Here is a 60,948-nt window from a genome sequence, read left to right on the forward strand (position 1 = left end):
TCCCATTCCTCCTTGCAAAACAGCTCGAGCTCAGTGAGGTTGGATGGAGAGCATTTGTGAACAGCAGTTTTCAGTTCTTTCCACAGATTCTCGATTGGATTCAGGTCTGGACTTTGACTTGGCCATTCTAACACCTGGATATGTTTATTTTTGAACCATTCCATTGTAGATTTTGCTTTATGTTTTGGATCATTGTCTTGTTGGAAGACAAATCTCCGTCCCAGTCTCAGGTCTTTTGCAGACTCCATCAGGTTTTCTTCCAGAATGGTCCTGTATTTGGCTCCATCCATCTTCCCATCAATTTTAACCATCTTCCCTGTCCCTGCTGAAGAAAAGCAGGCCCAAACCATGATGCTGCCACCACCATGTTTGACAGTGGGGATGGTGTGTTCAGGGTGATGAGCTGTGTTGCTTTTACGCCAAACATAACATTTTATGGATATCTTTAAGAAATGGCTTTCTTCTTGCCACTCTTCCATAAAGGCCAGATTTGTGCAATATACGACTGATTGTTGTCCTATGGACAGAGTCTCCCACCTCAGCTGTAGATCTCTGCAGTTCATCCAGAGTGATCATGGGCCTCTTGGCTGCATCTCTGATCAGTCTTCTCCTTGTATGAGCTGAAAGTTTAGAGGGACGGCCAGGTCTTGGTAGATTTGCAGTGGTCTGATACTCCTTCCATTTCAATTGTATCGCTTGCACAGTGCTCCTTGGGATGTTTAAAGCTTGGGAAATCTTTTTGTATCCAAATCCGGCTTTAAACTTCTTCACAACAGTATCTCGGACCTGCCTGGTGTGTTCCTTGTTCTTCATGATGCTCTCTGCGCTTTTGACGGACCTCTGAGACTATCACAGTGCAGGTGCATTTATACGGAGACTTGATTACACACAGGTGGATTGTATTTATCATCATTAGTCATTTAGGTCAACATTGGATCATTCAGAGATCCTCACTGAACTTCTGGAGAGAGTTTGCTGCACTGAAAGTAAAGGGGCTGAATAATTTTGCACGCCCAATTTTTCAGTTTTTGATTTGTTAAAAAAGTTTGAAATATCCAATAAATGTCGTTCCACTTCATGATTGTGTCCCACTTGTTGTTGATTCATCACACAAAAAATACAGTTTTATATCTTTATGTTTGAAGCATGAAATGTGGCAAAAGGTTGCAAAGTTCAAGGGGGCCGAATACTTTCGCAAGGCACTGTATATACTGTACTCGATACCATCTACTGCATCTTGCCTATGCCGTTCTGTACCATCACTCATTCATATATCTTTATGTACATATTCTTTATCCCTTTACACTTGTGTGTATAAGGTAGTAGTTTTGGAATCGTTAGGTTAGATTACTCGTTGGTTATTACTGCATTGTCGGAACTAGAAGCACAAGCATTTCGCTACACTCACATTAACATCTGCTAACCATGTGTATGTGACAAATACATTTGATTTGATTTGATTTTGAAGTAACAAAAGCATGGATGAATTTTTCTGCATCCTTTTTGGACAGAAAGTTTCTGATTTTTGCAATGTTACGTAGATGGAAAAAAGCTGTCCTTGAAACAGTCTTGATATGTTCATCAAAAGAGAGATCAGGGTCCAGAGTAACGCCGAGGTCCTACACAGTTTTATTTGAGACGACTGTACAACCATTAAGATTAATTGTCAGATTCAACAGAAGATCTCTTTGTTTCTTGGGACCTAGAACAAGCATCTCTGTTTTGTCCGAGTTTAAAAGTAGAAGGTTTGCAGCCACCCACTTCCTTATGTCTGAAACACAGGCTTCTAGCTAGGGCAATTTTGGGGCTTCACCCTGTTTCATTGAAATGTACAGCTGTGTGTCATCCGCATAGCAGTGAAAGTTAACATTATGTTTTCGAATGACATCCCCAATAGGTAAAATATATAGTGAAAACAATAGTGGTCCTAAAACGGAACCTTGAACACCGAAATTTACAGTTGATTTGTCAGAGGAGTAACCATTCACAGAGACAAACTGATATCTTTCCGACAGATAAGATCTAAACCAGGCCAGAACTTGTCCGTGTAGACCAATTTGGGTTTCCAATCTCTCCAAAATAATGTGGTGATCAATGGTATCAAAAGCAGCACTAAGGTCTAGGAGCACGAGGACAGGTGCAGAGTCTCGGTCTGATGCCATTAAAAGGTAATTTACCACCTTCACAAGTGCAGTCTCAGTGCTATGATGGGGTCTAAAACCAGACTCAAGCATTTCGTATACCGTGTTTGTCTTCAGGAAGGCAGTGAGTTACTGCGCAACATGGAATGGAAGATTCGATATAGGCCCATAGTTTAAAAAATATTTTCTGGGTCAAGGTTTGGCTTTTTCAAGAGAGACTTTATTACTGCCACTTTTAGTGATTTTGGTACACATCCGGTGGATAGAGAGCTGATTATTATGTTCAACATAGGAGGGCCAAGCACAGGAAGCAGCTCTTTCAGTAGTTTAGTTGGAATAGGGTCCAGTATGCAGCTTGAAGGTTAAGAGGCCATGATTATTTTCATCATTGTGTCAAGAGATATAGTACTAAAACACTTGAGTGTCTCTCTTGATCCTATGTCCTGGCAGAGTTGTGCAGACTCAGGACAACTGAGCTTTGAAGGAATACGCAGATTTAAAGAGGAGTCCGTAATTTGCTTTCTAATAATCATGATCTTTTCCTCAAAGAAGTTCATGAATTTATTCTGCTGAAGTGAAAGCCATCCTCACTTGGGGAATGCTGCTTTTTAGTTAGCTTTGCGACAGTATCAAACATTTCGGATTGTTCTTATTTTCCTCAATTAAATTGGGAAAATAGGATGATTGAGCAGCAGTGAGGGCTCTTCGATACTGCATGGTACTGTCTTTCCAAGCTAGTCGGAAGACTTCCAGTTTGGTGTGGCGCCATTTCCGTTTCTATTTTATGGAAGCTTGCCTCAGAGCTCGGGTATTTTCTGTATACCAGGGAGCTAGTTTCTTATGAGAAAACATTTTAGTTTTTAGGTGTGCAACTGCATCTAGGGTATTGCGCAAGGTTAAATTGAGTTCCTCAATTAGGTGGTTAACTGATTGTTGTCCTCTGACATCCTTGGGTAGGCAGAGGGAGTCTGGAAGGGCATCAAGGAATCTTTGTGTTGTCTGTGAATTTATAGCACGACTTTTGATGCTCCTTGGTTGGGGTCTGAGCAGATTATTTGTTGCAATTGCAAACGTAATAAAATGGTGGTCCGATAGTCCAGGATTATGAGGAAAAACATTAAGATCCACAAAATGTATTCCATGGGACAAAACTCGGCCCAGAGTATGACTGTGACAGTGAGTAAGTGCAGAGACATGTTGGACAAAACACACTGAGTTGATGATGGCTCTGAAAGCCTTTTGGAGTGGGTCTGTGGACTTTTCCATGTGAATATTAAAGTGACCAAAAATTTGAATATTATCTGCTATGACTACAAGGTCCGATAGGAATTCAGGGAACTCAATGAGGACCGCTGTATACGGCCCAGGAGGCCTGTAAACAGTAGCTATAAAAAGCGATTGAGTAGGCTTCATAGATTTCATAACTAGAAGCTCAAAAGACAAAAACGTCATTTTTTTTTTGTAACTTGAAATTTGCTACCGTAAATGTTAGCAACACCTCCGCCTTTGCGGGATGCACGGGGGATATGGTCACTAGTGTAACCAGGAGGTGAGGCCTCCTTTAACACAGTAAATTCATCAGGCTTAAGCCATGTTTCAGTCAGGCCAATCACATCAAGATTATGATCAGTGATTAGTTCATTGACTATAACTGCCTTAAGGGATCTAACATTAAGTAGCCCTATTTTGAGATGTGAGGTATCACGATCTCTTTCAATAATGTCAGGAATGGAGGAGGTCTTTATCCTAGTGAGATTGCTAAGGCAAACACAGCCATGTTTAGTTATACCCAACCTAGGTCAAGGCACAGACACGGTCTCAATGGGGATAGCTGAGCTGACTACACTGACTGTGCTAGTGGCAGACTCCACTAAGCTGGCAGGCTGGCTAACAGCCTGCTGCCTGGCCTGCACCCTATTTCATTGTGGAGCTAGAGGAGTTAGATTCCTGTCTATGTTGGTAGATAAGATGAGAGCACCCCTCCAGCTAGGATGGAGTCCGTCACTCCTCAGCAGGCCAGGCTTGGTCCTGTTTGTGGTTGAGTCCCAGAAAGAGGGCCAATTATCTACAAATTCTATCTTTTGGGAGGGGCAAAAAACAATTTTCAACCAGCGATTGAGTTGTGAGACTTTGTTGTAGAGCTCATCACTCCCCATAACTGGGAGGGGGCCAGAGACAATTACTCGATGCCGACACATCTTTCTAGCTGATTTACACGCTGAAGCTATGTTGTGCTTAGTGACCTCTGACTGTTTCATCCTAACATCGTTGGTGCCGACGTGGATAACAATATCTCCTATAATATTGTCCTGTTGAAAAACAAATGATAGTCCCACTAAGCGCAAACCAGATGGCATTGTGTATCGCTGCAGAATGCAGTGGTAGCCATGCCGGTAAAGTGTGCCTTGAATTCTAAATAAATCACAGACCGTGTCACCTTCAAAGCACCCTCACGCCATCATACCTCCTCCTCCATGCTTCACGGTGGGAAGTACACATGCGGAGATCATCCTTTCACCCACTCTGCATCTCACAAAGACATGGAGGTTGGAACCAAAAATCTCAAATTTGGACTCATCAAACCAAAGGACAGATTGCCACTGGTCTAATGTCCATTGCTCATGTGTCTTGGCCCAAGCAAGCCTCTTCTTTATGTTGGTGTCTTTTAGTAGTGGTTTCTTTGCAGCAATTCGACCATGAAGGCCTGATTCACACCAGCTCCTCTGAACAGTTGAATCCTACAGACGAAGAACCATATATGTGACATTTAAAAAAAAAAAGATATACATGAGCAATCATTATTGGACACCCTTTTTCTATAGTGAACCGGTTTCACAAGCTTTCCACGCGCTAATTAACAATCATTTTAAATTTAAAGATAGGCTCTCGTGGAATAACCGTTTATGTGCACCACTCAGAATGGACGGACAAGCGCACAACCTTTCTGTTGCTGATGAAAATCGCAGAAATGTGGGAAAGAAACGTAAAACAAAACTAAAAGAATGGAAAGACAGGCAAAGGAAGATCTTACGGGATGCGGGAAAACCATATACAAATCGTAAGGGTCAAGAAAAAACTGGGAAAAGCTGTCCAAAAGAGATATGTGGAAGAACCGTATATCAAACAATCAAGCTAGCTAGCTATAGAGTACAGTAACTAACATGTATGTTCTGGGTTGTCTAATTTGTAACTATAGAGAAAACATATTAGCTAAAGTTCGTTGGCTAATAACTCATACATTATCGTTACAAATGTTATTGCTAGATTATAGAAGAAACATAGCTAGCTACTTTTTCTCCATCCACCGGATGATTCGACATGGCTACAGTAGCTAGCTAGTTACACTGTATCCTGCAGGGAAGAGCGTGTTCCACGACGTGCAGAAAGGAGTGTGGAAAGTTGACTGATGAACGCAAGCTGCATCTGTTCAACAGTTTCTATACTGTCCCATACGAGAAACAACAAGCGTTGATTCTCTCCGGCTTAGAACAGGTTAGAAATAAGACAAAACGCCTATTATTATAATAGCTATATTGAACACTTGCATAGTTTAACTTTTGACAGTAATGATACGTACATTAACGTTAACTCTAAAAGTGCTGTGTTACACAATGGTGCAATACAAACTCATTCTGTGTATAGATTGGGAGTGTTTTGTAGTTCTATGGTATGTTCACATTGAGGGCTTCATTTTAAATGAGACTAAGATTTCATGACTCAACTTTTAAGAAAAGTAATCAGTGCTAAAGTTGATAGACCACCTTTAAATGAACCTCCATACAAATGAATTAACATATTGCATTTAAGTTATTTACATGAAGGGCATATGTACTTGAAAGTACTTAAAACATCATATCAGATGTTAAAAAAGGACATCTTACAAGAGTCATGCAAAATGTCACATATACTGTTCTTCCACAAACTGAAATCATCACTGGAGATATACTGTTCTTCCACATTCTAAAAATTAAAACGGCAATAAAAAAAGTATTTTTTGAAATAACAAAAAAATATAAATGGTTGTTGGAAGATATGGGTATGGTAAATTATTTGTCAACCATAAAACACCTAATGTGGTACACACAATTAATAATATAAAAATAACTGATTATCTTAAAATTGAAAAATTGTCACATATATGGTTCTTCGTCTGTAGGATTCAGTTGATGTTGAGATGTGTCTGTTACTTGAACTCTGTGAAGAATTTATTTTCACTGCAATTTCTGAGGCTGGTACTTATCCTCTGCAGCAGAGGTAATTCAAAAGACAGGGGGGTCTTCCTTTCTTGTGGCGGCCCTCACGAGAGCTTGATGGTTTTTGCAACTACATTTGAATAAAGTTCTTGAAATGATCCAGATTGACTGATCTTCATGTCTTAAAGTAATGATGGACTGTCGTTTCTCTTTGCTCATTTGAGCTGTTCTTGTCATAAAATGGACATGGTCTTTAACCATATAGGTAAAATATACACCTGTTAATTGAAATGCAAATTGGCAAGACAAAAGGTGGCTACTTTGAAGAATTTCAAATATTAAATCTATTTTGATTTGTTTAACAGTTTTATGGTTACTACATGATTCCACATTTGTTATTTCATAGTTTTGATGTCTTCTACAATGTAGAAAAAAGTAAAAATAAAGAAAACCCTTGAATGAGCAGGTGTGTCCAAACTTTTGACTGGTACTGTATGTGCAGTTGAAATTTGACCATAGAATCAACGTCCAGAAAATATGTATTTTCACCTTTCATTCAGCACGTAAAATGCACCTGATTTCAACGTCCACAAAATAAATATTTTCGATGTTCAGAAAATGTAACCTTTATTTAACTATGGAGGTCAGTTAAGAACAAATTCTTATTTACAATGATGGTCTACCGGGGAACAGTGGGTCAACTGCCTTGTTCAGGGGCGGAACAACAGATTTTTACCTTGTCAACTCAGGGATTTAATCTAGAAACCTTTTGGTTCCAGGCTGAACGCTCTAACCACTAGGCTACCTGCCTCACGTAAAATACGTTTTTTCTATATCCGGAATATATGTATTTTCAACGTCTACAAAATACGTATTAGCAATGTTTAGAAAAGGCGTATTTTCGATATCCGGAAAATAAACCCGGAAAATAAGTATTTTCGCCTTTCATTCCGCACCTAAAATGCACCTGACATCTGGAAAATACATCTAAAAGACAAATTTTGTCAGCTAAGGGAGTATATTGCTTTTTGGCATTGTCTCTCTTCCTTCATGGGTTGATCTGAAACTGAACAGGACAGGTAAAACAACTTCCTATAAGAATCGATCATATTTATTTCACCTATCCAATGTTTTTCGATCAGAGCATTTGAAGAAGAGGACATAAAATGAGGAATCCACGCAGACTATTGAGATGTATCCCAACTATGAACGATTATCTTCCTCTCTGATTGGATTCCAGTCATCTTTAGGCTGCCCGAGCTCGCTTTCGATTTGACGAGAGGGGTTTGAGTAAACTGATGGGAGGGGTCTGAGGGTGGAGTAAAGAAAAAAACAAAGACAATCCACACCAAACGCCATCTTGAAACTGGTCACAGGAGAGGGAAACGTTGAGGATACTGCACGCTTGGGAAAATGCTGTACTGCCGTTCTTGTCCTTGATACACTCATGACTTGACAGCAGCGTGTTGTCAAAACTTATTCGCTGTTGATTTCATGTGCGTTTCCCAACGACGTGTCTGATAACATTTTGGTTGCTCCAAAGCTGCAATTGGATACGATTTTTACAGGCACTGGTTGCCAGCTTTTACGGTGTGCACAACTAGCTCGTAAAAGCCAACTGACAGAACACATTGCAATCCATTGGGAAGGGGAAATACAATGTTTCTGTTTGGAATTGGATTATGCGCTAGCATAACGTTAACCTTACATTTTGGAAGGTGAAGACAGCGTCGCGAGGACCAAGAAATGAGATGTATCCAATATAACGTTAGTCCACGAAATGTGGTGTATTTAAACGTCTTTCTTATCTAGCTAGCTGACGTTAGATAATTTACGATATCTAGAAAACTACGTAATTTTAAACTACCTGAAGCTAGCTATCCAGCTAAGATTGAGGGTTAATTAGATATGTTCCATGATATTGTTGCTAATTTGACTGCTTATCATATTTACCTGGTTTCGTCTAACTAGGTAAATTAACAAGATTGAATGTAAAGAAAGGGAACATGAATGTTAAACACAGTGGAATAGTTGCCTAGTATTATTGCTAGCAACTAGTGCTGTAAGGTGCTACGGATAGTTAGACCAACCTGCAACAAGTCAGTCATTAGCTATGGTTTTAACCATTTTGTAGCCTCTAGCTAGCTACACAAGTATCACCTCTTCCATATTTTTGGACATAATTCTTCAGGACCTTCAACTGTGTAACGTAGTAGCAAGCCTCGTGGCTGGCCAGTGGGTCTTCTCAACAAACACCTGTCAACTGGGAAGTCCGTGTTAATACCACACTATGTTGACAATACTAGCTTGCAAACTAGCTGGCTAGTTACATTTTTTCTTTTTTTTTGCACAGACCCTCACAACACACAGTGGAGGAGCAAACCTTTGCAGCTGTGTGTTGTTTATTTCCCGGAAATAAAAGGATTTCAATTGGATTGAAAATGGGAGCCGCTAGTGAGCTGGCGTTTGCTGTTTTTCTCATCTCGTTTTCCTCAGGTGGGTGGATATCTGTTGGTCAAATAATTGGCTTTGTATGTATGGTTGTGTTAGAAATACTGTACTACTTACTGTACACAGTCAGTGATACAATGCTTCTTGGCCTTTGACCGTGACACTCGCCTCATTTTAAAGTTTATTACACTTTGCTTGAACAGAGATCCCGATTTGCTTTTCTTTCTCATTAACAAGTATACTGATACCTCCTGTTATGAAAAAAAAATGCAATTTGTTGCATGGCTCAGTCTGTGCAGTAGCAGTGATTGGATACTTTAAGTCAGGGACTTGTATAAATGGGAAGATGTATGTTGATTCATAATGTAAGACGAATCATAGTGTGTGGATATACCTGGAATATGCCTATTCCTCAGTGCGTGCCACATTACATTTCCAGTGCACCAAGACCATTGACAAAACTAAAAAAATCACGAAGAAGCATCCATGGTGCCATCATCTGAGGGGAACTAGCCATAAGTCACCTATGCCATCTATCATTTTGTAGAGTGTTAGGGGTCAAAATGAAACTGTATATGGTGTTATACTTTGTATTTCCTGTCATATAGAAGCATCTCAGGAACACAACACTATATTTCATGAGGATAGGACTTCCTGTTGCTGAGATCTTATCTGAAGTGATAGTTAAAGGTCAAAGACCAGTCCACAACCTTATGTTAATCCCTAGTCAATAATGGCACCAAATCACCTGTTGGGATTCTTACATTTAACATGTTTTTTCCCAATTAGATATTGTTTTGCCATTTTTAGGGATGGTGTAGAACAGGGATGATTCAAGTAAAATGTATTAAATTAAAATGCAATATTACACAAACATGGCACTTAATATGCAAATGAGGCAGTACGTAATATATAATTACACTAATGCAAGACCAAGAATTTTAAGGTAAATTGGTCATATTAGCAAATGATCAGGATTTATGCAACACTGAGAATGTGTAACAATATGAACCAATTTATGAAATTAGAATGCAACTTTTTATACTACTTTATGCAAAGTAGTACCCAGTCTTTCAAAGATAATTTGTAAAAATCCAAATAACTTCACATATCTTCATTGTAAAGGGTTTAAACACTTTCCCATGCTTGTTCAATGTACCTTAAATAATTAATGAACATGCACCTGTGGAACGGTCGTTAAGACACTAACAGCTTACATACAGTAGGCAGATAAGGTCACAGTTATGAAAACTTAGTACACTAAAGAGGCCTTTCTACTGACTCTGAAAAATACCAAAAGAGAGATGCCAAGTGTCCCTGCTCATCTGCATAAATGTGCCATAGGCATGCTGTAAGGAGGCATGAGGATTGCAGATGTGGCCAGGGCAATAAATTGCAATGTCTACTGTGAGACGCCTAAGACAGCGCTACAGGACGGACAGCTGATCCGAACGTCACACCTGCGGGACAGGTACAGGATGGCAACAGCAACTGCCTGAGTTACACCAGGAACGCACAATCCCTCCATTAGTGCTCAGACTGTCTGCAATAGGCTGGACTGAGGGCTTGTAGGCCTGTTGTAAGGCGGGTCCTCACCAGACATCACCTGCAACATCGTCGCCTACGGGCACAAACCCAACGTCGCTGGACCAGACTGGCAAAAGCCTTCGTTTATCAGCGAAGGAATGCATTACAGAGGCCTGTACTCTGGAGCGGGATCTATTTGGAGGTGGAGTGTCCGTCATGGTCTGAGGCGGTGTGTCACAGCATCATCGGACTGAGCTTGTTATCATTGCAGGCAATCGCAATGCTCTGCGTTACAGGGAAGACATCCTCCTCCCTCATGAGGTACCCTTCCTTCTGTGCGTGATTTCCTGCAAGACAGGAATGTCAGTGTTCTGCCAGCGACGAGCACAGATCTCAATCCCATTGAGCACATCTGGGACCTGTTGGATCAGAGGGTAAGGGCTAGGGTGATTTTTATTTTTTATTTTATTTGTTTACATTTAAAAAAAAGAAAATCCCCCAGAAATGTCTGGGAACTGGCAAGAACTGGCAAATCTAGTTCGGTCCATGAGGAGGAGATGCACCACCAGATACTGGCTGTTACTTTTGATTTTGTTCAGGGACACATTATTCAATTTCTGTTAGTCACATGTCCAGTTCATGTCTGTTGTTGAATCTTATGTTCATACAAATATTTACACATGTTAAGTGTGCGCATATTCTTATTTACAACTCTACAACTCGGAGATTGGATCCAGCAACCTTTCGGAAACTGGCCCAACGCTCTAACCACTAGGCTACCTGCTGTCCCCAAACGAGTAGGGTTTTCCAAACTTTGGACTGGTAAGTTTCAGGTAAATGCTGGCTTTTGGCCAATTTTTCCCCAAATAATAATAAATCAGTAAACATTTTTTTATTTAAAAATTAAATAAAAATAACTACTGGCCAAAACGACCAGAGGGGGGGGGGGGAATCCCATTGCAAAATAATGCTTTTTATTTATTGATGGAAACCAATTTTACTGTCATGCTTTTAGGTGTTGGATAAAGAAGATACATAAACAACTATCACATAAACAACTATCACACACGCACAGCATACAGAGCCTATTATCCTCAGCTGGTTGCTGCTGGAGTAAAACGTGCTGTTATAAGATCATATATTGCGCAACAATTCTAAGTACAGTCGCCTGTTAAAAACAGTTTTTGTGCACGTTATTGAAGCGCACCTCCCATTCACGTGCAGGCAACGGTCTATCAGTTAAGAACAAATTCTTATTTACAATGATGGTTTACCGGGGAACTGCGGGTTAACTGCCTTGTTCAGGGGCAGAATGACAGATTTTTACCCTGTCAGCTCGGGGATTTGATCCAGCAACCTTTTGATAACTGGCCCAACGCTCTAACAACTAGGCTACCTATTTCTATGCTTCCCATTTTATTTTATGTTTTTGGTCATAAGCTGAAAATACATTTCAGTGGTTTAGATGGTACACTGATTCTCTACATTTCTGCTTAGTGACCCTTTTCAAATTATACTCAAGTCATATTTTAAGACACATTTTAGATGCTTGTCACTGACACCTGCAACTCAGTAATCAGCTAGACCTATTGCCATGCTTGCTGCCCAAAATGCGCACTTCCCAAATAGGCATCTTAGAGGTTGACCGATTATGATTTTTCAACACTGATACCGATTTATTGGAGGACCAAATAAAGCCGATACCGATTGTTCCTTTTTAAATTAGTCTTCAATATTCCCAGTTAAGAAGTTTTCGGTAGTAGTTATTATAGGACTTATGGGACTCTTTCTCTCTACCAATTGAATTTCATATACCTTTGGCTATTGGATGTTCTTCTAGGCACTATAGTATTGCCAGCCTAATCTCGGGAGTTGATAGGCTTGAAGTCATACAGCGCTGTGCTTCAAGCATTACGACGAGCTGCTGGCAAACGTAGGAAAGGGCTGGTTGAATGTCAGAATGCTCTATCAAATATCAAATCACAGACTTAATTATAATAAACACACAGAAATACAAGAAATAGTTTCCAGATTTGACCATATTAATAACCTATCATTTCGAAAAACAAAACGTTTATTCTTTCAGTGGCAACCCTAAGTCTAAATATTGCTGTTATATTGCACAACCTTCAATGTTATGTCATAATTATGTAAAATCTGGTAAATTAATTACGGTCGTTATTAGGAAGAAATGGTGTTCACACAGTTGGCAATGAGCCAGGCGGCCCAAACTGCTGCATATACCCTGACTCTGCTTGCACTGAACGCAAGAGAAGTGACACAATTTCCCTAGTTAATATTGCTTGCTAACATGAATTTCTTTTAACTAAATATGCATGTTTAAACAAATATACTTGTCTTGATTTTAAGAAAGTCATTGATGTTAATGGTTAGGTACATTGGTGCAACGATTGCTTTTTTCAAAAATGCACTTTTGTTAAATCATCACCCGTTTGGTGAAGTAGGCTGTGATTCGGTGATAAATTAACAGGCACCGCATTGATTATATGCAACGCAGGACAAGCTAGTTAAACTAGTAATATCATCAACCATAACTAGTGATTATGTTAAGATTGGTTGATTTTCTTTTTACAAGAAGTTTAATGCTAGCTAGCAACTTACTTTGGCTCCTTGCTGCACTCACGTAACAGGTGGTCAGCCTGCCACGCAGTCTCCTTGTGGAGTGCAATGTAATTGGCTATAATCGGCGTCCAAAAATTCCAATTACCGATTGTTATGAAAACTAGAAATCGGCCTTAATTAATCGGATCGGCCATGCCGATTTTATTTTAAGGCATAAGCCGACAAGCTTGTGATTTGAGACGATGCACAGCTATTAAAAAAAAATGAGCTAATGATTCTCGATTCCTTTGTGGCTGGCTAAGTCATGCTTTCTGGTGAAGAATTTTGAATAATATTATTTATTTCTGTATAGATAGGAGGAATTATATAGTTGAAGTCGGAAGTTTACATACACTTAGGTTGGAGTCATTAAAACACGTTTTTCAACCACTCCACAAATTTCTTGTTAACAAACTATAGTTTTGGCAAGTTGGTTAGGACATCTACTTTGTGCACGACACAAGTAATTTTTCCAACAATTGTTTACAGACAGATTATTTCCCTTAAAGTGAATTACATCACAATTCCAGTGGGTCAGAAGTTTACATACACTAAGTTGACTGTGACTTTTTTAACAGCTTGGAAAATTTCAGAAAATTATGTCATGGCTTTAGAAGCTTCTGATGGGCTAATTGACATAATTTGAGTCAATTGGAGGTGTACCTGTGGATGTATTTCAAGGGGTACCTTCACTCAGTGCCTCTTTGCTTGACATCATGGGAAAATCAAAAGAAATCAACCAAGACCTCAGGAAAAAAAGTGTAGACCTCCACAAGTCTGGTTCATCCTTGGGAGCAATTTCTAAACGCCTGAATGTGCCAGGTTCATCTGTACAAACAATAGTACGCAAGTATAAACACCATGGGACCACGCAGCTGTCATTCCGCTCAGGAAGGAGACGCGTTTTGTCACCTAGCGATGAACATACTTTGGTGCGAAAAGTGCAAATCAATCCCAGAACAACAGCAAAGAACTCTGTGAATATCCTGGAGGAAACCGTTACAAAAGTATATCGACATAACCTGAAAGGCCGCTCAGCAAGGAAGACGTCACTGCTCCAAAACCGCCATAAAAAAGCCAGACTACGGTTTGCAACTGCACATGGGGACAAAGATTGTACTTTTTGGAGAAATGACCTCTGGTCTTATAAAACAAAAATAGAACTGTTTGGCCATAATGACCATCGTTATGTTTTGAGGAAAAAGGGAGATGCTTGCAAGCCGAAGCACGCCATCCCAACCGTGAAGCACGGGGGTGGCAGCATCATGTTGTGGGGGTGCTTTGCTGCAGGAGGGACTGGCGTACTTCACAAAATAGATGGCATCATGAGGCACGACAATTATGTGGATATATATTGAAGCAACACCTCAAGACATCAGTCATGAAGTTAAAGCTTGGTCGCAAATGGGTCTTACAAATGGACATACTTGCAAAGTTGTGGCAAAATGGCTTAACTTCTTACGGTATAAGGGGACGTTTGCGTCCCACTTGAGCAAAAAATGGAAAATGCAGAGCGGCAAATTAAAAAATAATAATATATATATATATATAAAAATCAAACTTTCATTAAATCACACATTTAAGGTACTCAATTAAAAGCTACAGTCGTTCTGAATCCAGCCAACATGTCAGATTTTTAAAAGGCTTTTTGGCGAAAGCACAAGAAGCTATTATCTGATGATAGCCCAATAGTAAACAAAGAGGGTAGCATATTTCAACCCTGCAGGCACTACACAAAACGCAGAAATAAAATATAAAACATGCATTAACTTTGACGAGCTTCTTTTGTTGGCACTCCAATATGTCCCATAAACATCACAATTGGTCCTTTTTGTTTGATTTTAATTCCGTCCATATATATCCAAATGTCCATTTATTTGACGCGTTTGATCCAGAAAAAACAGCTTCCAAAAAACGCAACGTCACTACAAAATATTTCAAAAGTTGCCTATAAATTTTGCCAAAATATTTCAAACTACTTTTGTAATACAACTTTAGGTATTTTTAAACGTTAATAATCGATCAAATTGTAGACTGGTCTATCTGTGTTCAATACAGGAAGACAACAAACCATGCTACTTTTCACGTCTTGCGCACTCAACAGTGTTACCCAGTTCCTAGATGGCCTACTTCTTCATTGCACAAATGAATATGAATGAATAACCTCAACCTCAAAGACTGGCGACATCCAGTGGAAGCGGTAGGAATTGAAAATAGGTTCCTAAGAAATATAATTTGCCAATGAGAACTCGGTGAACAGACAGAGACCAAAAAAATTCTGAATGGTTACTCCTCTGGGTTTTGCCTGCTACATAAGTTCTGTTATACTCAGACATGATTCAAACAGTTTTAGAAACTAATATGCATATCTTATATTCCTGGCATGAGTAGCAGGAAGTTGAAATTGGGCACGCTATTTATCCAAAAGTGAAAATGCTGCCCCCTATACCTTAACCTGTTGCGACGACCAAACCCGGATCCGGGATTCTATTTATAGACCTAAGCTCATTACCATAACGCAACGTTAACTATTCATGAAAATCGCAAATGAAATTAAATAAATATGCTATCTCTCAAGCTTAGCCTTTTGTTAACAACACTGTCATCTCAGATTTTCAAAATATGCTTTTCAACCATAGGAAAACAATCATTTGTGTAACAGTAGCTAGCTAGCGTAGCATTTAGCGTTAGCATTAGCATGCAACTATCACAAAAACAAGTAAAGCCTTCAAATAAAATAACTTACCTTTGAAGAACTTCTGATGTTTTCAATGAGGAGACTCTCAGTTAGATAGCAGATGCTCAGTTTTTCCAAAAAGATTCTTTGTGTATTAGAAATAGCTCCGTTTTGTACATCACATTTGGCTACCAAAAAAAAAAAAAAAAAAAAACGAAAATTCAGCCCTCAAAACGCGAACTTTTTTCCAAATTAACTCCATAATATCGACTGAAACATGGCAAACGTGGTTTAGAATCAATCCTCAAGGTGTTTTTCCACATATCTCTTTAATGATATATCCTTCGTGGAAGCCTGGTTTCTCCTTGCTCTCAAATGGAAAAATAATTGCACCTGGCTTTACGCTCCAATTTCGACGCAGGGACACCAGGCGGACACTTGGAAAATGTAGTCTACTTATGGTCAATCTTCCAATGATATGCCTACAAATACGTCACAATGCTGCAAACGCCTTGGGGAAACGACAAAGTATAGGCTCATTCCTTGCGCAATCACAGCCATATAAGGAGACAATGGAAAACAGAGCTTCAGAGATTCTGCTCATTTCCTGGTTGACGTATCATCTTGGTTTCGCCTGTAGAATGAGTTCTGGGGCACTTACAGACAATATCTTTGCAGAATCTGAAACTTCAGTGTTTTCTTTCCAAAACGGTCAATAATATGCATAGTCGAGCATCTTTTCGTGACAAAATATTGCGCTTAAAACGGGAACGTTTTTTATCCAAAAATGAAATAGCGCCCCTAGAGATCCAAGAGGTTAAGAAGTTATTAAGGACAACAATGTCAAGGTATTGGAATGGCCATCACAAAGCCCTGGCCTTAATCTTATAGAAAATGTGTGGGCAGAATTGAAAAAGCGTGTGCGAGCAAGGATGCCGACAAACCTGACTTACACCAGTTCTGTCAGGAGGAATGGGCCAAAATTCACCCAACTTGTTGTGGGAAGCTTGTGGAAGGTTACACGAAACTAATTGAGTGTATGTAAATTTCTGACCCACTGGGAATGTGATGAAATAAATAAAAGTTCAAATAAATCCTCTTCTATTTTTCTGACATTTCACATTCTTAAAATAAAGTGGTGATCCTAGACAGGGAATTTTTACTTCGATTAAATGTCAGGAATTGTGAAACTGAGTTTAAATGTATTTTGTTGATATGTATAGTTTTGGCATATTTATTTATGTAAACTTTATTTTGTCCAGAAGCCAAAGGCGCAACCCATCCTAGTTATTGCATCTTTAGATTCTTTGTAAATTTCGAACAGATATTTGAATCTCTCACATATGGAAGCGCCATCAGGTGCGCTGTTTAGAATGGGGTTTTCCGGCGCATTGCATTTTGTCAAGTGTTTGAAGAAAATGTTTTATGGCTGTTAATTACAGTTGCATGTTCTGTTAACTCTTGGAACTACTCATCCCGGATCTGGGAGAATTGTCATCAACTACACTAATTAGCATAGCGCAATGGTCAAAAGAAATATTCATATTCATGAAATCACAAGTGAAATATAGTGAAACACAGCTTAGCCTTTTGTTAATCACCCTGTCATCTCAGATTTTGAAATCATGCTTTACAGCCAAAGCAAGACAAGCGTTTGTGTAAGTTTATCGATAGCCTAGCATAGCATTATGTCCAGCTAGCAGCAGGAAGCTTAGTCACAAAAATCAGAAAAGCAATCAAATTAACCGTTTACCTTTTGATCTTCAGATGTTTTCACTGACGAGACTCCCAATTAGACAGCAAATGTTCCTTTTGTTCCATAAAGATTATTTTTATACCCAAAATACCTCCTTTTGTTGGTCACGTTGTGTTGAGAAATCCACCGGAAATAGCGTTCACGACAATGCCGAAAAAAAATTCCAAATGATGTCCATAATATCGACAGAAAGATGGCAAACATATTTTTTATAATCAATCCTCAAGGTGTTTTTCAAAGATCTATTTGATAATACACTGCTCAAAAAAATAAAGGGAACACTAAAATAACACATCCTAGATCTGAATGAATGAAATATTTGTATTAAATACTTTTTTCTTTACATAGTTGAATGTGCTGACAACAAAATCACACAAAAATTATCAATGGAAATAAAATTTATCAACCCATGGAGGGTCTTGGAGTCACACTCTAAATTAAAGTGGAAAACCACACTACAGGCTGATCCAACTTTGATGTAATGTCCTTAAAACAAGTCAAAAACGTGTGTGTGGCCTCCACGTGCCTGTATGACCTCCCTACAACGCCTGGGCATGCTCCTGATTGAGGTGGCGGATGGTCTCCTGAGGGATCTCCTCCCAGACCTGGACTAAAGCATCCGCCAACTCCTGGACAGTCTGTTGGTGGATGGAGCGAGACATGATGTCCCAGATGTGCTCAATTGGATTCAGGTCTGGGGAACGGGCGGGCCAGTCCATAGCATCAATGCCTTCCTCTTGCAGGAATTGCTGACACACTCCAGCCACATGAGGTTTGTCTTGCATTAGGAGGAACCCAGGGCCAACCGCACCAGCATATGGGCCAACCGCACCAGCATATGGTCTCACAAGGGGTCTGAGGATCTCATCTCGGTACCTAATGGCAGTCAGGCTACCTCTAGCGAGCACATGGAGGGCTGTGCGCCCCCCCAAAGAAATGCCACCCCACACCATGACTGACCCACCACCAAACCGGTCATGCTGGAGGATGTTGCAGGCAGCAGAACGTTCTCCACGGCGTCTCCAGACTGTCACATCTGTCACGTGCTCAGTGTGAACCTGCTTTCATCTGTGAAGAGCACAGGGCGCCAGTGGCGAATTTGCCAATCTTGGTGTTCTCTGGCAAATGAAAAACGTCTTGCACGTTGTTGGGCTGTAAGCACAACCCCCACCTGTGGACGTCGGGCCCTCATACCACCCTCATGGAGTTTGTTTCTGACCGTTTGAGCAGACATGCACATTTGTGGCCTGCTGGAGGTCATTTGCAGGGCTCTGGCAGTGCTCCTCCTTGCACAAAGGCAGAGGTAGCGGTCCTGATGCTGGGTTGTTGCCTTCCTACGGCCTCCTCCATGTCTCCTGATGTACTGGCCTGTCTCCTGGTAGCGCCTCCATTCTCTGGACACTATGCGGACACACAGCAAACCTTCTTGCCACAGCTCGCATTGATGTGCCATCCTGGATGAGCTGCACTACCTGAGCCACTTGTGTGGGTTGTAGACTCCGTCTCATGCTACCACTAGAGTGAAAGCACCGCCAGCATTCAAAAGTGACCACAACATCAGCAAGGAAGTATAGGAACTGGGAAGTGGTCTGTGGTCCCCACCTGCAGAACCACTCCTTTTATTGGAGGTGTCTTGCTAATTGCATATAATTTCCACCTGTTGTCTATTCCATTTGCACAACCAGCATGTGAAATTTTTTCAATCAGTGTTGCTTCCTAAGTGGACAGTTTGATTTCACAGAAGTGTGATTGACTTGGAGTTACATTGTGTTGTTTAAGTGTTCCCTTTATTTTTTTGAGCAGTGTATCTCAATCGGGGAAATTGGCTTTTCAGTAGGAGCTAGAGGAAAAATGACTACCTGTCTTTTACACAAGAATCACTCAGAGCTGGCCACTGACGCAATGTAGTCGTTTACGCTCATTCTTCAAAATAAAGGCCTGAAACTACGTCTAAAGGCAGTAGACACCTTAGGGAAGCCACAGAAAAAGGAATCTGGTTGATATCCCTTTCAATGGGCAATAGGGATGCATAGAAAGACAGGGGTTTCTAAATAAGCGTCACTTCCTGATTTGGATTTTTCTCAGGATTTCGCTTGAAATATCATTTCTGTTATACTCACAGACAATATTTTTACAGTTTTGGAAACTTTAGAGTGTTTTATCCTAAGCTGTCAATTATATGCATATTCTAGCATCTGGTCCTGAGAAATAGGCGGTTTACTTTGGGAACGTTATTTTTCCAAAATGAAAAATAGTGCCCCCTAGTTTCAAGAGGTTAAGATGCATTACCATCATTTTAAATGTGATTTCTGTCATTCTGAGCACCGTGGGTGGAAGCCCTAATGGGTTATGCACCCAATGGCCGGTAAATTCAAATCTTCCCGGGTCATGTTGTTCGGCGCCACATTTTCCTAACCGAAACCCTGATACAGCCACTGCAGAGCAGCGCTGCCTCTCGCCCAGAGCGTTACCTCAGGGAACGGCGTCAAGCCAACATCCTCCCTCATACAGCTAGCTGCCATCTGTTTTCATGACAAGATGCTAATGTGAATTTTGACTTCTCACACACCAAAATGTAGCTACAAAGCTCAACTTTGTAACCTGTTATGCTTTTTTAATGTCTCTGAAAACATCTGAATGACCACAGCGAAGGAAAAACATTTAACCTTCTATTTCAGTCCAATGGATGTCTGATGACTGTGAAACACCCTCAGAACGTTCCCATACTTGTTGGCAATACAATGTCACATGGTAGAGAGTAATACCAATGGCAAATATCAGCACACAGGTTTCGTGAAGGCTGTCCCACAGATTTAACAGTTTTTAGCACAGAACTTTACATTTGGGCTCATGATTAACTTCCACATTCAGGTTTTCAAAGGACTTTTATTTATTTTAACAACCATATGTAGTGAAAGTGTATTTGATCACACATAGCGTCCATTGTTTGTCGTGTCACCTAACTGAGTACCCACTGACAATAGATGTTATCGTAGATGGGAAATCATTGGGGAAATACCATCTTAACCTGTACTGTTTTCATTTGAGTGTTATCACTGTTTGTTTATACTGTGGCATCACCTCTAGGCCTATACTGGAAATGCAAAATAAAACCATATGTTTTTGTCTGGTGGTGGTGGACCATGTCTCATTAATAAAGACTACAACTTGCTGACTTGAGACTATATGGAATTAAATGCAGAATCCTCACTGTGGAGCAAGCTGCCTAGATAATCCTGTATGCTGTCTGCTTTTGAAAGCTGCTATCTGCCCTAACAGTTGGTCAGTGTTTCCCCTATATTCATTTAGCAGCTGAGATGTGCTTTTAATGGGATAGTCATTGGCTCAATGACTGGAAGTCTATGCAAACAGCTACCCCTTCCACCTTTGCCACCACTGCTGAAAGAATCCTAGGGGAAACACTGTCAAGGTTATATTTTCAAGGTTTGATGACATGTAAAAGTATTAGCTTTTCTGGCCACATTACAAATTTACATTGTTTCATTTAAATCTTTCATTCTGTGTTAAGCCTGAATATCTGTCACTAAATGTGGGTGTTTTGTATACTGATATGAGTAGGAATTATGAGGACAGTAAATATGCAGTGTGACGCTCAACAAGGAATTCAAATGTCTAGCCTCAAGCAGTCCTTTGACTCTGATTTGGGACAAAGGCCCATGTAGAGTTTGATCCTCTTTAAAACAAGGCTAAAGAGGTTAGACTATACAGCCATATGCTGAGGGTAAAGTAGCTCTAGCCCAGCCGCTTAAATCCTCAGCTCAAAAATGTGTAATGACTTATGTTGGCTTCACCAAAGCCAAGCAACAGCAGTATAATTGAATCACACTCATCTTGACATGTCATCTACAGTAATACAGACATGCTCTGCTGGACTGTAGATTTGTTACTAAAACTGAAACCAAACTCCCCTCTGACTGAAGTGGTTGAGGTTTGGTGTGGGATAATAAACGTCTCAATTGCTGTCGCTCGCCTGCCCATGGCCCATTCCATTCCAGGCTTTGTATCCGGTTCAGGTTACCTGCTGCCTCGCTCTCTAGAGTCTGAACTTGGGTTCAAATAGTATTTGAAATCATTCAAGCTTAAGCTGTGTTTGATTAAGCTTGCCTGGTACATCAGGGCCAATGGAATAGTCCCATAAGTGCAAACCACTCCATTTCATATTCTCCAGGCAGACTCAAGTAAACACTCAAAGTATTCGAAAGAGGCCAAATACTATTTGAACCCAGGCCTGCAGCATCCCTCTGAGTCACCAGTCTCCAGGGAACCCTGGAGGCACCGGAGCGGAGCCCAGGCATTCCTCACCGTGTCAGTGAAAAGGAGCATGCTCCCACCCCCACCAGGGCTCATGTTGACACTGTCAGCAACCCAAACCAGACCAGAGAAATGATGAAGCCAGACAGATGTAGCAGGCCTAGCCCCCCCCCTTAGGTCCAGGCTTCAGGATGGATGGATGGCACAGCTGCAGAACATCTTAGTTTTTGCTAGCACCTGTTTTCATGACAAGATGCTAATGTCTTACACCAAATCTCATACACCAAATCTCAAACATTAATCTCATACACCAAAATGTAGCTACAAAGATCTACTTTGTAACCTGTTATGCTTTTTTAATGTCTCTGAAAACATCTGAATGGGCCTCCCGGGTGGCGCAGTGGTTAAGGGCGCTGTACTGCAGCGCCAGCTGTGCCATCAGAGTCCCTGGGTGCTACAGTGCTTGTTGTAGCACAGAGTGGAAATACGAAGAATGTGCATTTTATGGCTTATGAAAGTGTTGAATACAAAGTTTTGGCAGTGCTGAGTAATAACTTAAACATGAACTCACTCATTAAAACACCATCTCTTTTGCTATATTCGTTGACCGTCTCTGCAGTCATGGTTTTAAACGTTTTGAAATCTCACAATATCAACCTTGCTGTAGCTTTCTTTTATGCCTGCTGCATTACTGCAGACACAGTCATCTGAGCCATCCGATTGGCCAGTGATAGGTCTATAGTGCACTTGATTTTCTCTCTGGGCCCACCGGGAAGGCAGAGTTTGTACCTTCAGACACATGAAATGGTTTAAAATTGCCTGGCACACAGCGGCAGCCAAATCTACCCGCAACAGCCCGAGACTAATAACAAAATTAGGAACAAAAGGATTTTATTTTTTTATATATTTTTTTTACAAAAATGAAAAACACTGCCATTTTTCCAGCCAAAGAGAGGAGTCACAAAAAGCAGAGAGAGAAATTAATCACTAACCTTTGATGATCTTCATCAGAATGCACTCCTAGGATTCCCAGTTCCACAATAAATGTTTGATTTGTTTGATAAAGTCCATAATTTATGTCCAAATACCTCCTCTTTGTTCGCGCGTTTAGTACACAATCCAAACTCACGAAGCGCGGGCAAGTCCAGGCGAAAGTTCAGACAAAGTCATATTACAGTTCGTAGAAACATGTCAAACGAAGTATAGAATCAATCTTTAGGATGTTTTTAACATAAATCTTCAATAATGTTCCAATCGGAGAATTCCTTTGTCTGTAGAAATGTGATGGAACGCAGCTACCTCTCACGTGAGCGCGCGTGATCAGCTCGTGCCATTCTGGCAGACCTCATTCAGCTCCCATTCCCCCCTCCTTCACAGTAGAATCATCAAACAAGGTTCTAAAGACTACTGACATCTAGTGGAAGCCTTGGGAAGTGCAATATGACCCCAGAGACACTGTATATTGGATAGGCAATGAGTTGAAAAACCACAAACCTCAGATTTCCTGCTTCCTGGTTGTTTTTTTGTCTCAAGTTTTTGCCTGCCATATGAGTTATGTTATACTCAGACATCATTCAAACAGTTTTAGAAACTTCATAGTGTTTTCTATCCAAATCTACTAATAATATGCATATATTAGCAACTGGGCCAGAGTAACAGGCAGTTTACTCTGGGCACCTTATTTATCCAAGCTACTCAATACTGCCCCCCCAGTCCCAAAGAAATTAAATGGAAGAAGTTTGGAACGACAAGACTCTTCCTAGAGCTAGACGCCCGGGCCAAACTGAGCAATCAGGGCAAAGGGCCTTGGTCAGGGAGGTGAACAAGAACCCGATGTTCACTCTGACAGTGCTCCAGAGTTCCTCTGGAGATGGTTGTCCTTCTGGAAGGTTCTCCCATCTCCACCAATCAGGCTATGGTAGAGTGTCAGACGGAAGCCACTCCTCAGTAAAAGCCACATGACCGCCCCCTTGGAGTTTGCCAAAAGGCACCTAAAGGACTTTCAGACCATGAGAAACTAGATTCTCTAGTCTGGTGAAACCAAGATTGAACTATTTGGCCTGAATGCCGAGCGTCACATCTGGAGGAAACCTGGCACTATCCCTACGGTGAAGCATGGCAACGGTGGCAGCATCATGCTGTGGGGATGCTTTTCAGTGGCAGAGACTGGGAGACTTGTCAGGGTCGAGGGAAAGATGAACAGATCAAAGTACAGAGAGATCCTTGATGAAATCCTGCCCCATCTCTTGATCTGTCTGGGGCGAAAGGTTCACCTTCCAACAGGACAACGACCCTAAACACACAGCCAAGACAACGCAGCGATGCTCCCCATCCATCCTGACAGAGCTTGAGAGGATCTGCAGAGAAGAATGGGAGAAACTCCCCAAATACAGGTGTACCAAGCATGTAGCGTTATACCCAAGAAGACTCGAAGCTGTAATTGCTGCCAAAGGTGCTTCAAATAAGTACTGAGTAAAGGGTCTGAATAGTTGTGTAAATGTTATTTCAGTTTTATTTTTTATAAATTTGAAAACATTTCTTGTTTTTGCTTTGTTATGGGTTATTGTGTGTAGGTTGATGGAAAAAAAAACCAAGTTAATCAATTTTCGAATAAGGCTGTAACAAATGTGGAAAAAGTCAATGGATCTGAATACTTTCTGAATGCACTGTATACAGGGTAAAGTTGATAAAGTGGTGGTTGTCCTTTTTATGACATTTTCTACTTTTGAAGCAGAAGGAATGAGAACTTCCAAATGGTCTTAACTGTTTTGAGATGGGGCTGAAATCCAGAATTATATATCCATTGGCTATATCATAGCTAATTTTTGGAGATAAATATTGATACATTACTAGCTCAAACTCTTTGAAACTGCAGTAATGACTTATTAGTAATAATAATAATGTATTACATTTGTACAGCACTGTTCATTATACAATAATAATCTCAGTGCATAAAAAGTAAAAACTGCACATTCATACTGAACAAAAATAGAAATGCAACATTTTCAATGATTTGACTAAGTTACAGTTCGTATAAGGAAATCAGTCAATTTACATAATTTAATTAGGCCCTAATCTATGGATTTCACGACTGGGCAGGGGCACAGCCATGGGTTGGCCTGGAAGGGCATAGACCCACCCACTTGGGAGGCAGGCCCAGCCAGTCAGAATGAGTTTACCCCACAAAACAGCTTTATTACTGACAGAAATACTCCTCAGTTTCATCAGTTGTCTGGGTGGCTGGTCTCAGATGATCCCGCAGGTGAAGAAGCCCGGATTACACGTGGTCTGCGGTTGTGAGGCCGGCTGGACGTACTGCCAAATTCTCTAAAACAATTTTGGAGACGGCTTGGCTTATGGTAGAGAAATTAACATTTGATTCTCTGGCAACCTCTCTGGTGGACATTCCTGTCGTCAGCATGCCAATTACACGCTCCCTCAACTTGTGAAACAAAACTGCACATTTTAGAGTGGCCTTTTATTGTCCCTAGCACAAGGTGCACGTGTGTAATTATCATGCCGTTTAATCAGCTTCTTGGTATGCCACACCTGTCAGGTGGATAGATTGTCTTGGCAATGGAGAAATGCTCACTAACAGGGATGTAAACAAATTTGTGCACAAAATTTGAGAGAAATAAGCTTTTAGTACCTATGGAACCTTTCTGGGATCTTTTATTTCAGCTCATGAAACATGGGACTAACACTTTACATGTTGCGTTTATATTTTTGTTCAGTATAGATACGTATAGAATTGTCTTGAAAGGGAAAGATGCACTTCCTGTATTCTGTCAATTGGTGGAGTTACCCACTTACACAAAGGTATGATGTCTATGGTAAGACGTGCATAATTAGGCTAAGGTTACCATTAGTAAACCATGGGTTTCACTTTCAGCACAATGCAATTTTCTCAGTGCTCAGGACTTGGGAGGCCTAAAGTAAAAAGGGCCTAGTCCTAAGTGTAATTAATGTGTCCTGCAGATGTTTCCTTATGCTTCACAGGACTGCAGTAGTCTAGACAGACTGGCTGCTCAGCGTACGGCCTTGCTTAGATCCAGGCTGATTAACACTGGTTGTTCTACATTTATCATGTTCTTGTTTCAAGTCTCTCAAGACTTTTTCCCCTTGCTCTTTTTGCTCCCGATAAGATTTTTCATGCCTTGCTGTCATCAGGTTTTTCCTCTCCCTCTCACTGACTCGCTTCCCAAAGCACAATTGGAAGTCTGTTTTAGGGACATGGGTTATATGTATCTGCTGCTTGTTGAACACACGGGTTGATTTGCTTCCAGTAGGCTAAGGCACACTAAATGGTTAGAGGGGGACCAATTACTAATAATCATGGCCTGTTTTTAAAGACCTATTTGAAAAAGTAGGCTTTTCCTTTTGTACATAAGCATGAGGTATTTTCGAGCCCTCTGGATGAAAGAACAATAGTGTAGTAAGAGATACTGGGGAAGACCTTTTTTATCAATTAGGCCTGAAATGGTCCTCTCGGCTAAATAGTCCTAGCAATAGGTGGTTGTGAGCAGTCATCTGCTTTTACGTGGTTGAATAGCTCTGAAGATAAGCATTGAATTTTGCTTTCCCCATTCCCTTCTGGTCATAAATTATGCTTACCACAATTTTCCTCCTCAAGATAATTCCAGACAATTTAGCTAGCTGGGGTCAGTGAACTTACCCCTACACCCAACACTGCTGAGGATAATTAGCAGTTTAAAATTGTATTTCCTTCCTGTAGAATAAACTGTAAGAATGTACACTATGCACAGAGCTGGCTGTAGCCTATTAGGCTGGCGCGGGGCCCTGGAATATGGGTGCCTGTACAGTAGACTAGTTCATTGGGTGCCCTGAATGCTGTAGCCTTGGCCGTAAGCAGTTTAATTGAAGTTGAGACTGATAGGCTGTCGGACATTCCAGCAAGGATTAAGGGGATTGGATGCTGTTGCTGAGTTTGGTGGTTTTACTGGCCTGTATGGAAAGACTGCAGGCTTTGTGACCGCGTCTGGCTAGCAACTAACCGGTTCAGTGTGCTTTTTGAAGTCCGTATAAACTTAATATGAATAGAGAAATGATTTATATTGAATAACCAATAAGGATACATAATCCATTTCCAAGTATTGTTAGTTGGTTCTTAACAGTCACTAGAGATGCTGCTCGACATTTGGCCATAAGTGGCTGATTCCAAGGGTCCAGCATCCCTCACCCTGTCACAGTAAAGTGATTACACCAGGCAGGCAGAGTGGAGAGCAATATTCCTCCCGATGGGCTACAGTGGCACTTCTACTGTATATTATATAACTGTAACCCAATCCCAGGAAACCAGCCGCATAGGGGCCGTGTGTGTGTGTATGTGTGTGTGTGTGGGGGGGGCATCAGGGTGCACAACCACATGATTCCGCCTGCAGTGAGTCTCCTGTCTCTCTACTCATTGCATAATGCAAGCTGGCTGATAGTCAGCAGCAACCCTACACTGCAGCTGTATAGCTAGCCACTCCTGTCCCTCAGCCACATCACAGAGAGAGAAACCAGGCCCAGTGTTTTTCCATAGCTCCTCCTATGTCGTTGATCATGGCAGAACACGGGCATGTTATTCAGTGGGTGCAATGTCCAGGATATAGTAGGTATATCTGCCGTCTCGATCGCCAGACTCAGGGTCCCCCACAGCGGTTGTGGTGAGAGACGAGTAGATCTGTAATGCATAGAACAGAACCAAAGGTTTTTCTTAGTCAGATAACGCTGCATCTTCATACTCAAGTTGGTTGTAATTGTGCAATACAGTTATTGGGTTGAAGGAGTCAACTGAGTGTAACTGAGTAGTAACAAGTGGTTCTAGAAGTTGAACACTCCCCGGTGTCAGTAGAGCTGTTAGCTGTTTAAGGGACCCCTCTCTCACCCCATATCTTTTCCTGCCAGTTGTTGTTGGTGTTGTAATATGATGCCCCGGTACTCTCAACATAGCCAAGAAGAGAATGAGAACCAATTTCTTCAGGCGTCTGCAACTCCGCTTTCTTGGCGCTGCTTTATTTATCTGAACTGAACCCTAAATGCCTGACGTAAAGGGTTTTTCCAACGTCACTTGAAAGCATAAGGGTCCTGGAAAAATAAACATTAGGCTATATGTCATTACAATTAGTGCTGACTCCGTAGGATCTCAGCTTTGAATAAGTAAGCAGTGTTTCACCATGCAGTTCTAATGGGGCCTGGTCAAAAGTAGTGCGCTATATAGGAAAAGGGTGCCAATTGCGCCTCTTCCTACGTATCAGCTACGAGCCTCGGCAGCTGCGGGACCTCCAGTCAGACAAGCAGCTGGCTGTAATTGCCCCAATTTTTCAGTTTGACAGACTGAAACAAGTCACTTTTCCAGCTAGAAAGTTGTAGTAGGTGAGGTTAAAGCTGCTCCTGGTCCCAACTGTAGAGAACCTGGGGTGTATTCAGTAGGAACAAAACGGTAGAACACGATCCAAAGAAACTGAGTGAAACGGGGAGGTAGTATACTGAACATGTTCATTCTTAACCCATGTCCACTACTCTCCTCACAAAGCCAGTTCTTAAGTCTCGTGAGACCTCTGCACTCTTGCCTTTGGTTAGCTCCAGTGCTGTTGTAAAAGCATTACCGTTTAACGTCTTGCCATTCCTCTACGCTAGCAGCATCGCAGTGCTTGAGGTGTCAATACAGACCTGTGTTCGATCCCGGGCTGTGTTGCAGCCGGCCCCGACCGGGAGACCCATGAGGCGGCGCACAATTGGCCCAGCGTCGTCTGGGTTAGGGGAGGATTTGGCCGGCCGAATGTCCTTGTCCCATCGCGCTCTAGGGACTCCTTGTGGCAGGCCGGGAGCATGCACGCTGACTTCGGTCACCAGTTGTAAGGTGTTTCCTCTGACACGTTGGTGCGGCTGGCTTCCGGGTTAAGCAAGCATTGTGTGAAGAAGCAGTGTGGCTTGTCAGGGTCGTGTTTCGGAGGACGCATGGCTCTCGACGTTGGCCTCTCCCGAGTCCATATCGGAGTTGCAGCGATTGGACAAGACTGTAACTACCAATTTGGATATCACAAAATTGGGTAGAAAAAGGGGATAAAAGTACATTAAAAACAAAACAAAAAAATACATTCTTCACTCCAGTTTATCCTGGAGTGGCCCCTGAAATCAGTCCATTGTAAAGGCTGGTGTAATGTTGTACTCGGGAGCAACTGAATTAATTACTCACTCTGGAGGTTTCTCAAATGAATTCCTTTTCACCTCATCTTGGCACTGGGCATCATCACGAGAACAGGGATTGTTTTTTTATGTTCTGTTTATTTGTGTTCTGTAGGCCCATCTCTCACAAAATCAACAAGCGAATCGTCAATAATCATTCATTAGGATATTTGCTCTGTGTCTTTGTGTCGATTTAATATTCTTGTAATTTTTTATTAAATCAACAGCATGAGCAATTCCACCCTCTGCTATAACTATGCCAAGTCTTTAATGAATAGTTTGGTTTACACACACATGGCAGTGCAGGAGGTCCCCCATGCAGGGCCGGTTCCAGACGTAAGTGACATTTCTGGAGGGTTAAGGAACTCGGTCTGGGTCTCAACTTACTTTTGAGAGTAAGAATAATAGAATACACAAATTGCAATTTCGAAATGTGGTTGTGTATCAGCAGTTTTTCTCTTGTTATGTCAGTCACTGACAGTCACTCAATTAGCCATGTCAGCTAACAATTTTAGATTGGTAGTTAATCTAGCCAGCTATACAAACTTGTATTAATCATGGCCGAATACCGACTGGACACATGCCCAAGGGCCCTGACCTCCAGGGGGGCCACATTGATAGCCACTGGACTGAGCGGAGCCCTTTAGCTCTTAAATGCTCCGGGCCTCAAGCTCGTATGATTACCTTCTCAGTCCCAGCATCACCTTTTGGCTTCTGGACAGGCAGCAAGTCAGGCAGGCAGGGAGTCGAGGAGCCTTTGGTGAGGCTGCCAAGTCCAGACTCACTCCCTGTACTGCAGTCCACCAGCCTGCCAGTCAGTCAGTCTACTGTACATAAAAGGCAATGGCCCTGTCTGTCTAAACCACAACATTTGATTGCATTTAGGTTGAGTGGGGAAAGGGAGGTCGTCTGGTGGGCAATGTTCACTTTGCATTTGCTTGTACTGAAAGTAGCCAATTAATGTTCCCTTAAACTTAGTTGATGCTTATACTGTAGGCATGTTTCAGTACATCTAAGGACAAAGATGCTCTCCAAGCTAGAAATGGAGGGCACTCAGGGCAGAGTGAGAGTTCGGCTACACTCTGAGCAGCGGGTAAATCAGAGTAAGTTTTGCTGTGAGCAGCACTGCTCTCTCTCCATGTACATTAGTAGTACCACTTGGGATGCACGATATATCGGTAAACTTATCAGAATCGGACGATATTAGCTAAAAATGCCTACAACGGCATCGGCCCGATGTCTAGTTTAATGCCGATGTGGAAAACTGATGTCAAAGCTGACGTGCATACCTATATAACGTCGGTACATGGCCTAATGGCACCACGTAAAATGTAGCACTACATGTGCAACACTGCATTCCTAACCTATCCCACAATGGCTGCTGTGTGGATCACAGTAATAGCGTCACTCCAACAAAAAATGTTTTTACATTGCGTCACTGCTATTAGCTTCACGACTGACATTTGGACCAGTGATATCAACCCCATGAGCATGCTGAGTCTGACAGCACAGTGGGTTGTCGAGGATTTTGTACTGAGGAAAGTCGTAGTGCATGCTCATGAATGTGCTGGTTGTCATACCTCTGCTGCCATTTCAATGGCATTTGAGAACATGTTTGAAACATGATCACACTAGCTAGCTCCATTCAAACAACAGACTCAATAAATAAGCTCGTCAACTGCGCCTGCAGCAGATGTGAATACCCTGTCGTGGCATTGAAAGGCCTGCTCAACAAAGCGATTCGGTGGCATTCTCTCTTTACTGTGTCGCCTCGATGCTATGTACAATGACCACTACTTCGATGCAGACAAGAAACGGTGTTTACGTGAAATGTTACGTACACAGCTGGACATGATGGAAATGGACACCGTGAGAGTGCGCACCATGGAAGTGAGGCCACAGACAGACAGAGCTGAAACTTTACTACTTTACATGTAAACTCAGCAAAAAAAAAAGTTCCTCTCACTGTCAACCTCATTTATTTTCAGCAAACTTAACATGTGTAAATATTTGTATGAACATAACAAGATTCAACAACTGAGACATAAACTGAACAAGTTCCACAGATATGTGACTAACATAAATAGAATAATGTATCCCTGAACAAATGGGGGGTCAAATCAAAAGTAACAGTCAGTAGCTTGTGTGGCCACCAGCTGCATTATGTAATGCAGTGAATCTCCTCATGTACTGCACCAGATTTGCCAGTTCTTGCTGTGAGATGTTACCCCACTCTTCCACCAAGGTACCTGCAAGTTCCTGGACATTTCTGGGGGGAATGGCCCTGCCCTCACCCTCTGATCCAACAGGTCCCAGACGTGCTCAATGGGATTGAGATCTGGGCTCTTCGCTGGCCATGGCAGAAGACTGACATTCCTGTCTTACAGAAAATCACACACAGAACTAGCAGTATGGCTGGTGGCATTGTCATGCTGAGCCTGCAGGAAGGGTACCACATGAGGGAGGAGGATGTCTTCCCTGTAACGCACTGTGTTGAGATTGCCTGCAATGACAGCAAGCTCAGTCCGATGATGCTGTGACACATCGCCCCAGACCATGACGGACCCTCCACCTCCAAATCGATCCCGCTCCAGAGTACAGGCCTCCGTGTAATGCACATTCCTTCAACGATAAACACCAATCTGATCATCACCCCTGGTGAGACAAAAACCGCGACTCGTCAGTGAAGAGCACTTTTTGCCAGACCTGTCTGGTCCAGCAACCGTGGGTTTGTGCCCATAGGTGACGTTGTTGCCGGTGATGTCTGGTGAGGACCTGCCTTACAATAGGTCTACAAGCCCCCAGTCCAGTCTCGCTCAGCCTATTGTGGACAGTCTGTGCACTGATGGAGGGATTGTGCATTCCTGGTGTAACTTAGGCAGTTGTTGTTGCCATCCTGTACCTGTCCTGCAGGTGTCATGTTTGGATGTACCGATCCTGTGCAGGTGTTGTTACACGTGGTCAGCCACTGCGACGATCAGCTGCCCATCCTGTCTCCATGTAGCACTGTCTTAGGCCTCTCTCAGTACGGACATTGCAATTTATTGCCCTGGCCACATCTGCAATCCTCATGCCTCCTTGCAGCATGCCTAAGGCACGTTCACACAGATGAGTAGGGACCCTGGGCATCTTTCTTTTGGTGTTTTTCAGAGTCATTAGAAAGGCCTCTGGTGTCCTAAGTTTTCATAACTGTGACATTTATTGCCTACCTTCTGTAAGCTGTTAAGTGTCTTAACGAACGTTCCACAGGTGCATGTTCATTAATTGTTTATGGTTCATTGAACAAGCATGGGAAACAGTGTTTAAACCCTCTACAATGAAGATCTGTGAAGTCTGGATTTTTACGAATTATCTTTGAAAGACAGGGTCCTGAAAAAGGGACGTTTCTTTTTTTGCTGTGTTTTTGCTGAAATCCTGATTCAGAATGAAACGACTGAACAAATGAACAACGAAACAGCACAGCAAGTAAATTAAAGAAATAGGTTTTGATTATGTTTTACTGGTATTGGGGGCATATGTAAATGACCCAAAAATGTGTGTGTTTGTAACCTTTATTTAACTAGGCAAGTCAGTTAATAACATTCTTTTTTACCATGACTGCCTACCCCGGCCAAACCTGGACGACGCTGGGCCAATTGTGTGCCGCCCTATGGGACTCCCAATCACGGCCGGATGTGATACAGCCTCGATATGAACCAGGGACTGTAGTGACGCCTCTTGCACTGAGATGCAGTGCCTGAGACCGCTGCATCCATGTGTGTGTGTGTTAACTATTTAACTGTACTAGAATGCTTAAAAGGCAGCCACTGCGACGATCAGCTGCCCATCCTGTCTCCATGTAGCACTGTCTTAGGCCTCTCTCAGTACGGACATTGCAATTTATTGCCCTGGCCACATCTGCAATCCTCATGCCTCCTTGCAGCATGCCTAAGGCACGTTCACACAGATGAGTAGGGACCCTGGGCATCTTTCTTTTGGTGTTTTTCAGAGTCATTAGAAAGGCCTCTGGTGTCCTAAGTTTTCATAACTGTGACATTTATTGCCTACCTTCTGTAAGCTGTTAAGTGTCTTAACGAACGTTCCACAGGTGCATGTTCATTAATTGTTTATGGTTCATTGAACAAGCATGGGAAACAGTGTTTAAACCCTCTACAATGAAGATCTGTGAAGTCTGGATTTTTACGAATTATCTTTGAAAGACAGGGTCCTGAAAAAGGGACGTTTCTTTTTTTGCTGTGTTTTTGCTGAAATCCTGATTCAGAATGAAACGACTGAACAAATGAACAACGAAACAGCACAGCAAGTAAATTAAAGAAATAGGTTTTGATTATGTTTTACTGGTATTGGGGGCATATGTAAATGACCCAAAAATGTGTGTGTTTGTAACCTTTATTTAACTAGGCAAGTCAGTTAATAACATTCTTTTTTACCATGACTGCCTACCCCGGCCAAACCTGGACGACGCTGGGCCAATTGTGTGCCGCCCTATGGGACTCCCAATCACGGCCGGATGTGATACAGCCTCGATATGAACCAGGGACTGTAGTGACGCCTCTTGCACTGAGATGCAGTGCCTGAGACCGCTGCATCCATGTGTGTGTGTGTTAACTATTTAACTGTACTAGAATGCTTAAAAGGCCACTAAAATTGTAAATATCGGTTATCAGTATTGTTTTTTTGGCACGGAAAATATCTATATCGGACAAAAATGTAATCGGTGCATGACTATACCACCATGTCTTCTGTAGCACAAAGAGCTCTGTATATTGACATTTCCTCCGACATTGTGTTATCTTAACACTACAACTGCAGTTCCTTCTAACGAGGGATCATGAGTTGACAGAAGTTTTCGGGTTAGCTCATTGTAAACCTGTGGTGAGGGGTGTTTTTGTTAAGTCTGAATGCCTGGCTCTTGAGTGTTGTTTTGGCCAACCACAAAAAAACAGCTCCGATTATGATGGGGCTTGAAACCATATGGTTCCTCCAGACTAGTTTCGCAAAGTGTTGCGACTATTTTGTTACATGCTTTGTGGATTACATTAATTCCAGCGGATTACTTTTGTTAAACAGAAGGATGAACTACTTTCATTGAAAACATGTCACACGTGTCTGTTCTGTTTAACAGAGGCTTGTGGTTAGGAATGGTTTGGTTTTAAGCAGTGAGCTTGGACTGCAGTCATTTTTAGTTACAATATCTTGATATTAGGTTTATAAGCTTTTTGGTTTGTTTTCAGGCTGTTTATTTTATTGCGGCTGTTTATTCTGTTGAATATTTATTCATACCCACACCTACCCAGAAATCCTCATTGCAGTATGACGCTACAAACATCCACCCATAATTTATTTAATCCAGAGTTGAACCTGAATCCCACAAATCACTACAACATATGGCTCATTCTGAAATGCTTTAAGATGTTTCTGATAAGTTTCTCACTCTCACCCATATAATATCTCTCTGCAAACAAATAAATCATTGTTAGAACAACATTAAGTGTTGAAAAATAAAGAGTTGTCCCGTACCATAAAACTAAACTGTGTCCCAAATGGCACCATATTCCCTACATAGTGCACTACCTTTGACCCAGAGGCACTGGTCAAAAATAGTGCACTATGTATGGAATAGGGTGCCATTTGGGACACAGAGCGGTTGTGTGGGAGGGAATGTTCTTCAGGCATATCTGCCACTTTGTGTGGGCTATGCTATGCACTCACCCTGATTGGTATCTGAAGGAGAAGTAACTAGCGATCGAGTCAGAAGATTGATTGAGCGTTTCTTTTGGAAGTATTTTGCTTCCATTTCATTCTGTTCAATAGTCTAGTGTTCAACTTAGTCTATGGGACGCAGGAACATTGTGTGCAATGTTGTTTAGTTTGTACTGTTGAGCTGCATAGGCTAATTTATGAAAAGGGGTATTTCCATTTAAAAGGACCCATGAGCACCGACGAGAAGTTCATAGGAGCATGACAAATTGGGTGTCAGATGAAAGCTAGTCTATATTTGAGAAGTTGAGGCATTTGTGGATTTTTCAAGCATTTTCAATTGTAAAAATGTGGAGTAAGAAAAGGCTTTGATTTCTGGTCAAATGGATGGAATAGGAGTCATTGACGACATCAGTGGTGTAAAGTACTTAAAAGTATTTTAACTTAAGTACTACTTTGCTATTTATATTTTTGACAACTTTTACTACATTCCTAAAGATAATTATGTACTTTTTACCCCATACATTTTCCCTGACACCCAAAAGTACCTGTTACATTTTGAATGCTTAGCAGAACAGGGAAATGGTCCAATTCACACACTTATCAAGAGAACATCCCTGGTCATCTCTAGCGGACTCACTAAATACAAGCTATGTTTGTAAATTATGTTTGACTGTTGGAGTGTAACCCTGGCTATCCGTAAATGAAATAAAATAGAAAATGGTGCCGTCTGGTTTTCTTAATGTAAGGAATTTGACATTTCTTTCGATACTTAAGTATATTTAAAACCAAATACTTTTAGACTTTTACTCAAGGAGGATTTTACTGGGTTACTTTTTACTTGAGTAATTTTCTATTAAGTATTTTCTATTTACTCAAGTATGACAATTGGGTACTTTTTCCACCAATGGAAGACATCTACCAGAAAAGAGTTGGCTATTAGAAATACATCAAAACACAATCATGTTGAAGTAAAGACCCCTGCCAACTAATATCAAAATAAATGATTTGCCTCCTAAGTTTAAAAAACATTGTATTGCCAATTCCGTTACTTAAACCCACATATCTTTAAAACCTCTTAACGATCTGACCCTTTTTTTCAATTTCAGCCTAAAATGACATACCCAAATCTAACTGAGACAGCAGGGGTTCAAACTGTAGAAGCCAGTTCCTAGATTTGAATATAAAAATAGATTTTATTAAAAAAAACTGCTACATTTTATCTCTGGGACCCTCAGAATGACAAATCAGAGCAAGATTACTGAATGTATGTTCATTATTTACGTTCAGAGGTGAGTGTATCAAACCAGTTTCCATGATAAGTGTTTTGTTGTGCACTCTCCTCAAACAATAGCATGGTATCTTTTCACTGTAATAGCTACTGTAAATTGAACACTGCAGTTAGATTATCAAGAATTTAAGCTTTCTGCCCATATAAGACATGTCTATGTCCCGGAAGGTTGGCTGTTGTTTACAACGTCATTCTAGTCACATTAGCGCATGTTAGCAACAACCATCCCGGTTTAGAGACACTGATCCTGTAGAGGTTAAAGGCAGTGCAGTCGAAAATGAGTTTTATTTATATTTCCACACTGAGGTTGGAATAATATTTTCAAATTGTGTAAAAGTCCCTTTTAGTGTAAGAGCGTTTGAAAAGACTGCTGTTTTGGTGGGATGGAGTTTTGTCCTTCCATTGTGACATCACCATGTGTTAAATTAGTTAATAGGCCAATAAGAAAGTTCCAAACCTCTCTGCCAAGAACAGCACCCCCCCCCCCCCTCCACTCAGACAGTCCTAGCAAAATTGTTGCTTGAGACATTTCTCTTTGCTGAGGAGCTTTTTTATTACCATGTTTTCTAGTAAAAATCACAGTAAGGTGCCTTCAGAAAGTATTCATACCCCTTGACTTATTACACCTTTTGTTACAGCATGAATTCAAAATTGATTACTTTAAAAAAGTTTTTTTTACACACAATACCCCATAATGACTAATTGAAAACAATGTTTTTAGAAATGTTTGCAAATGTATTAAATTAAATACAGAAATATATAGTTTACATAAGTATTGACACCCCTGAGTCAATACATGTTTGAATCACCTTTGGCAGCGATTATAACTGTGAGTCTTTCTGGGCTTTGCACACCTGGATTTTACAATATATTTGAACATTATTATTTTAAAACTTCTTCAAACTCTGTCAAATTGGTTGTTGATCATTGCTAGACAGCCATTTTCAAGTCTTGCCAGAGATGTTAAAGTCATTGTTGGCCTGATAGTGAAATCCCTGAGCGGTTTCCTTTCTCTCCAGCAACTGCATTAGGAAGGACACCTGTATTTTTGTAGTGACTGGGTGATACACCATCCAAAGTGTAATAACTTCACCATGCTCAAAGGGATATTCAGTGTCTTTTTTTTATTAATCTACCAATTAGGTTCCCTCCTTTGAAATGCACTGCTTGACTGAGGAACCTGACAATTATCTGTATTTGTGGGGTACAGAGATGAGGTAGTTATTACAAAATAATGTTTAAACACTATTATTGCACACAGTGAGTACATACAACGTATTGTTACTTGTCAAGCACATTGTTACTCTTGAACTGATTTAGGCTTGCCATAGCAAAGGGGTTGAATACTTATTGACTAAAGACATTTCAGCTTTTCATTTTGTATTCATTTGTACGCATTTAGAAAAACATAATTCCACTTTGACATAATGGGGTATTGTGTGTAGGGCAGTGACACAATCTCACTTTAATATAACATTTTGAATTCAGGCTGTAACAACACAACAAAATGTGGGGAAAGTCTATGAGTATGAATACTTTCTGAAGGCACTGTAATTGTTACCCAGAAATGATTTGATATTGAGTTAAAAACATCTGCATTGGACCTGTTTTTAAGATATTTTCTCATTTCTCTCTCGTGAAGAGGGAGGATAAAGTAGTAGTTTAGTGTTTTACCTGAATACAAGTTTGTTTATTCATTATTAGGTTGTGATTAAAACTGGTAATTTTGTTACCAAATCAGTAGCAGAATTTATAGAAATCATAGTAGCCACAAACCACAGTTTGGTCACCTGCTACTGTTCTCCCTTCCACTGCCATAATGTTCAGCTCATAACAGTTTTTTTCCTGGTAGTCAAAGCAAGACTGTGAAAACCGTCTGGACAATCTCCCTCTCTGCCTCGCTCTCTCTCTCGTAATTCTGTTACCGGATGTAAATCCACTTACTACCTACCGTAGTTCCATAACCAAAATAAATTGGTGTCATGTCATAGCTGACACCATTTTCTTTCTGCAGACATTTTTCAATCTTAATTTGGAGCAGATATTTAAGAGTTTTTGGAAAACCTGCATTAACAGAGGGATATTTTTTACCTTAATTCTCTTAGCAATGTTTGCATCATTCTTAACAGTAATTCGTTTTTGTGACAATTTGTGGAAATTGTTAAATGTAGACCTTGTGCATGGAGTTGTATGGTTTGTTAAACTTTTAAATCAATGGTTTCTGTTTAGCATACATTTTAATTGAAAACTGAAAGCGTAATTCCGTTACCATGGAATTGCCCAAAGGCTTCCATAAAACAGCATATTCTTGAATACAGGATGAGAGAACCACCTGCATCTGATTCCCGGCATTGCCTCCCACCGACACACAGCAGCCCTGGCAGGCTGTGACTGAGGCAGTGACGTGGTGCTGTTGAGCCCAGGTCTGCCAAGCCGAGCCCGGGTTTGAGATACCAGGGGATAAGAACGGCCCTACTACAGCCTGGGCACAGAGCAGCACAGCCCACTGCCAGAGCTGTTCTTAGCTCCTGAGTGAGAGAACCAACCAGAGCAAGCTGAGGTGGCAGGAGGACCAGGGCCGGGTCAGTTTCAGGCTGGGCCAACCCAAGCCGAGGGAGAGAGGGCTGGGATTCTGGTTTCCGAACATGGGTCTTCTCAGGGTTGTGAGGCGGGAATTAGAGGATTCCCACTGGAAGAATGGTAGCTTAGAGCAGTAGGACAGAGCATTGAGAGCAGTAGGACAGAGCATTGAGAGCAGTAGGACAGAGCATTGAGAGCAGTACTCCTTCTCTTACCTGCTGGAACAATTATGTTTCACCTGTTTAATAGGTGGAAACTGAGGTCTGTTTGTATGGGATCATCTTTTTTTGACCACTTATAAATCAAATTAACAAATCCCACATGCATCAGGGGCGAAGCTCATTCCTTAATGATTATTGCTGGACTTTGGCCCTCCCTGTGTGTGCAGTTCTCTAACTGTGTGAGGCAAGTGCAATGCACAGCAAAGGTGAGGATTGGATTTATATAGCGCCTTTCTACCAACTGAGGTACCCAAAGCGCTTTACATAGTAAAGGGGGAAACTCACCTTATCCACCACCATTTTGGTAGAGAGTGCCCTCAGCCTGAATGCTGTTTACGTTGTAGTTTAAAACGACCTACCGCTGCAGCCCGGCTCTGGCCAAAAGCACTTGACTTCTGTAGCCCTTTTATTTCAGCCTGACTGATTCAGTCAGTGCCCTGCTGAAAAATACATGACGTAGCTAAAGTTAGACCCATACCTCAGTTACATGGAAGCTGCTGTACACATCAATAGCCTAGCTGTTCTATTTGAAAATGCACATGTTGTTTTCCTGTGTGTGCACTGCATCTGTCTGTGTCTTTTAAGGACACGTAGGCTGTAACCAGAATGCCACATTTGGCCTCCGTCAGTTAATCAATCAGTCAGATAGTAAAAGCAGACCTATTTGACATCCATACACTACTGTCCAGTGAACTGAACAAATTATATGAATGAACACTAGTTGAGGCAATTGCTGCCCTGTTATGAGCTCTGTTAGCCTGTGTTGAACAGTGCATTCAGACCCATTTGTCTTTTACCACATTTTGTTATGTTACAGCCTTATTCTAACATTTATTTAGAAATATATATAAATCTACACACAATACAGCATAATTACAAAGCAAAAAAACAGGTTTTTAGAAAAGAAAAAAATGATATCACCTTTACATAAATATTCAGACCCTTTACTCAGTACTTTGTTCAAGCACCTTTGGCAGCGATTACAGCCTTGAATCTTCTTGGGTATGACCCTACAAGCTTGGCACACCTGTATTTGGAGAGTTTCTCCCATTCTCTGTCAGATTGGATGGGGAGCGTCGCTGCACAGCTATTTTCAGGTCTCGCCAGAGATGTTAAATCGGGTTCAAGTCCGAGCTCTGGCTGAGCAACTCAAGGACATTCAGAGACTTGTCCCGAAGCCACTCCTGCGTTGTCTTGGCTGTGTGCTTAGGGTCATTGCCCTGTTGGAAGGTAAACCTTCGCACCAGTCTGAGGTCCTGAGTGCTCTGGAGCAGGTTTTCATCAAGGATCTCTTTGTACTTTGCTCCGTTCGTCTTTCCCTCGATCCTGACTAGTCTCCCAGTCCCTGCCGCTGAAAAACATCCCCACAACATGATGCTGCCACCACCATGCTTCACCGTAGGGATGGTGCCTAGTTTACTCCAGATGTGATGCTTGGCATTCAGGCCAAAGAGTTAAACCTTGGTTTCATCAGAACCTTGTTTCTCGTGATCTCATAGTCCTTTAGGTACCTTTTGGCAAACTCCAAGCGGGCTGTCATGGGCCTTTTACTGAGGAGTGGCTTCCGTCTGGCCACTCTACCTTAAAGGCCTGATTGTTGGGGTGCTGCAGAGATGGTTGTCCTTCTGGAAGGTTCTCCCATCTCCACAGAGGAACTCTGGAGCTCTGTCAGAGTGACCATCGGGTTCTTGGTCACCTCCCTGACCATGGCCCTTCTCCCCCGATTGCTCAGTTTGGCCGGGCGGCCAGCTCTTGGAAGAGTCTTGGTTCCAAACTTCCATTTAAGAATAATGGGTTCTTAATTTAAGAACACTGTTCTTGGAGACCTTCAATGCTGCAGAAATGTTTCGCTACCCTTCCCCAGATCTGTGCCTCGACACAATCCTGTCTCGGAGCTCTCTAGACAATTCCTTCGACCTCATGGTTTGTTTTTTTTCTCTGACATGCACTGTCAACTATGGGACCTTATATAGACAGGTGTGTGCTCTTCCAAATCATGTCCAATCAATTGAATTTACCACAGGTGGACTCCAATCAAACATCTCAAGGATGATCAGTGGAAACAGGATACACCTGAGCTCAATTTCAAGACTCATAGCAAAAGGTCTGAATTGTTATTTAATTTTTAAAAAAGTGTTTAAAAAGAATTGCTAACAATTCAAAAAAACTGTTTTTGCTATGTCATTATGGGGTGTTGTGTGTAGATTGATGAGGAGCATTTTTTATTTAATCAATTTTAGAATACGGCTCTAACGTAACGAGATTAAAAAGTGAAGGGGTCTGAATACTTTCCGAATGCACCGTATGTAGAATACAGGCTGTGAATGACCCATTCTGCTTGTGTATCTCTTGCTCTGTCCTGTAGGTGCAATCCTGGGTCGCTCGGAGACACAGGAGTGCGTTTACTACAACTCTAGCTGGGAGAAGGAGCGAACCAACCGCAGTGGCATCGAGCCTTGCTACGGAGATAAGGACAAGAGGCTCCACTGCTTCGCCACCTGGAAAAACACCTCGGGAACCATTGAGATCGTCAAGCAGGGCTGCTGGCTGGACGATGTCAACTGCTATGACAGGTTAGGTAGTGTCTTATTCTGAGGCAAGATTGTAGACTTAGGGCTTAGTGGTCCTCTGTAGCTCAGTTAGTAGAGCATGGCGCCAGGATAGTGGGTTTGATTCCCGGGACCTCCAATACATGAAAATGTATGCACGAAAACAGTCACTTTGGATAAAAGTGTTTGCTAAATGGCATATACAGTTGGGCAAAAAAGTATTTAGTCAGCCACCAATTGTGCAAGTTCTCCCACTTAAAAAGATGGGAGGCCTGTAATGTTCATCATAGGTACACTTCAACTATGACAGACAAAATGAGAAAAAAAAATCCAGAAAATCACATTGTAGGATTTTTAATGAATTTATTTGCAAATGATGGTGGAAAATAAGTATTTGGTCACCTACAAACAAGCATGATTTCTGGCTCTCACAGACATGTAACTTCTTCTTTAAGAGGCTCCTCTGTCCTCCACTCATTACCTGTATTAATGGCACCTGTTTGAACTTGTTATCAGTATAAAAGACACCTGTCCACAACCTCAAACAGTCACACTCCAAACTCCACTATGGCCAAGACTAAAGAGCTGTCAAAGGACACCAGAAACAAAATTGTAGACCTGCACCTGGCTGGGAAGACTGAATATGCAATAGGTAAGCAGCTTGGTTTGAAGAAATCAACTGTGGGAGCAAATATTAGGAAATGGAAGACATACAAGACCACTGATAATCTCCCTCGATCTGGGGCTCCACGCAAGATCTCAACCCGTGGGGTCAAAATGATCACAAGAACGGTGAGCAAAAATCCCCGAACCACATAGGGGGACCTAGTGAATGACCTGCAGAGAGCTGGGACCAAAGTAACAAAGCCTACCATCAGTAACACACTACGCCGCCAGGGACTCAAATCCTGCAGTGCCAGACGTGTCCCCCTGCTTAAGCCAGTACATGTCCAGGCCCGTCTGAAGTTTGCTAGAGAGCATTTGGATGATCCAGAAGAAGATTGGGAGAATGTCATATGGTCAGATGAAACCAAAATATAACTTTTTGGTAAAAACTTAACTCGTCGTGTTTGGGGGACAAAGAATGCTGAGTTGCATCCAATGAACACCATACCTACTGTGAAGCATGGGGGTGGAAACATCATGCTTTGGGGTTGTTTTTCTGCAAAGGGACCAGGACGACTGATCCGTGTAAAGAAAAGAATGAATGGGGCCACGTATCGTGAGATTTTGAGTGAAAACCTCTTTCCATCAGCAAGGGCATTGAAGATGAAACGTGGCCTGGTCTTTCAGCATGACAATGATCCCAAACACACCGCCCGGGCAACGAAGGAGTGGCTTCGTAAGAAGCATTTCAAGGTCCTGGAGTGGCCTAGCCAGCCTAGCCATAGAAAATCTTTGGAGGGAGTTGAAAGTCCGTGTTGCCCAGCAACAGCCCCAAAACATAACTGCTCTAGAGGAGATCTGCATGAAGGAATGGGCCAAAATACCAGCAACAGTGTGTGAAAACTTTGTGAAGACTTACAGAAAACGTTTGACCTCTGTCATTGCCAACAAAGGGTATATAACAAAGTATTGAGATAAACTTTTGTTATTGACCAAATACTTATTTTCCACCATAATTTGCAAATAAATTCATTAAAAATCCTACAATGTGATTTTCTGGATTTGTTTTCTTCTCATTTTGTCTGTCATAGTTGAAGTGTACCTATGATGAAAATTACAGGCCTCTCATCTTTTTAAGTAGGGGGGAGATGGACAATTGGTGGCTGACTAAATACTTTTTTGCCCCACTGTATTCTTATTAGACTTAGAGCTAGTATTTAAGGGTTGGTCGTCTGAAGCACTGTACTTTAGTCCTTTCTTGCAGATGGTGACTAACACTTATTAGTTTAGGCCATACTGTCCTTTGTATGACGGTTGACTTAGTACATCTTTAATGGCGCTGTATGGTCAATCCGACATCTGCATTGGCCATGCAGAATGTACGGTGATACGGCCTCTGCAGACATCAGGGCATTCATACTTCTTGCGCTTTGCGGAGCAGCGCAGAGCTGTTGTGAAGGAAGTTGTCAAGGAAGTGAGTTTTGTGTTTATACAGGACCTCCCGCCCTCACCTACCGTCAACCAATCATGTCAATGCGGAGCTATACAGAGCCCTCCGTATTGTTACGCAATTTGAGAGGCGCATGGCGATGCGGTACGGATCTCAATTTGGCCTCTGCCTGCCTGTCATACGGCGTCTCCGACCACATACCACATTTTCAGATCAAGCATAAATTGGCTTTCTACTACAGAGCTGGTCAGAGTGGTTGTCTGTCTCTTCCTGTAAAGATGTAGTTCTTCCTCACCAGAGAGAGAAAAAGTGAGAGAAAGAGGGGGATCGGTTCAGTGGAGGGCTGCCAGCACTCAGCTCTCTACCTTTGTGACAGAGGTGTTCTCTTCTTTCTTCTTCTGTCTTTCTTTCTCTCTGCCGCAGTAGTGAATGTGTGGAGACGAAAGAGAGTCCGGACGTCTTCTTCTGCTGCTGCGAAGGCAACATGTGTAACGACAAGTTCCTCTACAGCCCCGACACGCAGGCTGTCCAAAGTAAGTTGTCATGTAAGTTCACACACAGGAAGCTGATGTAATGTCACATCCTCCTCTGTCTGTTTTCTAGCCAAACACAGACGATCAGTCAATAAGAATAACCCAACCTAACCCAAGAGGCACTGGGGCATATTCCCCCAACACACACTAGAGACACAAGGTCTTCTACTTCACCAGGGCCCGTAGGTCTACTGCTTTAATTTGAAACTCTGTGTCCAGGCTGGCCACTGTCCTCCTCTCTATGGCAGCCACTGAGTCTAGGCCCAGTCAGAGTGTAGCAACTAGTGTCGTCCGTCGGGGCCACCAAGCCCAGCCCCAGATAACCTCAGTGTCACAGGAAGGGAAACCGCAGCAATAATGCAATACAGCCGTGTCTGTGATGGCAGAGAACTGTGATGGCAGAGAACTGTGATGGCAGAGAACTGTGATGACATAGATGTGGCTGATCACATCAAATACTACATATTTGTGATATGACAAGTGGGCGCACTGCACAGTAAGGCTTAGCTATTTGTTTTTTGGGTCACTTGGTTGTTTCGGTGGTTATTTTTGGCTGCTGGCTTAAGTTCTCATGAAATGCATTTCACTATTAATCTCACTATTTAGAGGATTTTGTTGAAGCGACCCAGATGTGTTGAGCTGTGTCGGGAACTATTTTTAGAGTGTTTCACTACTAGTCTTCTGATACCATTGTGTATGGCGTGATGAAAATATGAGGGGAACAAAGCACATTTGCATACCTGTATTAAGGTGTTCTCTCTCTCCATCTCCCTGTCTCCTCCTCACCAACCCCCTTCCCTCTCTTTCCACCATCCTCCCCATTCTCGCACCTTTATGTACCCCACACCTCTCATTTTCTTCCCCCTCCTCCCCATCACCGCCCTCTCCGCAACCCCGGTCCTCCGTCCACAGCGACCTCCAACCCGTTTTCCCAGAAGCCTCAGCTGTTCAACACCCTGCTGTACTCTCTGGTGCCCATTATGGGCATCGCCGCCATCGTCCTCTTCTCCTTCTGGATGTACCGTCATCACAAGCTGGCATACCCCCCCGTCCTGGTGCCAACACAGGTAAGAGTGTGAGAGTGTGTGCGTGCGATGTCCAGAATAAACGGAAGACGTACTCCTCACTGCTTGGTATTTTAATCTGGATATAGGAGTGACTCACTAACATTTCCAAGGAAAACGGATGCAAAACAATGGATGGCAGAAGAGAACGTTGAACCTGCTGATCTGAAGTGAACACACGTGATTAGCTGGAGAGTGACAGGAAGCCTAGCCCTGACTCGGATCGTGTGTGTGCGTGCAGTGTATGTGGGCACAGCCTGCCACTAATACTGTGAAATGTGTATCTGCTCAGCACTCAAGCCATTACTATGGCCCCACACACAGGCACACGACGGACACACACAAAGCTGTTGTTTGTTGACCCTGGTTAGGCTCACAGGATAGGGCTCTGTGCTCATAGGTCAGACAAGGGTGGCTCACTCAAGCCTGCTCCTGTACAGCTCTTTGTAAACTGCCGTTCAATAAATACAAATGTCACCAGAACACTGCCACTGCCTTTCCTCTGCCTGTTGCCCTTTGCAGTGTGTTTGAGAGGGAGCCCACGATGCCGTGAAGTGTTTGGTTACTGTGCTTGGTTACTGCGTCATACGGAACAGTGTGACCTGACCCCACTCCTCTGCCTCCACCCCAAAGGCTCCCTGTGTTTGTCATCTATTTCTGGGGTGAGCTGGGATGATTCTGGCCTCCCTAACCCAGCACTACGTGGCCATGATGCCATGGAGGAGAGAGCACCCAGGGTGCGGTTTAGGCCTGAAAGGGAAAGTGAGGGGAAAAGCACAAACTAATAAATAATGCAGTCAGGCTCTCCCTCCCCCTTCCCCTTCTCTCTCCCTCTCCTTCCCTCCCCTGGAGGCTGGCTCTAACCCTGGGCCCTTAAAGTGTCCATGTTTAATCTATAACGCATCTCCTTTGAGCAGAAGTGCTGATTGCCTTGCCTTGTGAGCAGCTGATCTGACACCGGACTAAAACTCGCCCACTTCGACTCTTAATCTCTGTGTCATGTCTGATTTGTTACGACAAGCGCCCCTCCGTTTCATTTGCCCTACGTGGGTTTGCTTCAAGCTCTGCTGTAGCCAGACGAGCAGTCGTGACACGTGGGTGAGGTGAGCCTGGAGAATGTACATTAAGAACATCCGTCTATTTGCCATGAACACAACAATGGAATGCAGGAAATGCCAGGACACCGTTAGCTAGTGTCCTAGAGGTTGCCAGAGTCTGGCAGTAATGCATGCATACACAGGCCCAGGGCTAGTTATGGCAGGGACATCATTTATGACTGTTCTGCTTGGGCACAGCAGCCACTCTCCTAACTACCTGTCTTATTGTATGGAACATGAGCTGAGGCCTCTCCATTATTAATTAGTTTTTTTTTTTTTAATTTAAAGGTAAACACTCACTGTGCTTTGTTACAGAGTGAGAGTGAGCGAGAAGGGATTGGCAACCTTTCAAGGGTCACCACAATCACGATCGCGTCCATATCTGAATTTGAGCCAGTATGCTACAGCAGGAAAATAATCCCGCAGGAACTGGACATTTGAATATTATGTGGATTATAATTAATAGACTTTTGTAGGGCACGTTTCATTAGGGAGAAACGAGTCAGAAATCTCAGTGGAAATTACAAACTTTTAAAACCTTGCAGGAAAGTTCTCCTGCAACAGGGTGGTCAAATTAAGATCTTACATCTGTATGAAAACAGTTGAGTATAAAAAAAGGCTCAGGCAGAAAAGGAGATGGCTGCTATATTAGTATTCTATACTTTTAACTAGCCTGCACTGAGTGTACAAAACACTAAGAATACATTCCTAATATTGAGTTGCACCTCCTCCCTTTTGTCCTCAGAACAGCCTCAGTTCGTCAGGGCATGGACTCGACAAGGTGTCGAAAGCGTTCCACAGGGATGCTGGCCCATGTTGACTCCAATGCTTCACACAGTTGTCAAGTTGGCTGGATGTCCTTTGGGTGGTGGACCATTCTTGATTCACACAGGAAACTGTTAAGCGTGAAAGAGCCAGCAGCGTTGCAGTTGACACATCTGTGCACCTGGCACCTACTACCAAACCCTGTTCAGTTTAAAAAATCCTTCTTTAACCGGTCTCCTCCCCTTCATCTACACTGATTGAAGTGGATTTAATGTGACTTCAATAAGGAGTCATAGCTTTCACCTGGACTCACCTGGTCAGTCTATGTCATGGAAAGATGTTTCGTATATTTGCTTTCCCACACAAGCACAAACACATGGTCATCAGATGCTGCGGCGCCAGGCGACACTGTCCACATATTTGTTATCGGGGCTCTATTTTTCATACGGCCATGAGAGGTCAGGGGAAGCTGGAATTGATTCAGTAGCTGACGACACACACAGGCCCACATCTTTCACACGCCAGACCCAGGAGGAGTGAGAGGGGCGAGAGAGAAGAAAAGGGAGGAGGCCCAGGAGGAAAGCTGGAGAGAGAGAAGGGAGAAACGGGGAGAGATCTCTCTTACCAGAGTCATCTATCATCTGGGATGTGACTACTGCTCCTTTATCTACCTCCATTTCACCCTCACTGAAAACAATCATTTCTTTTTTTTGCCTCTTTTCTATCCTATAACAAGCACGCCTTTCATATAATGATAGAGGTAAGATACGTTTAATTAAACTCCCAACACTTTTCAATTTCAGTGGGTTTTGGTTGGGAGGGAGCTTGAGAACTGGGCCCGTTTCATTTCTGACTGCTTCCCGATGTCTTGTTTTATTTCTTTGGGATGGGTTTATTTTATATGTGAGTCATGGTTGCTTTTATGGATCTTTTTAAATCATATTTTTGCATGGACGTCATGCATTTTTTTTCATCCTATGTAATGCGAAATACAGGTGAATCAACCAATGACCAAACAAAGTGCATGCATGAGTCAATGTACAAAATGCATTCTATGAGCATGGATGTCCACTTTGGATGATAATATTTTGCACTTTTTTTTTTATCTGTTGCAATGCAACCAAGGGTAGCTAACTAAGATGACGTGTGCCAACATGTAAATGAAAGAGGGGTTGGAATCCATTGCATTACGGAAAAGCTGCCTCTGAAATGAAACCTTATTCTCTATATAGTGCAGTACTTTTACCCAGGGCCCATGCGATTCTGGTCAAAAGTAGTGCACTATGTTGGGAATACAGTGTCATTTGGGACGCGGCCCATTCTTGTGCTAATACATGGATGAAAGAGGCATTGGACCAATTTAAATACAAGTATGGCCTTTGATGTGGCGCTGGTCAACATTTAGCCAATGTTTCGCAACAAAGGACTACTGTTTAACCCCCCCAGCAGCATGTGATGCTTTCAATGTCATAAGTCAATTGCTGAGATGTGTGATTGTTTGAAGGCCTCATGCATCAGTGGGTGGGTTTGTGCAGATTATTTTTTTTATTTCCTGTGGTACAGTGTGGTGTGCTGACAAAGTGTAATGCACGCCATTCAGCCGCCCAACCACCTTGTGAACGGAGCCTGGGTCTGGTGACACTGTGACTGACTGGTCACTGTACACAGCCCAGATCATAACAATTCTAGAGAAAGAGATGCTGCTCCTGCTTTTGTAGTGCTTTACTTGAACTGTTTGCCACTGGTCTAGGGATGCGTCCCAATTGGCACCCTATACCCTAAATAGTACACTATTTTTGACCAGAACTCTTGTGGGCCCCAGTCAAAAGTAGTGCATATATAGGGAATAGGGTGCCATTTGAGACTCGTCCTAGGCCTTTAGACAGTCAGTGGATCTGATCAAATTGCCCTTACCTCCTTAGCAGGGTTACCTAGGGTTACCTCTTCCAAATTGTTCTGTGGTACAGCTGGTATCTATTGTGAATGCTCCTTTAGCCTCCTTGGCTGTGTCATTGTTCCTGAGGACTTCGGATTTTAGAAACAAAACAGTCCTTCAATTCCAATATAGAACCGTCATGGTGGCCTAGAGTCAGTTGGAACTGCCTCTGCCCGCCAAGTGGTTACTTCTAAGTGAACTTGCAGACAGTAAGGAAATATTTTCACAACTTTTTACCTGTCAATCTGCTCCTTGTCGCATGTGTCATTACATTGCTAGCCAAGGTATGCCTCCCAAATGACACACTATCCCCTATAGTGTGCCCTACGTTTTAACCAGGGCCCATAGGACATATGTAGTGCACTATATAGCGAATAGGGTGCCAATCAGGACACACACCACGATTCATAACCCTCTTACCACCACCAAGGACGTACCAGATCGTAAATCGGCCGTAAAATAAACAACACAATTGTTTTGTTTTTTTTAGTTCCTTTTTCAAAACATCATAAATGGGATGGAATTCTATTGAGGGCCATTTATTAGTGCCCAGGGGCGTCTCTCCATTAAACACAATACGGTTTTCAATCCTGCTTTTTACGACTCAGCATTCAAGAGTCTGATTAATTATTGAAACTATGGGGAGGAAAAGTCAGGCGTAAGCATGTAGGGCAGGCAGGCGTCTGGTGTGTTTACTGAAACCGTGGCCAATGTCAGCGCTGTTGCTTGGCAGGCTGTGGATGGCGGCGAGAGTCTGCCCCAACCTCCCCTCTCACCATTCTTCAGCTCTGCAGGGCGACAATAGACATCCCCCCCCCCCCCCCCGAACACCCCTCACTTGTTCATCTTTCCATCAATGGTTGTCATGCCCTCCAGTGGACATTGAACCAGCCACTATGTATTGTTCGGTTTTGGGGCTCCACATCGATGGTGACATCGTACTCCCTCACTCTCTCTCGAAAGTCACACGTGGAAGTGATTAGTTTAATCCAGAGGATCAGCTGACTTGACCCATTTTTATATTTGGAACACACACAATTTGTGACACTTGCTCCCTCTAGCACATTGTTGATTTGAAACTAACCCTGCCCTAAGCCATCACCAGAGGGAGAGGCTTGACCCATCCAGGCCACTCATATCAGGTTGCTCTTCATGCGATACAGTACCCAGATATAAATATGTTAAATACATGGCATTACTTCTGACAGCAGCTACTGTCACACCCGCCTTGTTTTCAACCCTGCCAGGCTGGCACCCTATTGCATATATAATGCATTACTTTTGACCAGAGCCATTTAGGCCTTGGTCAAAAGTAGTTGAGAAAATAGAGAGCCATTTGGGACGCATCACCACAATCGAAGGCTAAAGGCGCCCTCCCCTCTCTTTTATTAACTAGCTTCTTCTAAGTCCCAGACCTCTCCTCTCTTCTCCTGTCTCTTATTTGCTCTACCTTTTATGCGGGAGGACTTGTAAAAGACACGCTTGGTCTTCAAATATTCCTGTAATAACATGGAAGGATCTAATTGAAAATGGATGTCAAGTCCATTTCTTTGAAGAGACGGTAGGACTGACCGAGCTAATGCCCTGTGAAGTCTCAGAGAAGACTCTGGGTGCGCCCCAAAAGGCACCCTATTCCCTATATACTATATAGTGCACTACTTTTGACCCGTATCCTATGGGCCCTGATCAAAAGTAGTGCACTACATATGGATGCATTCTCTAAGTTGTGTTCAAACTAACGTTTTAGTCATTTATCAGACAGTCTTACCCAGAGCGACTTACAGTAAGTAGTGAGTGCATTTTTTTAGTACTTGTCCCCTGTGGGATTCAAACCCATAATCTCGGCGTTGCAAGCGCCATGCTCTACCAACTGAGCCACACAGGACCACGTAACTGAAGTAGAATGCGCTCTCCTTGTCCTGGAATGATCCCTGCGGACAGTGTTTTAAGCGTTCACACTGCTCTGTGTCTAGACTAACTAAGACAGTTTTCCTTGATGGAAATCTTTCAGATGAATCTCATCAGGTTTTCGTCAATGTCTTATCTAGTCTGGACTCTTTTTCATAACGATCTGTCTTCCCAAGTGTGTTCCCAGCAATCACACAGCTTTTAGAGTTAGCGCAATGACAGAACTAATTAGATACAATAAAATTGTATCCGGTGTATCAGCATCATGTGGGGACTCAATACTGTGAGGACGTGCACCTGTTCTTTCCTCTATTCTCAACTGAGAAGCAATGATGGAAATTATAATTGGCATTTCAATTTACCTCCTGAATCAATTGACTGAACTGAAATGGAATTGAGCCCAACACCAAGTATGTAGCCCCAATGTCACACTAGTACAGAGCGTATGAGTGTTTTCATTGATCCCAGTACCAACCTGCTGTCTATCTCCCTGTCTGCCCTCTGCTACAGGATCCACTGGGGCCACACACCCCTCCCTCTCCCATCATGGGGCAGAAGCCATTGCAGTTGATTGAGATCAAAGCCAGGGGGCGCTTCGGCTGTGTGTGGAAGGCTCAGCTCCTCAATGACTACGTGGCTGTCAAGGTCTTCCCCATTCAGGTATGAGTTGGACGTTGAGGTAAAAATGACTTTATATAGATAACTGAGGCTTGAGCCTCCTGTTTTATGGGACTGAAGTGCCCCATGAAATACTATTAGTTATTGTGGTCATATTTGTGCATCACACAAGGTGAAATAGCTAATATATGCCATTCAGCAGACGCTTTTATCCAAAGCAACTTAATCATGTGCGCAAACATTTTCTGTATGGGCGGTCGCGGGAATCAAACCCACAATCCTGCCGTAGTAAGCGCCGTCCTCTACCAACTGAGCTACAGAGAACCTAACGTTGTGTGTTGGTGTGTCGCCTGCAGGACAAGCTGTCATGGCAGAACGAGTATGAGATCTACAGCCTGACTGGGATGAAACACGAGAACCTGCTCCACTTTATCGGTGTGGAGAAGAGAGGCAACAACATGGACATAGACCTCTGGCTCATAACAGCCTATCACAACAACGTATGTACATAACTTGATTGTCCACTAAAATGTACATTTGTCTATTTCAGGGATCATGAACTGGAATCAGCTGCGGGACGATTTGTTTCTTGAGAGGATGGTCAGGGGGCCGGAACATAATTACAAATCATTTGTAGACTGCAAATTGACCGCAAGAAGCCCAAACAGATACACTACTGTTCAAAAGTTTTGGGTCACTTAGAAATGTCCTTGTTCTTGAAAGAAAAGCACATTTTTGTCCATTTAAAATAACATCAAATTCATCAGAAATACAGTGTAGACATTGTTAATGTTGTAAATGACTATTGTAGCTGGAAACGGCTGATTTTGAATGGGATATTTACATTGCTGTACAGAGGCCCATTATCAGCAACCATCACTCCTGTGTTCCAATGGCACGTTGTGTTAGCTAATCCAAGTTTATATTTGTAAAAGGCTAATTGATCATTAGAAAACCCTTTTGAAATGTTAGCACAGCTGAAAATTTGAGAAACAGACGCCACACAAGTCCTCAAATGCTCAATTGCCAAGAAACTGAAGATCTCGTACAACACTGTGTTCTACTGCCTTAACAGAACAGTGCAAACTGTCTCAAACCAGAATAGAAAGAGGAATGGGAGGCCCCGGTGCACAACTGAGCAAGGGGACAAGTACATTAGTGTCTAGTTTGAGAAACAGACGCCTCACAAGTCCTCAACTGGCAGCTTCGTTAAATAGTACCAGCAAAACACCAGTCTCAACGTCAACAGTGAAGAGGTGACTCGGGGATGCTGGCCTTCTAGGCAGAGTTCCTCTGTCCATTGTCTGTGTTCTTTTGCCCATCTTAATATTTTATTTTTATTGGCCAGTCTGAGATATGGCTTTTTCTTTGCAACTCTGCCTAGAAGGCCAGCACCCCGGAGTCACCTCTTCACTGTTGACATTGAGACTGGTGTTTTGCTGGCACTATTTTCTCAGAACAATAATAAACTGACAAGTTTCAGAAGAAAGTTGTTTCTGGCCATTTTGAGGCTAATTGAACCCACAAATTCTGATGCTCCAGATACTCAACTAGTCTAAAGATGGCAGTTGTATTTCTTCTTTAATCAGAACAACAGTTTTCAGCTGGCTAACATAATTGCGAAAGGGTTTTCTAATGCTCAATTAGCCTTTTAAAATGATAAACTTGAATTAGCTAACACAATGTTGCTGATAACGGGCCTCTACAGCAATGTAGACATTCCATTCAAAATCAGCCGTTTCCAGCTACAATAGTAATTTACAACATTAACAATGTCTACACAGTATTTCTGATCAATTTGATGTTATTTTAATGGACAAAAAAGTACCTTTTCTTTCGAAAACAAGGACATTTCTAAGTGACCCCAAGCTTTTGAAAGTTAGAGTATATTTGACACACAAAAAAAATAAACTTGCTTACATTTGTATACGATCACATATTATGCGTGGGAATACTTTGGAAGAGATTTCCAAAATTAAAATCACTTGGAGCTGAAAAGACCACCCAAAAATAGTCTCAGACAACTTAGGGGGGAGCAAATCAAATGTGCCTGCGTGTCGCCAGTTGGGGAACCCTGGTCTATTTGTTCTTAACCCTCAACCGACCACACACCACAGAGACTGGTGGGAGGAGCTTTAGGAGGACGGACTATTGTAACAACTGGAATGGAATAAATGGTTCCACATCAAACATATGGAAACCACTTGTTTCACTTCGTTCCATTAATTCCATTCCAGCCATTACAATAAACCTGTCCCCATATAGCTCCTCCTACCAGCCTCCTCTGCCACACATATACCAAGAGAATGGAAGCAGCACAGGGTCAGCCCCTGAAGCGGGTTTCCAATGACTGGCAACAACAGGTTGTCTGTCTGCCCTCCAGTGGTTGGACAGTGTTACTACAACTATGTTATCATCCCCCCTCCTCCTCCCATGTCACAGCTGAAGCAGGATCAGAGAATGTCAAATTAACCAATGTCCTAATTTTCCTGCGCACAATCCTACAGGGTGAATGGAGAAAAGACTAACACTAATTGTGTTTCCCCCATAGGGCTCTCTGACTGATTACCTGAAGGCCAACGTGGTGTCATGGAACGAGCTGTGCCACATCTCCCAGACCTTGGCCCGTGGCCTGGCCTATCTCCACGAGGACATCCCTGGGCTGAAGGACGGACACAAGCCCGCCGTCGCACACAGGTGGGTAGGGTGTGGTATCTCTGGGCCCGGTCCTACCTCGAATTCTCTCTCTCTCTCACTCACTCACTCACTCACTCACTCACTCACTCACTCACTCACTCACTCACTCACTCACATCGCTCTCTTTCTGGCTCCAACAGGGACATGAAGAGCAAGAATGTGCTTCTGAAGAACAACCTGACCGCCTGCATAGCGGACTTCGGCCTGGCCCTGAAGTTTGAAGCTGGGAAGTCAGCAGGAGACACCCACGGCCAGGTACAATAGTGACGCTGGTTATTCTGATGCTGTATTAACCTGCAGAAAGAGCAGACTCTGTCAATACGTTATCCGCAAATGTTGTGATACTGTAGTTCACTTCAAAATCAAATACATTTTCAGACTTCAAAAGCGGTGTAATATCCCACGATTGAGGTCCGTAAGAGGAGTGTAAATATCGGACAAACGTTGATTTCGGAGTGAACTATGACCTTAGGGCAGTGTGTTGTTGACATGAGACAGAGTATAACCTTGTGTTATGCTTCTCCAGGTGGGCACGAGGCGCTACATGGCCCCTGAGGTGCTGGAGGGGGCCATCAACTTCCAGAGAGACTCCTTCCTGAGGATAGACATGTACGCCATGGGGCTGGTGCTGTGGGAGCTGACCGCTCGCTGCACCGCTGCAGACGGTGAGAGAAAAACGTGTGTGTGTGTCCTCGTGTGTTTGCAACGGGTATGTTGACCTTGTGCGTCTCAGTAAGGATCAGTGACATGGCCGACTGCTGACTCCATGTGGAGCTGACGGAAGTGACCAGAATACTTACAGTGCCGAATGTGATCCCAAAGGACTCACCGTGTGTGTGTGTGTTTTCTCTCTGTATTCTCATGCAGTGTGTGTGTTTTGTTGCAGGTCCTGTGGATGAGTACACACTGCCCTTCGAGGAGGAGGTCGGCCAGCACCCGTCTCTAGAGGACATGCAGGAGGTGGTGGTCCACAAGAAGCTACGGCCGTGCCTCAGAGAGTGCTGGCAGAAACACATAGTGAGTGAAGACCAGTGGTGGTCAATTGTCATTCTCGAGTAAAAGTAAAGACACCTTCATAGAAAATGACTCAAGTAAAAGTGAAAGTCGCCCAGTAAAAACTGAGTTAAATTAAATATACTCCAAAGTAAATGGAATTGCTAAAATATACTTAAGTATTAAAAGTAAGAATTCTTTCACATTTTAAGCAAACCATTTTCCTGTCAAAATGTAACGAGTACTTTTGGGTGTCAGAGAAAATGTATGGATTATAAAGTACATAATTTTATTTAAGTATGTATTAAAGTAAAAGTTGGCAAAAATATAAATAGTAAAGTACAGATACCACAAAAAACGACCTAAGTAGTACTTAGGTATTTCAGTGGTACTCTGGGCAGTGCAAAATTCAGTTGGTGTACAGTAACCGAAAAAGGTTGGAAACCAAATGGATTAGAACATAGAGCTAGCAACATCAGGGTTATGGGTTCAGTTCCTGCGTATGATCCAAGCTTCTGCTTAAATGACTCTTATGCTTGTCCCAGGGCCTGGTGATGCTGTGTGAGACCATCGAGGAGTGCTGGGATCACGAGGCCGAGGCGAGGCTCTCGGCGGGCTGCGTGGAGGAACGCATCATCCAGATGCAACGCCAGACCAACATCATCGCCCCCGAGGAAATTGTCACCGTCGTCACCATGGTGACCAACGTGGACTTCCCTCCCAAAGAGTCCAGCCTATGAATGGACGAACATTGACTGGACGTGTCAGGTGGTGGACATGGAGCTATTTTGATTGGATGTTTTCAGGTATACATTGATCAACCAGAGTGGCCCGTTCAGGATCATGAACTCTGGATGATCCCGGGTTAAACTCTGACCCCTGACCCCCTCAGATGGGTGTGCTGGCGTGGTGTGTTTTAGTGCTGTGCGCTACACTACTGTCATTCAGGAAATACCTGGCTGTGCCCACCAACACTGGTTTGGTTTCGTTTCTACCCACTTCATAGTACCATGATGTGTTGGACTCCCATAGTGAGCCTCAAACTGTCAAAAATAATCCTTCAAAAGAACACTAGGTCGTAACAAACCCTGTGAGCTGGGCAAAAGGGATATTTTCTATATGAAGAAAACACTAGGACCTCCTAACAGACTTCTGTTCTATTTTCTAAGAAAAAGAAGAGGAAGAGTATGGACTCTACAAGACGAACTCTCACGGCTCAGAAAAGAAAAGGGCAACTTGTTTTAAAATTCCTTTGCTGTTTTCTTTGTGTTTATATGATAATGATAATGACAATTGTAATGCCAATAAGAAACAGCTTCTGAATGTCACGTGTACTGCTGCTGTACATAATATCAAAACAATGGTAATCAAGGTTTATTTTAGGGGGGGGGGGGGGATCCATTTCCAAGCATTACTACTTCGAAAGCAAAACCATAGACCTCCCTCAAGTCAACACGGTATACCTCAGTTCCATCTTCATTACAACACTACAACCATAGAAGTAGAACTACTATTGTTTCTAGTTCTGTTAATTATATTTCTATGATTACAACAATCTCTCTGTAAACTATTCAGATGACATCATTACTTTGGTATTATTGAACTATATACTGTACAGCTGTGGCAGGTGAAAATATAATAATTATCACCACAGTTTGTAAAACTAGTCTGCCAAGAGATGTATGACCATGCATTTTACGCGAGCCTTCTTGTTTTTCTTTGCGAGAATTCTTTTTTGAGCATCATTTTGTCCTTCCTTGCGTGTTTTAATTTGTTTTTATTGTAAACATTTTAATCCTACATTTCAATAACCCCCTAAGTCATTGAAAATTATGTTTTTTTTAAACACTTATTTTGGCTTGCTGTGTCAACCGAGTATTTAATGATGTGAGCATGCCTTTTGGTTATCCTTTGGTCTTCTTTTTTAAAAAGCTCAGGAAGCTACTCTTGTCTCTCTTGACTCCCTAGTTATTACCCATCTTTATCTCCCAGTCCCTAGCTACTACCCTTCTGTCTCACCCTGTCTGTAGCTACTACCCTTCTGTCTCACCCGGTCTGTAACTACAACCCTTCTGTCTCTCCCTGTCTGTAGCTACTACCCTTCTGTCTCTCCCTGTCTGTAGCTACTACCCTTCTGTCTGTCTCTCCCTGTCTGTAGCTACTACCCTTCTGTCTGTCTCTCCCTGTCTGTAGCTACTACCCTTCTGTCTGTAGCTACTCTCTGTAACTACAACCCTTCTGTCTCTCCCTGTCTGTAGCTACTACCCTTCTGTCGCACCCTGTCTGTAGCTACTACCCTTCTGTCTCACCCTGTCTGTAGCTACTACCCTTCTGTCGCACCCTGTCTGTAGCTACTACCCTTCTGTCTCTCCTTGTCTGTAGCTACTACCCTTCTGTCTCACCCTGTCCGTAGCTACTACCCTTCTGTCTCACCCTGTCCGTAGCTACTACCCTTCTGTCTCACCCTGTCTGTAGCTACTACCCTTCTGTCTCACCCTGTCCGTAGCTACTACCCTTCTGTCTCACCCTGTCTGTAGCTACTACCCTTCTGTCTCACCCGGTCTGTAGCTACTACCCTTCTGTCTGTCTCTCCCTGTCTGTAGCTACTACCCTTCTGTCTGTCTCTCCCTGTCTGTAGCTACTACCCTTCTGTCTCTCCCTGTCTGTAGCTACTACCCTTCTGTCGCACCCTGTCTGTAGCTACTACCCTTCTGTCTCTCCCTGTCTGTAGCTACTACCCTTCTGTCTCTCCCTGTCTGTAGCTACTACCCTTATGTCTCTCCCGAGTCCCTAGCTACTACCCTTCTCGCTCTCACAGTTCCTAGCTACTAACCTTCTGTCTCTCCAGTCCCTAACTACTACCCTTCTGCTTTGAGACGCGGGTGACCCATCTCTTCCTGGTGTCATCTCAACCATAGCGTTAAAACATCTCTACTTCTAGCCTCTCTATCATCTCAACTCGGTTGAGCCTTTAATCAGTGTGACAACGTTACTACTGTAGACCCACCCTGGGCAAAACAAGGATGTCTCTCGTCGTCCTTCCGGAATTTGATTTGTGAATGTGTTCCATTTCTAGCTTGTTGTATGAGCTCAGATTTGTCTTCTGGGTGACATTGACACGGATGATGATGCGTTCATCTTTGCATTCTCTCTCTTCACACCTAGTCCGTGTTTAAACTGGAACTACAACAACGTTCAGGGATTCAATACTATGCTTTTCAGTAATTACTACAGTATATGCAACTCGTGCAGAATGGTGCAAGTGCGTGCGTACTTGCATTGCTGCAGGAGCGACTTTCACACCACTGTAGCATTTTTTTAAACAGTTAATCTTGTCTGTTGATCTTTTCATTATTTGCAGACCTGAGCTTTTGAGTATTAGACAGAGAGCAGGTGGGCAGGTGCCAAATCAAACTATTACTTTACCTCTTATCTGAAAGACAGTGGAACGGACTTAGGGAAGGCTCTGTACTCTCGGGGTAAAGGCTGCAGTTGGCCAGTGGTCTCGCAGCGGATGTAGGCTCTTATCACAATTTGTCTTTCCTTGGTTCCTCACATCCTGTCTCCTTGCCTAATATGGTTGAGGAGGAGGAGAGGGGATGTGAGGATTCAAGGACATTTTAATTGAGAAAGCTGTCGAATGGTGGCCGTTACTGTGAACCCCCCCTCCCCCTCCCTCCCTACACACTGGAACCCTGTAGCGCTCAGCAATACAACTAGCAAGCAAAGGGCATTGGAGGAAGAGTGGAAGGGGCACGAGTTTCCAAGCAGTTAGCGGTGAACCAACAATCAGATATACAATCACTACAGTACTACTGCATTATTTTGATTGTCGTATGTGCTTTTGAGAAAAAATAAATATGTAGCCATGATGTGATCCTCTGATTTCTGGTATTTTGAGGGTATAATTTTGTGTACCTGATTTTTATTTTTCAACCACAGCTACTTGTACAGAGCTGATTTCACTGTACAGACGTTTTAAACCCCAAACCACACTACAATCTTCTTAGTTGATCAGACCTTGGCCTTCTTGTGAGAGGTGATTTTCTTTCAGATAAACTTCAGAAAGCCCAATAACATTTGACTTCAGATTGACTGGAATATTGAAATGCACATTATGTAAATAAACATGTCGTATTTAGATTGTAGTTGATGGATGTAGCATGAGGTTGTTTCTATTGTTTTTAGAATATATCACAAAGAAGCAAAAAAATCCCTGATGAATTAATTATTCCATAATAAGATTTGACCTGTTTATTTTGTATGTCTATGTTTTTAAATTGTTTCAATTTATGACCCAAATGGCCCAAAACGGTCACTCTTCCTTCCCCAGATGAGACTCATTTCTTTCTAAGGTGGTCTGATGAAAATTCCCTCAAATGAAACCCTGAATCAATAGTTTTACCATTTTCACACTACTGAGGTGAGCCAAACTAAGCCGGACCGAGTCGGACTGGGGTGGCCTGGTTAAGCATCCACCATAGTTGCTGAAAATGACAATGTGATCGGAAAATATCAGAACCAGCAAATGATGGTTTGGGTTGGCTCAGTAGTGTGAAACCGGTCATTGTTTTACCTCAGACATCCTAGCTCAGACCCCAGATGTTACTCTACAGCATTGAGATACCATTGCTACAATATTCCAGCAGTGTTGCAATAATGTTATCCCTTGTATGTGACCAGCAGACAGTGTTTTCTGTAACACACTTCCTCTCAAAACAACACTAAAGCTAAACCTAGGTTCGCTTCAGTTCTGTATTTGCTGATAGTCAAAACAGTGTGACTTGGCACAAATGACTGTTCAATTGGCTAGTGGACTTGCCAATCATTTTTATGCTTTGCAAGTTATTTAACAAACTTTTCAGATGCCTGGTTGGAAGTGGATGTTAAATATTGTACAGAGAAATTGTATGCTATTGTCCCTAAAATAAAGTATAGTGACTGCTCATTGCTTCTGATGTCCATCTGAAATCTGCTAATTATTTTTACCTAATAATGTTGGTGCTGAAAACAGACCACTAGATGGCAGCGTTTGACATTGAATGGGTTTCATCTTCATGCATCACTATAACAAGTATGGGTCATACACTGATTAAAAAAATGCTTGACTTTATTCAATAAGTAGAGCCAAATCATTCTATTTACACACAGGGAATATACACGTGGGGGAAAAAAATGTGATCAGGTCATTCATTGTCAGTCTGTTAGGGGATGGTTCGGGGTCCCATGTCTTTCAGTGGTTGTCCAAAACCAACCCTCAAACTGGACCCAATATTAAAGAATATTACCTTTTTGACAAGCATATCGACTCTTCAAACTGAAAGAAAACCTTTCTTCAATATTGATGCAGATACCTTAAGAATTATCTATAGAAACCTATGATGGATAGTGTGCAGGAAATTGTCTTCTACTGAGATGATATGCGGGACTCACCTTGATGACAACTTGCTTGTCAAAATGATGTATAAAATTGGATTTCCTCTGGAGGAACTTAATTAGAAAGAAAATGTGGTGTAAATGTATGTACAGTCATTCCCAGCAATAATATACCCGCTTTTGCGTAACCTTCTGTTACCATTGTGAACCATTTGAAAGTTTTAAAGGTTCTTCATCGTAGATGTCATTCAAGTGTTTTGTCGCAATTATCAGGCAAAGTTCATGAATGGACAGACCTGGAGGGGAAATCAGGCCAAATCATTGATGTGTAATAAGAAAGTAACCCTGCCTCACAATCTATTGAATAAATCCCAACTTTTTTTTTTTACTCATTCACTATGATAACTGAAGTTCCGAGCTCAACACAGTCTTGCTCACTGTCTCATAACTACAGCACCAGTAAGCAGTGGTGGGGAAAGTATAGTGATAGTAGTAGCAGGCTTTAAATTACCATGGAGTGTGATTGCTTCGGAGTTCACCATACACAGCAGACTTGGGCAGAATATCATTGTACTTTGTAGTTTATTTCAAATGCCAACTTTGAGAACCAACTAAAGGGAACTATTTCCTTTTGAAATTCAAATACAGGTCTCAGAAAGATAAATAATATTTGAAGGTATTTGAATATATGCAATTATTTGAAAATATATATGATCATGGTTTGGAGGGCTTTC

General features: G+C 42.4%; 1 protein-coding gene across 5 annotated transcripts; it reads left to right on the forward strand.

Moving 5' to 3' along the window:
- Positions 1-7,679: 7,679 nt before the first annotated feature.
- On the forward strand, positions 7,680-59,784 carry LOC139373260 (activin receptor type-2A). 5 transcript variants are annotated; one of them, XR_011627553.1, is made up of 14 exons: positions 8,004-8,101; positions 8,688-8,830; positions 40,646-40,726; positions 40,988-41,195; positions 43,651-43,772; positions 44,673-44,827; positions 51,041-51,190; positions 51,505-51,648; positions 53,700-53,845; positions 53,986-54,100; positions 54,372-54,510; positions 54,732-54,862; positions 55,384-55,644; positions 56,008-56,210. XR_011627553.1 is itself a non-coding variant. In XM_071113567.1 (13 exons), exons 2-13 carry the CDS (start codon positions 8,776-8,778, stop codon positions 55,576-55,578), a joined length of 1,641 nt encoding a protein of 546 aa, XP_070969668.1. In that variant the 5' UTR covers positions 7,680-8,101; positions 8,688-8,775; the 3' UTR covers positions 55,579-59,784. The 5 variants fall into 5 exon arrangements, 4 of the variants coding, with proteins under 4 accessions (XP_070969668.1, XP_070969672.1, XP_070969669.1 ...); XM_071113567.1 differs by having other exon boundaries at positions 7,680-8,101; positions 55,384-59,784; XM_071113568.1 differs by having other exon boundaries at positions 43,651-43,760; positions 55,384-58,986.
- The last annotated feature ends 1,164 nt before the right edge of the window (positions 59,785-60,948 follow it).

The sequence above is a fragment of the Oncorhynchus clarkii genome, chromosome 18, assembly GCF_045791955.1.
Source record: "Oncorhynchus clarkii lewisi isolate Uvic-CL-2024 chromosome 18, UVic_Ocla_1.0, whole genome shotgun sequence".
In the NCBI taxonomy this organism is placed as follows: domain Eukaryota; kingdom Metazoa; phylum Chordata; class Actinopteri; order Salmoniformes; family Salmonidae; genus Oncorhynchus; species Oncorhynchus clarkii.

Excerpts from the sequence above, each read along its gene's own strand:
- LOC139373260 (XM_071113567.1), top strand. The coding sequence starts at position 8,776 with ATGGGAGCCGCTAGTGAGCTGGCGTTTGCTGTTTTTCTCATCTCGTTT. Across the intron at positions 54,101-54,371 it reads CAGGAGACACCCACGGCCAG|GTGGGCACGAGGCGCTACAT; the intron begins GTACAATAGTGA and ends ATGCTTCTCCAG. Across the intron at positions 54,863-55,383 it reads AGTGCTGGCAGAAACACATA|GGCCTGGTGATGCTGTGTGA; the intron begins GTGAGTGAAGAC and ends TGCTTGTCCCAG.